This window comes from Schistocerca serialis, chromosome 1 (genome assembly GCF_023864345.2).
Source record: "Schistocerca serialis cubense isolate TAMUIC-IGC-003099 chromosome 1, iqSchSeri2.2, whole genome shotgun sequence".
In the NCBI taxonomy this organism is placed as follows: domain Eukaryota; kingdom Metazoa; phylum Arthropoda; class Insecta; order Orthoptera; family Acrididae; genus Schistocerca; species Schistocerca serialis.
The window spans coordinates 198,520,964-198,593,052 of record NC_064638.1 but is presented as its reverse complement, the minus strand read 5'-3'; the positions used below and the strand labels follow the sequence as shown (position 1 = coordinate 198,593,052).

Below are 72,089 nucleotides of genomic sequence, written 5' to 3'. Positions count from 1 at the left end.
CGTCGAGCAAGATACCTTCGGTTCAGAATTCGACATGGACGTGAGGCATTATGTGTTGCACATCCATAATGTTGGTAACGGTAAGCAGTTCGGTTCTCAGCGGCGCTTCACCCAGAAGATGAGGAAGAATTCTTGTGAGAAAGTTCACACGTGCCCTGCCATATAGGTTACCACTGATGAAACAAGGGCCATGTTTAAGCACCTAGCATTCCACGCAAGACGTACTAACTCTCCACTGACGCTCATGTTCCACTTGTCTACCCAATCGTGGAATTACGATTTTTTGTATTTACCTGCCCTTTGTTTGAAATGGAACATTCATTAGTAAAAGAACATTGGAGACATTTTTCTGGTTGTAGGAAACCTGCTTCATTTAGCACTGACACATCCCTACACGATTCTAGAAATCATTTCTATACAATTATTAGTCTAAGTGCACATGATAAGTCTGGAACTGATGACGTGTCAGAATACTACGTACACTAGTTTTGGGAATGTCAATCTCCCGTTCAAACTGTCGTCTGTTCGCATGTGAATTAATTGCATCAAAAGCGAGAACAGTAATTTCGACGGCTTCTTCTGTGCGAATTCTACGAGTACTGCGTTGCCTTGGATTGTAGCTTACCGTTTCCTGAAACGTCACCACAAGACAAGAAAAAATTTGTTGCGAAGACAAGGACTTACAAAGATACCGCTCTCTGTAGAGTTCCTCTGCGGGCTTAGCATTTCGCTTACATTCAACCATAATAAAAGATAAGTAGTGATGGTGGAGTTTTTAATCTAGAACTGTTTTTACTGTACGTAAATTGGAGTTTAAAAGCATTACAAATGTGTACTACATGTACCTATAAGGTAATTAAGAAGATGATATTGCAATTACTGTTCTCATTACGAAGGTACCCCATAGATGAGTGAAATTTCTACCTTCTCTTCATTGGTGTGCATTGTACTCACACCATCCTTCATGGAGACGGTTCATTGAATTGGCATCATACATTTTTCTTGTGCTTCCATTTGTTTACTGCCAGCTCCAGCAAGTGAACACTGGATACCTGCACCCTATGTTAGGACAGGGCAGTCTAAGTCAGTTTATTATTAAATTTCTAAAAAACGTCATATTCACGTGAATGCTATTGTGATACGATGTTGATCAGGTGTTGAGCATAGAAAGAGAATTACGAAGTAAATTATATAGGACGCTATTTTAAAAAGTCGCACTGATATTCGTATATTCGTAACGAAGGAAGTTATATCAATGGCGGCAATCTTTTTAGTTAATGTCCCCTTCTAGCTAAGCATTTGCTTGATATATTATTGCCTTTCCTTCGTCCGCACCTCGTGGTCGTGCGGTAGCGTTCTCGCTTCCCACGCTCGGGTTCCCGGGTTCGATTCCCGGCGGGGTCAGGGATTTTCTCTGCCTCGTGATGACTGGGTGTTGTGTGATGTCCTTAGGTTAGTTAGGTTTAAGTAGTTCTAAGTTCTAGGGGACCGATGACCATAGATGTTAAGTCCCATAGTCCTCAGAGCCATTTGGACCTTTCCTTCAGGGCAAAAAGTTATTTGGTGTGATGATGGTACATCGTATACTCTGTATATTTCGCATATATCTCAGTTTTTATTGCTTGGTAGTCATATGCCTTGCACGACCAAGTCCGGAAAGAGCCGATAAACTAATCTGTTAATATCACTCACTGGCACTGCGTTCTTATATTTGTAGCCGAAGCTGATATTAGAAACGAAAGGGAATGTCGCATTTCAAATACTGTGAGTATGATACTAGTGTCAGTACTATTCGATTACTTTTACGTGTCATCCGCTTCCTCCCCCGTCCACAAGCCCACGTTTGAATTTTCATCGTGGCTTGAGAAGAGAGGAGGGACGTATTACATTAGGAAAGAGAAATGGGAGAACGTAGAGAGAGAGAGAGAGAGAGAGAGAGAGAGAGAGAGAGAGCTTTTTTTAATTTGCCGCTCACCCCATCTAAGTTTTTTTTAAATCTCCTTCCAATTTTTCAAGTTTCATGGCTTGTGACGTCTTTAAGTGGTATAAAGACTTGTTACCAGAATGTGACGAGCATAACATTGAGGACAAGGGTTCCGCCACACTTCCTGCATTCCGACTGAAAATGTGTGTTGACGGATATAATCCTGTGGCTAAAGAGTAAAATGTGAGGTTGTTGGAATAATGGTGACGTGATTGTCAGTTGCGAGGATTCCCAGATGACAGCAGTGAGCGGAATAGACCTTGATGTTAAAAAATGAAAGGAAAGCAATGTGTTTTTGTAGTTCCGTGCGTAGCCTTTACAGGATCACTTTGTTGTCTGTCTGTCCGTCTGTAAAGACCCCTTTTTCACAGGAATGGGTTCAGGTATCAAGTTGAAATTCATGTGAAATACTAAGATCTACGGTCCTTTAACGGTGGAAAATATTGGAGCTTTTATGTCAATGCAATCAAAGCATACGGTTATTTATATCCCATATTGTCACATTCGCAAACTCACTTATTAAAATTTATGCAGTACTGTCCGTTAACCCAGAATCACGAAATTTGGCAGGAGGCAAAGTTTCACAGTACAAGTAACGGAAAAAATTCGGAAAGTTGCTGATATGTAATTATATCGCACAAGCATATCTTTTTGCCATTCTTGCCCATCTGTCTTTCTGTTCGTCCGAAGACCCCTTTCCTCAGAAAATGACACAGATATCAAATTGAAATTTATGTCAAATACTAAGGTCTACACTTCATCGTTAATACTCACTAACTAATTTATGTCAAATACTAAGGTCTACACTTCATCGTTAATACTCGCTAACTCACACATGGAAACTTGTAGATGACCTGTCTATACCCATAACTAATTTTGTAGAAAATCCTGAAAGGGCTAGTTCTACTCGAACTTATTTATTTATTTATTTATTTATTTGGTATGTTAAAATTTATATCTTGATGGAAATGAGCAAAATGAATTTTGTTTTTAACAAAGATTTGGGTACCCTAATGAAACGCATATTTTATAGAAAGTGATGTATAATTGTGTACAAAAAATGCAATAGGATGTGAGTGCCACAAATAAAAATTTTCAATACTCAAATAAATGTGTATTATATATTGGATGATTATATTAATTTTCTCAAAAAAATGTGTATATCAAAATACCTCTTCAAAACATAAAAACAGTTTTTTTTATGAATAAATATAAAGGGAACAAAACTATATGGAAAAAGGGGTAAATGCCAACCTTTCATTTCCTGGAAAAAGCTGTAAGTGCCTTACTAAGTTTATGAAAATGATGTAAGTCAAGGGTTTATGTCAAAAAAGATGGTAAGTCCATTGTTTTGGGAACGTTTAATAACTTTACATATAATTTTACTCTTTCAATGCTAGGCTAATATGAAAAAGGTATAAAATAATATTTTGGATGGTTTTTTGAAGCGAAGTTTTTTGTCTTCAGTTTATTCCGCTTCTTCTTTCATCAATAAGTATAAGCCACCTGAAAACCAAAAACTGAATCAGATGTCTAAATTTATTTTGGATGCCTCAGCTATATACATAATATTTTGACTTTTTACTCCCTTTCGAAATTCTTTCTGATACAGTTGATCGTTTTTGACTAAATCAATTTTATTTTAAAAACATAGATACATACGAGAAATCAAAACGAAAAGTTATCTACATTTAGTAATCGAAATAAACTTACAGTACTGTACTTCTTGCCTCCAAGCAGTCCTATTCCTCATCTTCTTCCTACACCTCCATGTTGCAGGCCTCTTCATCTTTGTTCTCCAACAGGGCTCTGTAGCAGTCCTTGTCTTCCTCTTTCTTTATATAATCAATCGTTGCCAAAAGATCATTCTTCTTTTCTTGTGAGATTTTGGATTTCAACAGTATTTTTGGCAAGTAATGCATATCCAGTAGATTGCCGAGATTAGCATCTTACTTTAAGACATCAACTTTTTTCCAAGTTACCATAACATCACCTTCAAGACCCAAAACTGATGCCACTTTCACTGTGGTAGGATTCTTGTGGAAAATGCACAAGTGGGAAATTTTACTTATAGCCAGGTCTTTTGTATTTAGGTAGTCTTTAGCATGGCCTTTAACATCTATCAAGTCATCAGTATTAATAGATACTACAGTAAAATGTGTTGTCAATTTTGCACTTGAAATTAACGTTTCAAGATCTTTAGGTGTTACTGCATTCGCAGATTTGCATTTTTTCTCAATCACCCTAAAATCACGGTCACAGCTCATGTAGCTGTGTCCACTTACAAGATATTTCACATCAATTAAACGGTAAATTCCTTTGTTGACTAAATAAATAATACACATTAACTTCATCTGGTTTTAGTTTTGTGCTCCGCAATTATCGCACCATAATATGAGCCTTTTATGAGGAAAATGGCCTCCAGTAGAAGCAACTTTGGACAAACAAGAAGCTATTTCGTTAGCACCACGGCCTCCAGTCCCTTCATGCCACATACACATAAAAGCAGAGCCACTGTCACCAACATGTATTCCTAGATTGTAGCAAGATAGCTGTCTTCAATAAAACGTAGGTCTATGTGTAAGCATTGGAACAAACATAACTTGTTGTACGTCCATGCATGAGATTGTGTAAGTAGCCACCGGAAACTGTGAAGATGAGGAAGTACAAGTCCGCCTACTCTCTGTTGCACTTTCGGACGTCCCATGACGTCTGGGACCAATAGGTAACATTTGAATATGATTCAACAAATATGTTTCTTGGCTTTCTTCATCAACTTTATAAACCTACAAAAACAATAGCTGTCCTTGTTCACTGCTTAGGTTTTTACACATGTACATACAGGAAGAGCACGCCTGTTCTGATGGCGGTTGTTTTGCGGGTATCTCTTTCCCACGTCTGTTAATGTACGGCTGGACATTCTCTCTTGCTTCACGTCTCTTGCGAACAATCACCTTCTTCCTAATAGGCTTTTCCATTTTCTGGTTGGTACGTTAAACACACAACCGAAGAACACTCTAAAGCACACACGTGAAACGACCGAAATCACTGCCATGCAAATGTACTGTCACCAATCAAAGCAACTGTGTAGCTGAGGCACATACAACATGGTGGTGGCACTTACATCCCTTCCCATCTCAGCCCCACTGGTGCATGCACAGTGCTGTTATCTTCGAAATGCTCTTGAAGCTAGTAGGAATTTTATTCGCACTTGCGACCTTTCTCGTTTCATTACGCTTGGCTTATACAGTCCTTTTTACTATAAAAGTATTTTTTTTAATTTTTGGCACTTACATCCTATTCTATTTTTTCTACTCAGTTTAAAGAAAATGTGACAAGGTTGTCACCACATATCCTTACTCAGCTACTTTTAATTTAAATTCATTTCATTGATTTTTTTATAGTTACTATTATGCAGTTCCTTAAAACATTAGCACCAATCAAAAGTAAAATACGAAAATAAAACGCTGAAATATGCTTGCCTATCTTTTTTCAGGCAATAATGAAAAAGATTGGTAGATGCAAACAGGTAAGCATGTATGAGTAAATTGCACTAATCAAGTTTCATCATATAATTGTAAATAAAAATGTAAACAATTTTTATTACAAATACTATGGCTAGGGACTTACGTTTGTCATGACTTTAAGTTTCAGTGATTGAACATGAGAGTGTGGCATGATGGAGAAACACAGAAGGTACAAACCTATATGATAGCAAAAGAACTGAAATGAATACTGCATATGAGACAGTCGCCAAGTAAATGACAATGCACATGTTCATTGTTTCAGGTAATAATGAAAGATAAATCTGCTGTACCACAAAGAATCTGTTCTGGAGTAAACAATGTTAACAGTAGCAGATATAATTCAAAAAAATTAGATGATAATAATACTAATAATAATTGTATAAATAGTAGTGGTGTTTAAAAGGTCAAAAAATTGCAACCTAACAAAAAAGAAACTGATTTGGAGCAACAACAACAACAACAACAGTAACAATAATATGTTTAAATTCTTGCATTTGAATTCTACTGCCAGTGTTTTGTATTTTGGAGCATACAGTAATGTCAGCTATATAAATATACAATATTTTGATGATATAACAAGTAACATTCACTTATCTCTCCAATTTTACATATTCTGTTAATGAAATACAGTTCATAAATAAATCAACAGTCTTCAGAAGAAGGGTTCTATCTGAAATCTTAATTATTGTTATAGGAAGCAATGAGTCACAAGGCCTCCTCTGTGTGGGGTATCACCGGCCGGAGTGGCCGTGCGGTTCTACATGCTACGGTCTGGAGCCGAGCGACCGCTACGGTCGCAGTTTCGAATCCTGCCTCGGGCATGGATGTGTGTGAGTTCTTAGGTTAGTTAGGTTTAATTAGTTCTAAGTTCTAGGCGATTCATGACCTCAGAAGTTAAGTCGCATAGTGCTCAGAGCCATTTGAATCATTTCATGTGTGGGGTATCAATTTATCCTTTCAATATTGTTATTCCATCCTGGAATTTCTATTATCTGAAAAAATAAATCAACACTTTAAAAACTGATTTATAACTTCATTGTTATAGCAGCAATTTAGTTTACTGTAAAATTTAAAATATAGTGAGTTCAAATGCTAATGTTTATTCAAAATGTGATCCATCAGAAGCTAAAATACTGAAAACAAATTCTAAGTGACAGCGTTATCATCCCTGTTTGTAACCTATAAAATTTCATTAACCTGCATAGTTGTCCAATAACCAAGGACCGTCACTGGTTTTAAATAACCATTCATGTGGCATTATCAATATTCTAGCAACAGGGTTACATGAAGCTTCCTGGCAACAGGGTTACATGAAGCTTCCTGGCAGATTAAAACTGTGTGCCAGACCGAGACTCGAACTCGGGACCTTTGCCTTTCGCGGGCAAGTGCTCTACCAACTGAGCTACCCAAGCACGACTCACGCCCCGTCCTCACAGCTTTACTTCCGCCAGTACCCCGCCTCCTACCTTCCAAACTTTACAGAAGCTGTCCTGCGAACCTCGAGTCTCGGTCCGGCACACAGTTTTAATCTGCCAGGAAGTTTCGTATCAGCGCACACTCCGCTACAGAGTGAAAATGTCATTCTGGAAACACTCCCCAGGCTGTGGCTAAGCCATGTCTCCGCAATATCCTTTCTTTCAGGATTGCTAGTTCTGCAAGGTTCACAGGAGAGCTTCTGTAAAGTTTGGAAGGTAGGAGGCGAGGTACTGGCGGAAGTAAAGCTGTGAGGACGGGGCGTGAGTCGTGCTTGGGTAGCTCAGTTGGTAGAGCACTTGCCCGTGAAAGGCAAAGTTCCCGAGTTCGAGTCTCGGTCCGGCACACAGTTTTAATCTGCCAGGAAGTTTGGTATCAGCGCACACTCCGCTGCAGAGTGAAAAATGTCATTCTGGAAACAGGGTTAGATAACAATGATTTGTAGCATTAAGGCATATGGAATTTACATATACTGTGTTATACCGATGTCCAATATAGTGGATCATATTGCAATTGAGGCTTTTTACTTTTTCTTAAATTACTCATTGTATTTCTGGGCGGAATAGTTCATTTGGAATCTCATGCCATTAACACTTGTGCCCTTTTCTGTACTATACATAGAACATTAAATTCTTGAACCACTTTAATTTTGTCATCGATGAAAACATTAGCATCATCTGTTAACGATGCGAAAGTTATATCGTAAATTTGGTTTTTTGATAAAATTTGGAAAGGTCTGACCTTTTCCTTGTTGTCGAAAGTAGTAGTGCAATCGCAGCCTATAAATGTGTGAAATGCTGCTAGACTTAGACATAATGAGGATCTCAACTTTTCTGCAATTCATGTAGAGGTCATTAACTTTTTTTCTTAGTTGCTGAACATGCCAACCAAATTTCAGAATCAGATCTTTATGCACATTCACCAACAAAATGAGAACAACAGTAGTGGAAGATTTTACTAAAATCCTTTAAGTTGGTATGTCTTTGCGAACATGAAATATTATTCACATATCTGTTTCTGGATGTTAACATTCAAAATCAATTTCTTCACCTTTTACTACTTGATTTTTCTATAAAATTTGTTTACTATTTCAATGACGATTTGTGTCAGCTGAAAGATGTGGACTTGAGATTTCGATGTCTTGTTTATGTTGCTTTGTCTGCTATAAATATTTCATCAGTGCATGATAAAAGAGGAGACTGTATTCATGCTAGTGGAAACGTCAGACAGTGTTCTGCATCTATTTCTTTTTCATGGCTAGTAGCAAGTAGCCAACCAAAGATACTCCCTTCTTACCGTCATTTACCCGAAATTTTGAAGTAAACTGTAATGAGAAATTAAGAATTATTTTGTTTTGTGTTATCGGTTTTCAGATCTTCTGGTAACAGAATAGCATTCACAAATAAGTTAACTTTTGTTGATTTTCCATTGACTTCATAGTAAGCAAGAAATAAGTAACATATGAATATGCTGTTACAGCAGCAGGTATGTTGAGTAAAACATTTTTATCGATACTATCATCAAATGGTTTGACAGTATATTTGTTCATTTTGATAAAATTTTAAAAGACTTGCTTAACCTTTCTTTATTCTGCTTTTTGGCAAAGAATGTATGTATCAATTGTTGTGATCATATAAGAAACAGCATCTTTTTGGTTGGTTTGCGGGATTGAATGGAACAGACTGCTAGGGCCATTGGTCCCTCAACATCTTTTTATTAGAAGCCTTCAACAAAGTACACGAGTGATGGTTGAAACCTGCATGGTGTGTTTTTGAACAATGAATACCTCATTGGTGTCAGATGCAACACTGAAGCTTTATTCGTCCTGCACTTGTGAGGTAGCTCCAGCTTGGGAACTAGACTGCCGTCATAGCTGCTGTAGAAACGAAATAGTAAAAATCCTAAGATTAGCCTACTTTTGCTGTATCTGCCCTATACCATTGTGTTTGCAATAAAATCTATATTTTTATGTCTGTTTATATGGGGAAACTTGACTCAGTCGTACATGCTTACCTGTTTACATTTGGCCACCTTTCATTATTCCTTGAGACATGTAGGCAGTTTTATTTACATCTTTACTCATGATTGGTGTTGAATTCCTTAAGAAACTATATAACAGTAGCAATCAAATAAATTAATTTTTATAGTTTTTAATTAGAAATAGCTGTTGAGGGATACTGGGCAGCGACCCTAGCATATTTTGTTGATTATATATTATAGTGAATAAAATGTGCATTTTTATTAAGAAACTCATTGAGGGAAAGCCGATTTGATTCTGGATTTTAGACAATATTGCTCTTGTAAGTCATTCACCACCGACCACCATTCTCTATCAACCAATCTAATGATCATTGACTACCACCATAATATTGACTACTGCTCATTATTGACCGATCATGAGTATCACTGACAACTGATAATCATCATTAACCATTCATCAACGCTGACTGCTGACCATCATTGGCCATTGACCAACATTGACCACCAATCATCATCAGGAACCACTAACCCATGTTGCAGCAATGAAGCAACAACTCTAACAATTAATCCTCATTTTTGAGATCTAGTAGCTGATACCCCATTAGCTAATATCTCTCCCAGTACCTGAAACACTCAGTAGCTGTTACCTCCCCAGTAGGTGACACCCCAGTAAATGACACCCAGTAACTGACATCCACTGCAGGACACGCTGCTTTCAATAAATTGTGCAGTATTTCCTCTCTCTTTAATGCTTCCTTAAATGCGCCACCAGCATTATGACACATATTACAAATGAAATACAGTTTTCCAATGTGTAACAGCAGAAGGTAACAATATTTTGTGAGCCTCGTCAGGTTAGTTTTACCACATAGTTGTCTTAGACCTAACTTCTAATGTCAGCTGTTAATTTACGATATTATCTGTAACTATTTAAGCACGAGAATAGCAATGGAGTACTTAATTTGGAGTTGACAGTCACGTTCTAGGAACTAATCTGACGAATATATGCGTATGTGGAAAATAAGAGTCGATATTTAATGTAAACATTGCACTATTTTGCAGTGCAGACGTAGATTTCAATACATTTTAGAATTGGAAAAAACATTGGAACACTTGAAAAGCATAAAGGATGAGAGAAACAATTTGTGCCTTAAATCAAGCTTTGTACTTAGATCGAACTGAATGTTTCACCAGTGCGGCCTTTTGTTGACAAAGATAAGCAACAGGAGCTTAACTACAGTTAGTGTTATTTTAGATTTTTGAAGTTTTGCAAAATAGTGTTTAAAGTAGAACTCACATTTGGCTACTTCATATTACTAATCCGCTAACTGCACTGCATAAGCAAACATCGCATTTTAAATATTTATAGAGACCATGATCTTTAGCTCGTTCCAATATCCCATAGCGGATGGTACGCAGCTTTCAGTGAAATTTAGTGATGTGACTGGTGCGCCAGTCCATGAAAGATTTTCTGTAATTGATGGTTTTACGCAATTGAGGTATGTCTTAAGTGTGTGATATATATTTTGCTAAATATTTCAGTTTGTTTGGATACTTTTTAGCACATCCCAGATGGGGCTAAAGCGTAATTGGCTCTTTCATTTTAATGATGGCTGAAATCCTAGTCTCTGATTGGAGATGATGAGTTGGTGTATTATGCATTGTGTGTGTGTGTGTGTGTGTGTGTGTGTGTGTGTGTGTGTGTGTGTGTGTGTGTGTGTGTGAATTTACCAGCCACTGCCATCTTTCATTATTTTTTTATAATTTCCTGCCAACTTCCCACAATAGTCTCTTGATAACCTCATCAAAAAAGGGTGCCTTTTGTGACCTCTTAATTACAATTACAGCATCGAAAAGGGAGCATGGGTTAATGATGCCACTGAGAAGTGAATGGCCTAGGTCAAGGTCAGTTAGCTTATTCAAGGTCAATGACGTAGGTCATATGACGACACAAATGTTAACCAAGTTAGTTGTAATCGTCATAGCCATACTACTGTCATCAATGAAACAACACTTCGTGTCATTTTGATAAAATTACAATTTTGTACTGAAGGACTACTTTTATTCCATATTTTTCTCGAGATTAGCATCCACCATTCTAAAAGGAGCCACGATGTGAGCTACCTGCAACGAGACAGCCGCAGTGGCGTGAGATATTCTCCTTTCCAACTTGAATCGTTGTACGCTTTCGTTTGCCTTGACCTTTAAAAGAAGCAATCTGAAGTCAAAGTTGTACAAACAACAACTATCCGCTGCGCAGCTGCTTCCTGACAACCACTGGCCTTTCAGAGCGTGGCCTCTTTTGGAGCTCCAACAGCCGCGGTATCCGGGGTGCCGGCGCTTGCAGAGCAGAGGTTCTGTGCCGGCCATTCACGGGGCCGGACAACTCGCTACCTTCAGATCCCCGCTTTCATGCCGCGGATGAAGTGCACGGCTCCTGAATAGCCGCGGTGCGCGGCTTTCCGAGGGCAGCCGGCGATTCACCTCGTCTGCAAAAGAGCACCGCCGTACACAGCAGGTGAAGGCCACGGAGCTGATCAACAGCTGCCTGCAGCGACGAGGCGCAGCAGCAAGCGGCTCTCTGATCGTGCATAAAGGTGTGACAAATGAACAGCCGCTGCAACTGCAGTCGACAACATAAACACTGGTGACATGGTCTAAAAAGCTCGTGTACTTTCAGTGTTGTACACTGGTGGTGTTAAATGCAGCGCGTACTGTTAACGGCGGCAGCACCACGTGTAACACAAGTTTCGCAGTATATTTGTACTCTTCTTACTGCAACAGTCTTGCTTGTAGACCTTTACCATCCTCAGTGGTTGCCTATAATTATCACACATTGTTTTATAGATGCAATGTACACTTACACTTGTGTGTGTCTGTGAAACGCCAATACGAGGTCATAACAACAAAAATCCGGAGCATTCGTAAATTCGCGCCAGTAGTGTGGTGGAGTGAAATGCGGTTGGCATCGTCTACTTTTAATGTGTAAGTACTTGAGGTATCACTGTTCTATGTCCGTTAGTTACTGTTCAGTGATGCGTTGCGTAGAACGTTGTGTCACACATGTTGCGAATTTCGAGATGGAGTTAGAGGAGCAATGCGACAGCATTAAATTTTGCGGGAAACTTGGACACGAAATGATGCAGGAAGCCTACGGTGATGAGTGCTTACGCCTTAATAAGTGTTACGAATGGTTCACATGGTTTAAAAATGGCCTGACGGAAGTTAAAGCTGACACTCGTTCAGGGCTCCCTTCGCGTCTACCGACGGCGCTCATGTCAGGAACTTCAACGAAACTGTGCGTACCAATATAAGACAGACGACAGGAGGGATTTCATAATATAACATTTCAGGTGGACCATGTCAAGAAATCGTAACACAGCACCTTGGAATGCATCGTATTGCCACCAAGTTAGTCCCAGGCTCATGAGTCACGAGCAGAAAGACCTTCGCCTCGAAATCTGTCAGGAGTTTTTGGATCACGCAATGAAAACAAGATGTTCCTTAAGTGAAATATGACTGCAGATGAGACGTGGGTCTACGGTTATTATCTTGAGACTAAGGTTCAGTCTTCACAAGGGATCAGCAAAAAGCATGTCAGGTCAAATTTCGAAGCCATGGTGTTAGTTTTCTTTCACTTTGAAGGGTAGTTCATCATTAATTCGTGACACAAGCATAAACAGTTAATCGATAGTACTATCTGGACATGTTGCGAAACTTGCAGAAAAATGTGAGGAGGATTCGTTTTCGGCCCTGCCTAAAGGATGATGCGTTCTCCGAATGCTATACAGAGGTTCAAGCAAAATAACATTACTAGTTTCTATTACAAATAAGAAAATTGACAATACTTACCTTGTATTTACAACATGTTGTCGCAAGCGATGGAAGACATGCAATATAAATTACAGTATTTTTTGTTTTTAAAATTCAGTCTTAATCGCACCACGTATGTTACAAGAACATAGGTGACCGGTTTCGGTTATATCACATGACCATCATCAGACCCATGGCATCCTTTGAAGATGGAGCTGACATCACAGCAGCTGAGAAGAGAGCTCCACCTACCATCTTCGAAGGGTGCCATGGATCTGATGATGGTCATGTGATATAACCGAAACCGGTCACCTATGTTCTTGTAACATATGAGGTGTGATTAAGACTGAATTTTAAAAACAAACAAATTTTAAAAGTTTTAATCACTGTTCCAAAAATGTTTATTAAAATTGTAGAAATTTGAGTCCTTTGCTATATGCAATGTTGATGCAAGTTTCTGGATCACTAATAACTGCTATCGTTGCGTTCTCTGCAGCGCCACACCTAGTCCTGTGCGAATGAAACTTCCCATTTGAAAATTAAGAGTGACAGTGCTGGAAAAACTCTTACGTTATTTGGTACAGAAACAGCTGAGTAAAACTCAACGCACTCAGACAGTTTTCTCTTTACTTATTCTGATCATCACTTAACTTGAAAGGTCTCTGTTGGATTCCTTTCATGTTAATTTCTTAAAACTGTTGTCATTTACGGCATACATTCCACTTCTAAATTTACTGTGGTGTTTCTGACTATCTAGGAGGAGACTAAGCAGTGGAACGTGTTAATTTTACACATAAACAAGAACTATCTGTCGCACTACTACACTTTAAAACACAGTATAATTTATGTCACACAGTCTCATACAGAAACAACATCCGCTTTCTTTTATATACCGTATATTATAAGATACTGTCATGCCCCTTCCCTTCTGTGTGAAAGGATGAATGAACAAATGTGTTTCTAGTTGCATGCTCGGTGGTAGCATACAAGCATGTCTGCTAGAGAACAGTAGGACCAACGTCGCAACAGGTAGCTACGCTTTCTAAAAGCAAAGAGGTTTCTATTCTTGGTATGGTCCTGTCCGTCCCTTGTCATGTTGGTATAGGAAGCTGCCTCTCTGATCACTTCCGTTTGCAGCTGTGAAGCACCCTCGGTAGGGGCCCAGGCCAGTCTGTCCTCGGCGAGCATCTGAAGTGGTAAGATCTCCGGCTAAGTGCGTCCCTGCTAAGTCTGTAAGACAATTGATTTCTTAAGTTCAGCCTATCTGAAAATTTAATCACCTTTATTTCAGGTTTAGATCTAAAATATCTAATGTTATCTTAAATTGTAACGCAGTGTAATTCGAGTGTGAAGTTCAGAATATCTTCCAGTAGTGGCTTTGTCACTACTTTGTGAGTAAAGTGGAACCACGTGTAGTGAGCTGTAACTCTAACTAAGATTATCAATCTGAAATGCGAATGTGCGTGAGATTATAACGTCTCGTCTTGATAATATTTTTCAATATAGCAACTTTTCTTTATACAATTGTTTGACCCATCAGGTTAATAGTAAGACGATAGTAACCAATTTGAGGTTTTTCTTTTGTAAATTGCGTTTCGATATAATTTATTTTAATTATCAGAATATTTGCGTAAACCAAACTGACCACATGAAGGATGTGGTGTAATCATCAAAGTAGCCCTCAGCTATTCTTTTCGGGAAGATTTCACAGAGAGTTAGTATGAATTTAGTATACCAGTGTGTGGTAATTTCATGACGGACAGGATTGCGCTACGAACGTAACTTCTTTGGGTGAAAATTGAATCTGTTGGTTGTGGTTAATTTCCTCTTGCATATGTTTCAACGTTCTTCTTGTGTTATTTTATGGATGCAGTGTTGTATGCAGTCTCCCAATCTTGGTTCCATATTTGATGTGTTCCGTAAGATTACAAACTCATATTTTCACAATCCTGTATAAGGCACCAGTTTAGTTATGAATCAAGTTTAATATGCTGAAATTTTAACGGAACAATGATCAATGTTAAAATAAATGTCCAAATATAAACTGATTTATTTGTTCTTATTTAAATTCTCTCTCTCTCTCTCACACACACACATACCCATATATATATATATATATATATATATATATATATATATATATATATATATATATATATCACCGGTTGTCGTAAGATGACTATTAAAAGATTATAATTAATGTTAGTCTCGTCAGTAATGCAAGGTTAACTTCCCCAGATAGCTCACAGCTTTTAACCCACTTTTATTGTCATGAATATCAGCATCACTTTCAGAACAAATTAATGCATCAACATTACAAACTGACACACAATATTTTAGGGCAATGCCATCTGACTTCCAATAATCCCTACAAAAGATTGGCCCTGACTAACAAAAACCTACACATTGCATAAATCACTTACCTCACAAAAATATTCGTTACTCGAACTATTACAGTACACCGAGCGTCAATACTGCCAGCTAAATAAAAAATTCTAACTGCTGAAGGCACTAACTACTGATAGGCATAGCAAATTAAAGATTTTGATAGAGAACAAACAATGTATTTACCTTAACAGTGTTCAAAAGTCATAAGATATATCAGTTCTTGACATTCAGTCTTACAAATTTCCTTTTTCTGACGAACAGACGTCCAGATTGTCCGCTCTCAAAACTCTGGCATCTCTCTCCCCACATCCACCACCGCTGACGGCCCATCTCCAACTGCCCAACACTACACTAGCGAATATTCCAACAAGAGTCCAACCAGCCACAGACTGCACACAGCGCAGTCAGCGATTTTCATACACAGAACTATGTGGCATTACCAATATACAAAACTAAACAGTCTACTTACACGAATACTCTCCGAATACTGAGAGGCCGAAGCTGGCAGGAGCGGCGCTCATACACACGTCAAACAAAGCTTTGCATCACCCCGGTTCCAGGAGCTCCAGAAGATAGACGTTGAATGTGGATATTGTATCACAGACACAGTCCCTTTGACTGTTCAGAAATGTCACTAAACCCGCCGAGAGATGTACCCAACCATGCAAGAGCAGCGCCTATTAGACGGAGGGGGTCCTACAGTCAATGAGCTCCAGTCATTCCATCAGGAAGGACGTACACGGCTCGTGTTGTCTGTAGTTGAACCATGCGTAGACGCTCAATACCGCATTGTGACTTGGTGCCAGGAAGGGCTCTCAACGACGAAAGCGTTCAGGCGTCTCTGAGTGAACCAAAGCGATACTGTTCGGACATGGAGGAGATACAGAGAGACAGGAACTGTCGATGACATAACTCACTCAGGCCGCACAAGGGCTACTACCGCCAGTGGATGACCGCTACCTACGGATTATAGCACGAAGGAACCCTGACAATAACACCACCTTGTTGAATAATGCTTTTAGAGCAGCCACAGGACGTCGTGTTACGACTCAAACTGTGCGCAATAGGATGCATGATGCGCAACTTCACTCCCGACGTCCATGGCGAGGTCCATCTTTGCAACCACGATACCATGCAGCGCGGTGCAGATGGGCCCAACAACATGCCAAATGGACCGCTCAGGATTGGCATCACGTCCTCTTCACCGACGAGTGTCGCATATGCCTTCAACCAATCGTTGGAGACGTCTTTGGAGGCAACCCGGTCAGGCTGAACGCCTTAGACACACTGTCCAGCGAGCGCAGCAAGGAGTAGGTTCCTGCTGTTTTGGGGTGGCATTATGTGACGCCGACGTACGCCGGTAGTGGTAACGGCTGTACGATACATAAATTCCATCCTCGGACCGACAGGGCATCCATATCGGCAGCATATTGGCGAGGCATTCGTCTTCATGGACGACAATCGCTCCCCCATCGTGCACATCTTGTGAATGACTTCCTTCACGATAACGACATCGCTCCACTAGAGTGGACAGCATGTTCTCCAGTCATGAACCCTGCCGAGCATGCCTGGGATAGATTGAAAATGTCTGTTTATGGACGACGTGACCCACCAACAACTCTGAGGGATCTACGCCGAATCGCCGTTGAGGAGTGGGACAAATGGGACCAACAGTGCCTTGATGAACTTCTGGATAGTATACCAAGACGAATACAAGCATGCATCAATCCAAGTGGACGTTCTACTGCGTATCAGAGGTACCGATGTGTACAGCAGTCTGGACCACCACCTATGAAGGTCTCGCTGTATGGTGGTTCAACATGAATTGAGTGGTTCTCATGAGCAATAAAGAGGGTGGAAATGATGTTTATGTTGATCTCTATTCCAATTTTATGTGGAAGTTCTGGAACCTTCAGAACCGAGGTGATGCAGAACTTCTTTTGAATTGTGAGTTTTCCTTATGCAGAGGCCGCTCTTGTCGTGGTGCGGTCCTAAGCAGCGCTCCATTGCCCGACGTCGTTTCACCGCCTTCTGTTCTCTTCTCTTGCATTCTTCATCTTCGTTCCGGCGCTTGTTGTTAAGCCAGAACGAAAGAGCCTGAACCGTGCTCTTGCATCACGATAACGCACCCGCAAGTTCATCCCTGCACAAAAAAAGAAATCACTGCACTGACTCATCCTCCGCACTCTCCAGACCTTTTTTATTTTCATTGGTGAAATCGCCATTAAAATAATGAAGATTTGCGACGGTAGGCAACATAAATGAAAATTCGCTGACGGCATTTCATGCGATCCAGCAAAAGCCATACCAAGACTGCTTCCGGAAGTGGAAACGGCGTTGAGCGCGGTGTATCAAATGTGGAGGAGAGTATTTCAAAGGAGAACATGCATAACAAGTGAAAAGGTAACTGTAGAAAAATTTTGTGGACGAAGTTCCGGAATTTTTTGAACGGACCTCGTATTCTTCTCCCTCGAACACACAAATGAGAATCTATAGAATTGCTTTGCAGCTGCGAGGTAGCATTTGAGGCTCTACATTTCCAATTACGTATTTACAATTTGCACCACTATGAGACCATATTTAGGGTTCTGTATCTCAATCTGTACAAATGGAACTCTTATTGGAACTCTCTCGTGTCCGTCTGTCGTCTGTCCCACTATTTAAGAACTCTTTTTCTCAGGAACCTGTGGTGTCACCGCCAGACACCACACTTGCTAGGTCGTAGCCTTTAAATTGGCCGCGGTCCGTTAGTATACGTCAGACCCGCGTGTCGCCACTATCAGTGATTGCAGCCGAGCGCCGCCACACAGCAGGTCTAGTCTAGAGAGACTCCCTAGTACTCGACCCAGTTGTGCAGCCGACTTTGGTAGCGATGGTTCACTGTCTACATACACTCTCATTTGCAGAGATGACAGTTTAGCATAGCCTTCAGCTACGTCATTTGCTACAACCTAGTAAGGCGCCATATTCAATCACTATATTCAAGAATGTATTCTGAACAGATAATATTGTGACTAATGTACCGTCAAGAGCGACGTTCATCATTAATGGATTAAAGTTAAGTATCAAACTAATTACGTCCGCTTTCTGAATTATAATTCCTTGTCGTGTTCCAGACCTCACGTCAGTATAGTTCTTCCCTCCTCACGCCAGCCTGCGTGAGCTAAGACGCGTGCATTTCGGCCTCCTCTAGTAACACGGTGTTGGCTCTTCTGCCAACACAACAATTGGCGACGAGTGTAAAAACGGTCTTCTTATCTATATTGCCCTGATTTACTTGTGTAATGGCTTCGCGACAATCTCCAGATGTACTGTCCGAATTTTATCGCTTACAGAATCAGCAGACACAGGCCTTACTGGATGCCCTTGGACATCTCGTCCAGGGTCAATGTGCAGTGCAAAACGATGTGGCAGCCGCCGCTCCACCGCTAACGCAGCTGCAACACGCAGTTGCACCGACCTTCAGACCTTTTGATGCTGCACTGGAAAGCTGGACGGAGTGGTCACGCCAATTTGAATTCCATCTCGCCGCCTACAGAATTCAAGGTAACGAGCAGCAGCCTTTTCTTTTGTCGTCCGTCGGTGTGCAAACTTACCATGTGATAGTCAAATTATTTCCCAGCGCGACGTAGCAACTCTGCTCTACGAAGAAATTTTGTCTGCATTAGATGCATATTTCAAAGAATCAGTCAATGTAGTTGCGAAACGGTATACCTTCTTTCGTACAAAACGTATGGCAGGTCAGACTAATTGGGAGTGGGTTGCAACCTTGCAAGGCCTTACTAGGGATTGTGCTTTTGAGTGTCAATATGGTCTCCCGTATTCAGATATTATGGTATGTGATGCAACTGCAGAGAACGTTTTTGATGTTCGTATAAGGGAACAGATCTGGAAACTAGTCAATCCCTCCCTTCAACAAGTGATGGACATACTGGAACGGCAGGACACACTTGACTTTGCTCAGGAATCATTTGAAACTTCGCCACCCATGTGACAGGTTAACTGGTCCGCCGGGCGAGCTGCACGGAGTAGTAAACAGCCCTCGCACGTGGCCGCGCCACTGCCGCCAGGCTCGCAGCCACGTGTGCCGCGTCGGCAAGCAAATGCAGTGCTCAAATCCTACCCCCGGTGCACTATTAAACATTCGCGTGAGAATTGCCTGTCACGCCAAGCTATTTTTTTTACTGTAATAAAAAAGGACATGATCAGAGTGTTTGCCAGAAAAAGTTCAGATCAGAAACTGCAAACAATTCCAGGCCCTTTGCTTCGCGCCGGAATCAGCATCGAACCAAGGATATTCAGGCTCGCAAAACTTCGCCTATGGAAATTCATGTCGTTCATTCTACTCTGCCCAGTGCCACTCTCACTAACAGTGACTGTGTTTGTCCCACACATAGTGTGCGGCGACATCGACGGAACTCCTGTCAAGTCGCAGGTGATTTTGTACCAGTGTCAGTTCACATTTCACGAGACAGTCGCTCTTGTCGTCAGCAGGACAGTAAGCTTTTTGTAGACTTGGACATTAACGGCAAAGTGATACCATTCCAGCTCAATACCAGAGCTGCAGTTTCACTGATCAATCAAGACACTTACAAACTACTGGGCACACCTCCGTTGTCTGCCGCAAATGTTAAGTTAACTAGCAATTCAGATCAAGATGTTTCAAATGGCTCTGAGCACTATGGGACTTAACTACTGAGGTCATCAGTCCACTAGAACTTAGAACTACTTCAACCCAACTAACTTACGGACATCACACACATCCATGCCCGAGGCAGGATTCGAACCTGCGACCGTAGCGGTCACGCGGTTCCAAACTGACGCGCTTAGAACCGCACAGCCACACCGGCCGGCTATTCAGATCATGAGATCCCTGTGTTAGGACAGTGCAGCCTTTTTGAAACATACAAAGGACAAACAAAACTTGTGTCATTTTACATCCTTCGTTCTTCTTCTGCAGTGGACTTGACCGCTACAGTCGCAGGTTCGAATCCTGCCTTGGGCATGGATGTGTGTGATGTCCTTAGGTTAGTTAGGTTTAAGTAGTTCTAAGTTCCAGGGGACTGATGACCTGTTAAGTTAGGTCCCATAGTGCTCAGAGCCATTTGAACCATTTTGCAGTGAACTTGTTTGGTTTCGATTTATTTCAGTTGTTTAACTTGTCTATAGTAAATCAGGTCCTATCAGTGAACCAGACTGTGCCTTCAGACAGTGTTTCTCGTTTATGTGAAGAATTTGCAGACATTTTTGCACTGGGCCTTGGTTTCGCTAAGAACTATAAAGCACATTCGGAACTGAAAGTAAACGCGCAACCGAAATTTTTCAGAGCGCGCAATGTTCCCCACACATTGGGTGATGAGGTCGCAAAAACATTACACGATTTGGAATCACAAGGTGTAATTGAACGTGTGCAGGCTTCTCTCTGGGCATCACTTTTAGTAATTTTGCCAAAACCTTCGGGAAAATTGAGACTTTGTGTGGACTTCAAGGCAACAGTGAATCCACAACTAGTGACTGCTGCTTTTCCTTTACCCCGCCTGGAAGATCTTTTTGACAAACTGTGCCTGGGCAATTAATTTTCGACGTTGGACCTAGCAGATGCGTACTTGCAAATACCGGTGGGTGAAGAATCCCAGCTCGTTTTGGTGGTTAACACGCATCATGGTTTGTATCAATTCAAACGACTGCCATTCGGGTGTGCATCCGCCCCTGCATTGTTTCAGCAATATCTACAAATTAGATATCCATCCCTACTGCAGCAAACTATCTGGACGATATTGTGATCACCGGAAAGACGGAAGAAGAACATTTAGCCAATCTCAGAACATTATTTCAGGTCTTGCGACAAAATGGTCTTCGCTTGCAGGAGGACAAGTGTGTGTTTTTTGCTCGGGACTTGCCCTACCTGGGCCATGTACTCAATGCCCAAGGCATACATCCCAGTCTCACGCACCTCCGTGCCATACAAGACTTGCCTTAGCCGCCGAATTTGAAGCAGCTACAGAGTGTGCTGGGAAAAATTAATTATTATCATCGCTATGTTCCCCATGCCTCTTAATTTCAGCTCCGCTTCATCGCTTACGCCGTAATGGTGTTCCGTTCGTCTGGACGACGGAATGCGAACGCGCCTTTCGCCGGTTGAAATCGGCGCTGCTTTCCAATACTTGCCTTACGCCATTCGATCCCCAGAAGCCCCTTTTGTTGATGTTGGGTGCATCGGATTTCGGGATCGGTGCTGTGCTTGCGCGCAAAGATGGCTCGCACGATCGCCCTACTGCCTTTACGTCGAAATTGCTCTCGACTGCGCAAGGAAATTATTCACTGATCGAGAAAGAAGCATTGGCTCTCGTATTTGGTGTTACAAACTTTCATGACTTCTTGTATGGTCGTCACTTTACCATAATCACAGACCATAAACCTTTGACATCGCTTTTTCATCCGAACATGCCTTTACCTCCACGTACAGCGCAGAAATTCATTCGCTGGTCTATTTTCCTCTCGCAGTACCACTACGATATCTTGTATCGGTCCACTGCTAAGCACAGAAACGCCGATGCGTTGTCCCGTTTGCCTGTAGCTGAGGATGGGGCATTCGATTCCTCCGAACTTCCTTGTATGTTGATTGATTCGGAAACCGATGACGTGGTCGAATCGTTTCCGATTGATTTTCGTCGTGTAGCTACAGCCACAACTGCCGACCCTGCCCTTGCTACCGTTCTGCGTTTTGTTGCTACGCAATGGCCCTTGTCAAAGTCGCGTATCAGGGACCCGCTGGTTCGCCGATTTTTTGCTCACAAGGAGCGACATTTTGTTCGACGTGATGTTTTGCTTTGGCTTCTAATAATGATCAGTCCAGGGTCGTGGTCCCACGTTCGTTACAGTCCATAAAGCTTCTCCACCAAGGACATTGGGGTATAGTGCGAACGAAACAACTCGCTCGTCAGCACTGTACTTGGTTCGGAATCGATGCCTCGATTACGAATATGTGCTCTTCTTGCACGGTGTGTGCAGAACAACAATCAGCACCACTGCGGAAATTCTTTGCATGACCTATAACCACTTTCCCTTGGCAACACTTACACATCGATTTTGCTGGTCCATTCTGGAATGCTCGATGGTTGGTTGTGATAGATTCATTCAGTAGTTATCTTCTGTTGTCCGGATGTCTTCCATGACATCATCTGCCACCATCCAAGCGTTATCTGCTATCGTTTGCATTGAAGGTCTTCCACAGACAATTGTTTCCGACAATGGCCCACAATTCATGTCCGCAGAATTTCAGTCATTCTGCAAGGCCAATGGTATTCAACATCTGACGTCCGCGCCGTTTTCGCCACAGTCAAACGGTGCCGCTGAACGATTGGTCAGGACTTTCAAGTCACAGATGTTGAAGTTGAGAATCGCATTCACGGGAGGATGCGTTATTGCTCTTTTTGTCCTCGTATCGCTCTCAACCCCGAGATGGACGGTCGCTGGCTGAGATGTTCCACGGGCGCCATCATGTAACCTTGATGTCTTTGCTACATCCGCCGCATCAGGTTCCTGTGCAGCGGCAGACACCTGCTTTTGCCCCAGGCGACGTTGTCTACTACCGCCACTATCGAGGTTCACGGCGTTGGCTCGCAGGGCGCATTCTTCGCTGCCTCGGCCGCGCTATGTGTCTGGTTTTGGGGGCCTCTGGTGAGATGCGTCGGCATCTCAATCAGCTGCGCCTCTGTCGTCGCACGGGATCTGCCGCTCCCCGTCTGCTTTCAGCGACGGTGCCGTCCGGTGCTGACCCATCTACTGGCTCGCCTCAGCCCCAGGTGTTACCGACGCTGCTTTCCATTTTGCCCCATGGCGACGCGCCGCCGCCGCCGCCGCCGCCGCCGCCGCCGCCGCCTGTTCTCCCGCCGGCGACGCCCGCAGTGGACCTGTCGCTGCAGCCGCCGGGCGCCTCCCTGGGTCACGCGCCGCCGATCGCTTCCCGTGACCAGTTGTCCTCCGACATGGAACTCTTGCCCGCTCCGGACCATGTGTCATCTTCGCCCGTCGGGTGCCCCGGCCCGAAGGAGGTCGACCCTTAGGCCCCTCCTCTCTACCGGCGCATACACCGCATATTGGCGTGCTCCCTGGAGCAGGTTTTCAGGCGTTCCCTAGCTCCCCGCGGCCCGAGTGGCAGGGTGCGGGTGGCACAGCCTCGCCTGTTGTTAGGCTCCCCACCTCGTCGCATACGTCAACATGGGGTCCTCCCCACGCCGGGCGGAAGCCTTATACCACAACCGTCCGCCGATTTGCAGAGATGTGGTGTCACCGCCAGACACCACACTTGCTAGGTGGTAGCCTTTAAATCGGCCGCGGTCCGTTAGTATACGTCAGACCCGCGTGTCGCCACTATCAGTGATTGCAGACCGAGCGCCGCCATACGGCAGGTCTAGTCTAGAGAGACTCCATAGCAGTCGCCCCAGTTGTGCAGCCGACTTTGCTAGCGATGGTTCACTGTCTACATACGCTCTCATTTGCAGAGACGACAGTTTACCATAGCCTTCAGCTACGACCTAGCAAGGTGCCATATTTAATTACTACGAATGTATTCTGAACAGATAATATTGTGAATCATGTACCGTCAAGAGCGGCGTTCATCATTAACGGATTAAAGTTAAGTATCAAACTAATTACGTCCGCTTTCTGAATTCTAATTCCTTGTCATTCTCCAGACCTCACGTCAGTATAGTTCTTCCCTCCTCACGCCAGCCTGCGTGAGCTAAGACGCGTGCATTTCGGCCTCCTCTAGTAACACGGTGTTGGCTCTTCTGCCAACACAACAGAACGAGTGCACGTATCAAGTTCAAATTTACGTCACGCCTGAAAATCCATGCTACATTTGAACGGTTCTCTGAAGAATACCTTGAGCAACTAAGTCGGCAGCCCACACCCAATGGAAATATCTTTGACCTTGTAATTACAAATAAGCCGGACCTTATCAACAACGTCAATATAGAAACGAGGATTAGCTATCATTATGTCATTACAGCAACTATAGTTACGTAAGTCAGAAAGGCTGGGAGAGTTTTTCTGCTGGAAAGAGCAGATAACCAGATGTTAGCATCTCACTTCGACAGTGCACTGACATCACTTAGTGCCAATAAGATGGCCGTAAAGGGAAAATTGGCAAAATTGAAGCAGACTTAATAGCGATATGAACCTAGCAAGTGAATTAAGGGCGGAGAAGACCCATGAAGGTTTAATAACGAGATTCGGAAACTGCTGAGGAAGCAGAGGCTGTTGCACTCTCGGTTCAAAAGAGAACGCACAAATGACGACAAGCAAAGACTAGGAGAGATTCGTGCGTCTGGGAAAAGATCTATGCGCGAAGCATACAAGTGCTCCCACAATCATACATTAGCGGAAGATCTGTCAGTCACAATTTTATTAAAATTTCATGCAGGAACTGGCGGCTAAATAATGTTCAGTTTTGAGAGGCTGAATTTATTCCAGAAAGAATATCTTTTCACACTATTCACCACAGTTCCACTGTTTATTATTAAAACACTTTTTGTCATTGTGGGAACTAAGCAAGTCGACCAGCACTATGTGTTTGCTTAAGCTCTCGCAAAGCCACGAAAATTATTCAAAGTGCTTCAGCACACTTCTAACCTGACGTTCTGTAATCGCGAAGGCCGGCCGGTGTGGCCGTGCGGTTAAAGGCGCTTCAGTCTGGAACCGCGTGACCGCTACGGTCGCAGGTTCGAATCCTGCCTCGGGCATGGATGTGTGTGATGTCCTTAGGTTAGTTAGGTTTAATTAGTTCTAAGTTCTAGGCGACTGATGACCTCAGAAGTTAAGTCGCATAGTGCTCAGAGCCATTTGAACCATTTGTAATCGCGAACTAACGGTACTTCTGACTGGGGATATCCAGCAAAGTTAGCAGCACAAAAGTTCACAGATGTTTATCTAAAGTGGTCTAATCCAGTATTATTCAGAGTCCAAACGCTGAATAACGTCTACAAACTCTTTTCGATCGAGACTCGCTAAATAATTGGAAATTGCAACCAACCGTTCACGCAAGTGAATTTCTTGTAAGTGCGAGCGAACTCAAATTATTTCGGAGTTCCTCGCGATCGTCACAGGCAAAAATTTTACAAGTCGCGACGGAACACTTGTAAAATATTTCAGTTACACACACGAGATGAGTTGCGGCCGCTCATGCGGTCTGTCTCTATGAGAGCTCTGTTCCAACTGCCCGCCGAGATCTGACTGTGTCGCCTGAAAAATGACCGCCCCGAAAGTGAGTCAACTCAAATATGTCCAACTTTCGAAAACAGATATAAACATATGTTAATAAAAGAAAACTCTTTGTACTCTAAGAGAAAACTTATTATTGAAAGACAGTAGGGCAGTAAAATCAATTATTCCCACATTCTTTTAATATCAAGTTCATCCTTAGAGTGCAAACATTTTTCTGTTACTAATATGTTACATATTAGACAGCCCACACATCATCTGTGCTCTGTTTATGTCCTTGGTCAATATTTAATTAATGAAATCTCAGTGTTTTTGCTTAATGACAATCTTTACATTGTAAACAAAAAGATCAAGAATATACGAGGGTTGGAACTTAAATAGTGGCAACTATTTATTCACAACCGATACAAAGAGTTACATGTTTGCACCTGTTACTGTCCATCGAAGTAGTCACCAGCGTTGTGTAGAACCCATTGCGATGTGGAAGGCGTAGTATACCATTAGCAGAGCCTGGGTTGTTGATGGTGCGAATGGAGAGGTCTACTGGCTGTCCAATCTCTGATTTGATTCCGAAGATGAAGAAACCACTTCGTGGCATTTGCTTCAGAACTGTTCCAAAGTCACGATGACTTACGTCCGGGGAGTATGGTGGATGGTACAGTACTTCCCATTTCCATCGACCGAACAGAGCAGCCACAGCTTGCGCTGTATGCACCCGCGCATTGTCGTGCAAAATGATGGGTGGGTTGTGCAGAAAGTGTCTAAGCTTCTTTCGCAAAGCTGGTCGCCGGTGATACTCCAAAAATGAACAGTAATACTGTGCATTGATGATCTGCCGTGGAGGAACGTAATGCATGAGGATGACACCATCACAGTCGTACACGAGAATCACCATAACTTTCACCATACTGGGGCTCTGCCGCACTTTCGACTTTCGCGGCGATCCATAATAAGGCCATTCTTTGGATTGGCATTTCAGTTTTGGTTCGTACGATGTGGCCCTGGCTGAGACAAGTGTTACGATACGGCGTAAGAAAGCCTCTCCTTTGCGCTCATAGCACTCCAAGTGCGTCTGAGCAGCGTCGTAACGCATCCATCTCTGCATTTCCGTCAAGTCATGCGCAACCTATCGTGATCCAATTTTTCGCATGCCTAGGCGTTCCTTCGGGATGCGAAGTACAGTCGTTTGCTCTAATCCGGTTTCGTGGGCGAGCTCACGAATCGTATGGCGTCTATCACTGTCCACTAACGCGGCAACAGCGTGTACTACTTCTTCAGAGACGCTAGGACGACCTGCCCGATGCATGTCTGCGACAGTTTGTCGACCTTCATTGAAGGCTTCTACCCAACGTGCCACTGTTCTGTACGGCAATACCAATTTCCCGCACGTCTCTTGAAGAACTAGATGACACTGTCGTGCTGTATGACCTCTGGCACATTCAGTCTTGATCCAGCTCCGTTGTTCCTGTTTCGAAAACATAGTGACACCGTCACGTTTGACCGCTCGACCCGCTAGACCCACGATTGTGCCCACACCGGTGACGTGGAACGGGCGAGTCCATTTGCTCGGAGGTAAGGTAGGTATGTCAACAACCTGTGCTGTCAGCGACAATAGTAGATTCCATTGCATAGTGTCTCCACAGCAGTGTCGCCACTATTTAAGTTCCAACCTACGTAGCACATGTGTGACGCACAACACTGAGATTCAAGAATAATTTGAAGTGCACCACAGCCAGTTATTTGCAATACGTGTGCTCCGTGCAACATATACATCGACCTGTATAAGCACATGGACAACAACAAAACAAATCGGTATCTCTTACGTATGTGGACTCATATATAAAGGCAAATATAAATAAACGAACGAGCTTTAGCGTATTTTTATTAATGAAATAATTTGTACAGTGGCACTAAATACTCAGATATCATTGTGCAGTGTGGTCTGCGTAACGAGAAATATTAGCAATCTGAAGATGGATATGGTAGCCCAAAACCGGTTTTGGCACTAAAATAAAACATTTAAAATCTATCTGAGTCTGGTTGCGTGATTATCCAGCAATAAATTTAATGTTATGTAGACATAATACACATGAATTTAGACACAAATTTCATCAGCTTGTCGGTGTTGCTCTTAGTTTTTGTATCGCTGGAATGGGTTTCGCGAAAGTAGTGTTTTTGCTTCTATGGGTGCGATCTTGCTACAAATGCTGCAAAATGCTGCAAATGTTGCAAAATGGTTCTAATCTTATATCTCTGTCACGAAACAAAGGGGGTTATTAGGAGAGAGACGTGTATCGAGCTATCAGGCATAATCGAACTGGGAACTAATTACATGTGGGGTCCCACAAGGTTCCATTTTGTGGCCCTTATTTTTTCTTGTGTATATCAATGACCTTTCATCAGTAACATTACCAGACGCCAAGTTCATTTTGATTGTCAATGATACAAACATTGCAATAAATAGCAAATCAAGCGTAGTCTTAGAAATATCACCTAATGAAATGTTTGTGGACATTAATCACTGGTTCCTAGCCAATTCTTTGTCACTCAACTTTGAAAAAACACACTACATGCAGTTCAGAACTCGTAAGGGGTGTCCCACGAGTATATGTCTAACATACAATGACAAGAAGATAGAAGAAGTGGACAGTGTTAAACTCTTGGATTGCGGCTTGATAATAAATTCAACTAGGAGGAGCACACCACAGAACTGCTGAAGTGTCTTAGCAAATCTCTATTTGCAATGCGAATTGTGTCAGACATTGGGCATATAAAAATGAAAAAGCTGGCATACTATGCTTACTTTCATTCCATAATGTCATATGGGATTATGTTTTGGGGTAATTCATCAAGCCAAGCTAAAGTTTTCAGGGCACAAAAACGTGCAGTAAGAGTTATATGTGGTGTGAACTCAAGAACATCCTGCAGAAGCCTGTTTGGGGAACTACAGATACTAACTACTCCTTCCCAATATATTTATTCCTTAATGAAATATGTCATTAAAAATATATCATTTTTTCAAACCAACAGCTCAGTTCATGGAATTAATACTAGAAATAAGAATAATCTTCACAAGGATTTAAAGTCACTTAGTCTTATACAGAAAGGTGTGCATTATTCAGCAATACACATTTTCAATAACTTGCCAGTAGCCTTAAAAAGCTTACAACCAATGAAATTCAGTTTAAGAGAAGCCTAAAGGATTTACTGGTGGCCAACTCCTCCTACTCCATTGATGAATTTCTCAATAAAACCAACTGATTTGTGTATAAATAAGTACAATATAACTTCTGCACAATTTCAGTGCAGTAATGTGTTCATTGTAAATAAGTGTTATAGTAGTTGTATTACATGTTTATTAACTTATAAATATATAAATAAATATTTTTGTTTTAAATTCAGTGCATTAGTATTTGTAAAACGACTTTCATATAGTGTTCATTAAAAAATGACGATCATTCCACTTAGGACCTATGGAATGGTACATTAGCTATTTGTTTTTGTTGTATATATTTGTCATGTATTGTTGTTTTTATGACATGTTCTACATCCTGGAGGACCTCCTCACTACGGATCAATTGGAATGAAAGTAAATCTAATCTCATCTATCACTAATAGCTAATAAACAAGTAAATTAATTGTAGTCATACATCCGCAATTACCTCTATTTAGCCGGCTGGAGTGGCCGAGCGGTTCTAGGCGCTTCAGTCTGGAACCGCGCGACCGTCAAGATCGCAGGTTCGAATCCTGCCTCGGACATGGATGTGTGTGATGTTCTTAGGTTAGTTAGGTTTAAGTAGTTCTAAGTTCTAGGGGACTGATGAGCTCAGAAGTTAAGTCTCATAGTGCTGAGAGCCATTTGAACCATTTACCTCTATTTACTAATGCTGCCGCTATTTTAATGTTAAATGTATTAATTAGCAGAAATTCATTTTTTTGTTCGCGTAGTATACCTTCTGGCCTGCAGTTTCAAATATGAAATATTAAAAAAAACTATACATGTATAGTGGTCACTCAGCTCTATCCGTTGACACAATATTTCTCTGAATCGCTTAAGGTGTGAGTTAATTTTTGAAGATCATTTTATATCCCAAATTTTTAACATTTAATAAATTTTCAACTAAACCGCGTAACGCGTGAACGTCTTCACTCACACACTGGCATGATTTTTGTCTGTCGCTGATATGGTTAATTTTTTATTTAGATTTTCCCCTATTTCATATTTTCTTCATTCCATTAGTTCGGCCATGGCGGCTACCTTCGCTGGACGACTCAAACTGTCATGTCTTCCCCACCGCGTGTTCTGAGCGCCAGTGTAGCTGACACGCAATCAGGAATTCTCAGGCTTTGAGCTCCGCCAATTATCGCGCGTAAAAGGTGCCGCCACTTACTGACCACGCTGCAAAGCCCGTCCGACCTAAAATGGCCCACAACCGTCAGATTTGACTCTCCCGGCCGCCTACAACACCTGTCGACAAGGCTGTCAGTTTTATGACAGGACGCGAGCGCACGGCCGCGTCTGTTTTTAAGGTTTCTCGCAGGCGTTTTCTGGGCGTACCGTCTGAAGCAGTAGTTCTATCATTAGGATCTAAGTGATTGATTTGACATGTTTCTCAACACTTGGCGAAGTTGCACATGAACGATTTCATAATATTACGCAAAGGGAACAGCATAAGCGGGCTATTAAGAAGGGAACTAAAACTCTATAAATCACCGGAATAATGGAAAAATCTTCAACGTTTTTTTTTTGAGTTTCACGGAAGATACATGGTAACAATTATTGAACTATACAGGTTTTTCCATTGATAGTGACCGGGCTAAATATCTCACGAAATAAGCATCAATCAAAGAAACTAGAAAGAATGAAACTCGTCTAGCTTGAAGGGGGAATGGTTGGCCCGCTACATGGCGCTACCATAGGTCAAACGGATATCAACCGCGTTTTTTAAAATTGGAACCCCCATTTTTATTACATATTCGTGTAGTACGTAAAAAATATGAATGTTTTAGTTGGGCCACTTTTTTCGCTTTGTGATAAATGCCGCTGTAATAGTTACAAACGTATAAGTACGTGGTATCACGTACCATTCCGCCAGTGCGGATGGTATTTAATTCGTGATACATTACCTGTGTTAAAATGGACCGTTTACCAATTGCGGAAAAGGTCGATATCGTGTTGATGTATGGCTATTGTGATCAAAATGCTCAAAGAGCTTGTGCTATTTTTGCTGATCGGTATCCTGGACGACGACATCCAAGTGTCCGGACCGTTCGCCGGATGGCTACGTTATTTAAGGAAACAGGAAGTGTTCAGCCACATGTGAAACGTCAACCACGACCTGCAACAAATGATGGTGCAGAAGTAGGTGTTTTAGCTGCTGTCGCGGCTAATCTGCACATCAGTAGCAGACAAACTACGCGAGAATCGGGAATCTCAGAAACGTCGGTGTTGAGAATGCTACATCAACATCGATTGCACCCGTACCATATTTCTATGCTCCAGGAATTGCATGGCGACGTCTTTGAACGTCGTGTACAGTTCTGGCACTGGACACAAGAGAAATTACGGGACGATGACAGATTTTTTGCACGTGTTCTATTTAGCGACGAAGCGTCATTCATCAACAGCGGTAACGTAAACCGGCATAATATGCGCTATTGGGCAACGAAAAATCCACGATGGCTGCGACAAGTAGAACATCAGCGACCTTTGCGGGTTAATGTATGATGCGGCATTATGGCAATCTAAATGGTGCAATGTATGCTGATTTCCTACGTAATGTTCTACCGATGTTACTACAAGATGTTTCACTGCATGACAGAATGGCGATGTACTTCCATCATGATGGATGTCCGGCACATAGCTCGCGTGCGGTTGAAGCGGTATTGAATAGCATATTTCATGACAGGTGGATTGGTCGTCGAAGCATCATACAATGGCCCGCACGTTCACCGGATCTGACGTCCCCGGATTTCTTTCAGTGGGGAAAGCTGAAGGATATTTGCTATCGTGATTCACCGACAACGCCTGACAACATGCGTCAGCGCATTGTCAATGCTTGCACGAACATTACGGATGGCGAACTACTCGCTGTTGAGAGGAATGTCGTTACACGTATTGCCAAATGCATTGAGGTTGACGGACATCATTTTGAGCATTTATTGCATTAATGTGGTATTCACAGGTAATCACGCTGTAACAGCATGCGTTCTCAGAAATGGTAAGTTCACAAACGTACATACATCACATTGGAACAACCGGAATAAAATGTTCAAACGTACCTACGTTCTGTATTTTAATTTAAAAAACCTACCTGTTACCAACTGTTCGTCTAAAATTGTGAGCCATATGTTTCTGACTATTACACTGCCATCTATCACAAAGCGAAAAAAGTGGTCCAAGTGAAACATTCAAATTCGTTTATTTAAAAAAATGCAGTTGATATCCATTTAATCTGTGGCAGCACCATCTAGCGGGCCAACGATAGCGCCATATGGTTTCCCCTTCAAGCTAGACAAGTTTCGTTCTTGGTAGTTTTTTCGTTTGACGCTTATTTCGTGGGATATTTGGCCTGGTCACGATCAGTGGACCACCCTGTATAGAGGAACGCTAATTAGTCACAAATTATAGCGTAGAAACACTTTAATCAACATGTAAACGTTACTACAGTTATTCGGATTTAGGTTATGATATGGTCGAGATGCCTTCCATTATTGGCGATGATGTAGTGCAGACCATTAGCGAAATTCTGCGTAATCCGCTGAAGTTCCGACACATCGATGCTGTCGATGACCTCCTCAGTGGATATTTTCAGCTCAGCAATGATTTTGGGATTATTTCTGTGCACCTGTCTTCAGTATAGCCCCACAAAAATGAGTAGCATGTCTTCTTGTCCGGAGAACATGGCGGTCAATCGAGGCCCGTGCCAGTGGCGTCTGGGTACCCTAGAGCCAGAATGCGGTCCCCAAAGTGCTCCTATCAAACATCTCCTACTTCGATGGGGTCGAGTCCGTCTTGCATGATCCACATCTTGTCGAAATCATGGTCACTTTGAATAATGGGGATGAAATCAACTTCCAAAACCTTCACGTGCCGTTCGATACTCACAGTGAAATCAACGAATATCGCATCAATTATTCCGTGACTGGACATTTCACACCACACATTCACCTGCTGAGGGTGAAGAGACCTCTCGACAGCGAAATGCAGGTTCTCAGTCCCCCAAATGCACCAGTTTTGCTTACTGACGAACCTATCCAAATGAAAATGGGCTTCGTGACTAAACCAGAGCATACATGCGCATACTAATTCCCTTCATGCCACGCGGCCAGCAGCATAGTTTGAACGTCCTAACGCAAACTGTTCAGAAGTTATGAGGATTTTTTTCCACGTAGTTTAATAGTTGTCACCCTGTATATCGTCAACATATTAAAACACCAAAACATTTAAAATATACACTATCTCATGGAAATGTCCGGACACCTACTAGGTGACATTAATATGGGATTTGTCTGGCCTTCGCTCTACTGGAGACACGTTGAGTGAGTTGTATGAGCGTCTGCGGAGGAATGGCAGCCCATTCTTTCTCAAGAACCGAGAACAGGGGAGGTTGAGGTGCTGCACACTGGGATCTGGAGTGAAGTCGACGTTCTTACTCATCCCAAAGCTGTTCCATTGGGTTCAGGTCGGGCTTCTGGACAGACCAGTCCATTTCAAGAATGTTATCGTCTAAGAATCATTGCCCCACAGATATTTCTTTATAATCGGATGCATTGTCATGCTGATACGGTCATCACGTCTAAACTATTCCTCTACTGCACGAAGTACACATTGCCGCAAAGTGTTTTTTTCGCGTCAGTCTCATTACTTTATTGTCGCACCTCTTATGTTGTTCCTAAATAAACCAGCAAGAATTTGTTATAGGAAAAGTTTGTTTTAACCATTTAGTAGACCATATATGAGCGGTTAAATATTAATTGCGTACTCTTTCCAGACTTTCCCCTGTAGTTCAATGCAGCCACGCTTATTACCACACGTAAAATGCACAAGTAAAATGCACGCCACCGACCGCGGTAACAGAATCCAACAGAATAGTGACGGAGAAGATTTGTCCCTTTGAACATGCAAGCCATGTGGACAGTAATAGCACTTTCACTTCTCATCGGTCGAGCCCTCAGTCGTCTTAAAGATATTAGGAAAGAGCGACCATCGCAGCAGAAGCGAGTGGGCGCGGATCACTGACATACATTACTAGACTGCCAAGGGCGCATCTTTTATTGATGCCTGACATTTGATGAACTAAGAAGATGGAGTCAGAAAATTTGTATATGGTAGTACTAGGATTTTCTGGAACGAAATTACGTTTTAAGCCTTACCAGGTGATCTAAACAAGTTCTGCAGTTGAGCAAATATATGTGAACTAGTTCAGTTTGGTACCTATATTGTAGCATCGGTTTACGAGGAAAACATCAAGCTGCATATTCACACATTTAAAGCATGGAGACTTGATCCTTTCCTTTTATCTTGCGTCTGCTGTACGAAAAGTTACAGAGAAAGAGGACACATGTATTGATTATTAGGACAAAACTGTAAACGTGAAGTAGTTATAGTAATTCCTACCCCTTTCTTAGGACCGTTTTATTAGTAAATAAACAGTAGTTTACACGTCCATTGCGCTCGTCGCACTGTTACGACAGGCTTGGTAACATTTTCCAGCGATACTGGTATGTCTTTAAATCTCGTGCAGATATTTTCATTTATTTAACTTAGAAGTTCCTGACACTTTGATTTATTTATGATCCATGTCGAACAATCTGGAAGTCAATGACTTCGGTGTTCCCGTTACTTCGGCTCATCATGACTGGAAAGCGCACTTTTTTTTACGAAGAAGCCACTTCAGTTTTTGTCAGTATCTCTAAATTACTCATCCTATATAAACGTGACGGAAAAATAACTAGAAAACAAAGCAAAACTCGGCTTTTTAAGTTTCCTGTGACAATATAAATGTGTGTGGTGTGCCTTAAGCGACTATGTAACTGAAAAAGGGACTTCATTTTGCCTGCATAATCTCTTTTCGGCGTTCCCCAGCCTCATTCGGTAATATATTTTTTTCCATGTCGACCTGGGTAGATTGCTAGAGAAGTAATTGTTAGATGTGGTACCAACAGCGGTCTGAACGGCAAAGACAGTCGTCGACGTGACTACGAGTCTACATGGGATTTTCAAATGTTCTCTGCACGATAGAGAGCTCTCGAGTACTCCCTTTGTGGGCACCTTTGTAGAGGTACATAGATTTTTTCGAAATCCGAGATCAGTATGGCACTTGGGAATTCGTGCATTATACAGCCGGTTTCCCATGACGTCACAGAAACATTTCTGATCTTCAATGTGTATAAATTTGATTACGAACGTAGTGTTGTTATTAGTAAGTGCAAGGGGTGACTAGCTTTACTAGAAGGTAATGTCCGAGGGTGATTTACAAGCGGATTACTCCCCGCCATAGCGCTGACTCATCAAAGAAATAAAAAAGTTTGGCAGATATCAGAAGTTGTTTTCAACTCGCGAAATAGGGGCGTCTGCAGCGTACCATCCTGGATAGAAGGTCGAACGAGACCCAGTCCGATTTCACTAGGAGTACTCCACGGCACTGGCGCCTTACCCAGGTTGCATTTATCCTGAATCTCTGGCCGGCCGCGGTGGTCTCGCGGTTCTAGACGCGCAGTCCGGAACCGTGCGACTGCTACGGTCGCAGATTCGAATCCTGCCTCGGGCAGGCTTAGGTTGGTTAGGTTTAATTAGTTCTAAGTTCTAGGGGACTGATGACCACAGCTGTTAAGTCCCATAGTGCTCAGAGCCATTTGAACCATTTGAACCTGAATCTCTCGCCCAACGCGAAGTCCAAAGCGACTGGAAAAAGAGAGGATGACTCCAGTGTATAAGAAAGGTAAAAGAACGGACCCACAAAATTACAGAATTTTATCTCTGTTTGCTGCAGATTCCTTGAACATAGTCTCAGTTCTACGAGGTGTATTCAAGTTCTAAGGCCTCCGATTTTTTTTTCTCCGGACTGGAAAGAGATAGAAACATGGCCATTGTTTTAAAATGAGGCCGCATTCACTGTCAATATGTCCCAGAGATGGCAGCACCGTACGGCAGATGGAATTTTAGTGCCAGCGGCGAGAATGAGAACTGTTTTAAATACTTAAAATGGCGACGTTTTCCTTACTTTAACAGCGTGCAATCATTCGTTTTCTGAATTTGCGTGGTGTGAAACCAATTGAAATCCATCGACAGTTGAAGGAGACATGTGGTGATGGAGTTATGGATGTGTCGAAAGTGCGTTCGTCGGTGCGACAGTTTAATGAAGGCAGAACATCGTGTGACAACAAACCGGAACAACCTCCGGCTCGCACAAGCCGGTCTGACGACATGATCGAGAAAGTGGAGAGAATTGTTTTGGGGGATCGCCGAATGACTGTTGAACAGATCGCCTCCAGAGTAGGCATTTCTGTGGGTTCTGTGCACACAATCCTGCATGACGACCTGAAAATGCGAAAAGTGTCATCCAGCAGGGTGCCACGAATGCTGACGGACGACCACATGGCTGCCCGTGTGGCATGTAGCCAAGCAATGTTGACGCGCAACGACATCATGAATGGGACTTTGTTTTCGTCGGTCGTGACAATGGATGAGACGTGGACGCCATTTTTCAATCCAGAAACAAAGCGCCAGTCAGCTCAATGGAAGCACACAGATTCACCGCCACCAAAGAAATTTCGGGTAACCGCCAGTGCTGAAAAATGATGGTGTCCATGTTCTGGGACAGCGAGGGCGTAATCCTTACCCATTGCGTTCCAAAGGGCACTACGGTAACAGGTGCATCCTACAAAAATGTTTTGAAGAACAAATTCCTTCCTGCACTGCAACAAAAACGTCCGGGAAGGGCTGCGCGTGTGCTGTTTCACCAAGCCAACGCACCCGCACATCGAGCTAACGTTACGCAACAGTTTCTTCGTGATAACAACTTTGAAGTGATTCCTCATGCTCCCTACTCACCTGACCTGGCTCCTAGTGACTTTTGGCTTTTTCCAACAATGAAAGACACTCTCTGTGGCCGCACATTCACCAGCCGTGCTGCTATTGCCTCAGCGATTTTCCAGTGGTCAAAACAGACTCCTAAAGAAGCCTTCGCCGCTGCCATGGAATCATGGCGTCAGCGTTGTGAAAAATGTGTACGTCTGCAAGGCGATTACGTCGAGAAGTAACTCCAGTTTCATCGATTTCGGGTGAGTGGTTAATTAGAAAAAAAATCGGAGGCTTTAGAGCTTGAATGCACCTTGTAATACGCTTGAAACTGATAAGCTTATGATGCACAAATCGTCATGGTTTTAGAAAGCATCGCTCGTGCGAAAATCAGTTTGCCCTCTTCTCACATGATATACTGCGCACAATGAATAAAGGGCAGCCGGCCGAAGTGGCCGAGCGGTTATAGGCCCTACAGTCTGGAACCGCGCGGCCGCTACGGTCGCAGGTTCGAATCCTGGATGTGTGTGATGTCCTTAGGTTAGTTAGGTTTAAGTAGCTCTAAGTTCTAGGTGACTTATGACCTCAGCAGTTGAGTCCCATAGTGCTCAGAGCCAATAAAGGGCAACAGGCAGATTCCATTTTTCTGCCGGCCGAAGTGGCCGTGCGGTTAAAGGCGCTGCAGTTTGAAACTGCAAGACCGCTACGGTCGCAGGTTCGAATCCTGCCTCGGGCATGGATGTTTGTGATGTCCTTAGGTTAGTTAGGTTTAACTAGTTCTAAGTTCTAGGGGACTAATGACCTCAGCAGTTGAGTCCCATAGTGCTCAGAGCCATTTGAACCATTTTGAACCATCCATTTTTCTAGATTTCAGAAAAGCATTTGAACCGGTGCCCCATTGTAGGCTTTTAACGAAGGTACGAGGATATGGAATATGTTCACAGATGTGTGAGTGATTCGAACACTTCTTAAGTAATGGAAGCCAGTATGTCGTCCTCGACGGCGAGGGTACATCAGGAAAAAGTGTAGCGTCAAGAGTATCCCAGGGAAGTGGGGAAGGACCACTGTAGTTCTCTACATACATAAATGATTTGGCGTACAAGGTGGCCAGCAATCTGCGGTTGTTTGCTGATGATGCCGTGGTTTGCGGTAAGGTGTCGAAGTTGAGTGACTGTAGGAAGATACAAAACGACTTAGACAATATTTCCAGTTGGTGTGATGAATGGCAGCGAGCCCTAAATGTGGAAAAATGTAAGTTAATCCGGATGAGTAGGAAGACCAAATCTGCAATGTTCAGATACATTATTACTAGTACCACGCTTGACACAGCCAAGTCGTTTGAATATCTGGGTTTAACGTTGCAAAGAGATATACGACTGAAAGAGCATGTGAGAACTGTCGTAGGAAAGGTGAATGGGTGACTTCGGTTTATTTGGAGAATTTTAGGAGGAGGAGATTAATGTCCCGTCGAAAACGAGGTCATTAGAGGCGGAGCGCAAGCTCGGGTGAGGAAAGGATGGGGAAGGAAATCGGCCGTGCCCTTTCACAGGAACCATCCCGGCATTTGCCTGAAGCGATTTAGGGAAATCACGGAAAACCTAAATCAGGATGACCGGAGACGGGATTGAACCGTCGTCCTCCCGAATGCGAGTCCAGTGCGCTAACCACTGCGCCACCTCGCTCGGTAGAATTTTAGGAAAGAGTGGTTCAGCTGCAAAGGAGACCGCATATACGATGCTGGAGCTACCTATTCTTGAGTACTGCTCGAGTGTTTGGGATCCGTGCCGGGTCGGATTGGATTGGATGAAGACATCGAAGCGATTCAGAGGCGGTCTGCAACATTTATTACCGGTAGGTTCGAAAAACACGTAAGAGTTACGGAGAAGCTACGGGACCTCAAATGGGAGATCCATGGAGGGAAGGCGACGGTCTTTTCGAGAAACACTGTTGAGAAAATTTAGAGAACCGGCATTTGAAACTGACTGCAGAACGATTCTACTGCTACCAACATACAAAGCGCGGAAGGACCTTGAAGATAAGATACGAGAAATTAGTGTTCATACGGAGGCATACAAACAGATACTCGCTCTATCTGCGAGTGGAACAGGAAAGGAAATGATAAGTAGTGTTAAAGGGTACCTTCCGCCACGCACCGTACGGTGGCTTGCGGAGTATCGATGTAGATGCAGATGTAGATACAGATGTAGACCAGGACGCGGAGCATGAGTGGTATTTCCGAGCTGCTTCGTTACAGCACAAGCACGCTTGATTTCATGGCAGCAGCTTCACTGTAATGATAGCTGATCGACCGTTTAGTAACCGCCTGTGATTATCGTCCACAAAGACCAACGTAGTTATATTTCCTTGATATTGTGCAACGTAGCTAGTTTGCACAAAGATGGACGTTATAGTATGGGAATCTACGTCCGCCTATTATGCAAACAAGTTTATAAATGCCCAAACATTACAGTCAACATAGTCTACCTAGAGCAAAAACAGCGCTACTGTAAGGAAGGAATAGTGACGCTAATCATCAATAAAAAGGAAAGTTCTGAATGGAAACGCGATAACCGCTGCATTTCTATAGCGGCAGTAAGCACACTGAGTGATAAATATTTAATCCGCCATTCTCGGTCACGTGAAATGCAGAATTCACAACGGTGGCGCGCGTGGCCGCAAAGGGGTGTACCATCCCAGTGGGCAGGGATTCGCAGAGGGCACGTCTACAACTGGCTTCATATTGGCAGCTTACCTCCCCACGAGTGACAACGTTTTCTACTGCAATTAAAACAGTGCTCGTTTTTCTGCACCTCCACTAAAGGTGAATTTTTACAAATCTCTCTTCTTTGACTGTTACAGAAACTACACCCGGCGATTATATGGACAAGGAATTGCACTTAAGCGTCACATTCATGGGCCAGGGAACGGGGAATCAGGTTGAACTGAGCCATTCCCCACGTGTGCAGTGACGTTTCACTATAGAAATTAGAGAATTTACGAGCTCATAGGAAAAATGAAGTCTGGGCAACGACAATTGCCGTTGCAATGAAGCCTCACGATTCACATGAACGACAAATGAGAAAGAGTTTCCCCACAGCTGCTGCAGCATCACGCCAGCGTCCATTCGGTGCTCGTCTCGTCTAACCGCTGTAGTCCAGTAAGCGAAGGATAATTAAGAGGGGGGAGGGGCGGTTGGGAATTCCTGTACAATGACAGGAGAGAATGTCATGAACCCCTTGTAGGGTGTGAGCGAGAGTGTAGGGTGACGTTTAAGGATCACATATTTACGTTTTTCTTGAGCAACTCGAAAAATGTTACATTTCCTACAACTAAGGTCCTATTCATTTCTTTGCTAGGACTAATAGTTTCCGCTTTGCAGGGAATGGAAAAATTGAAATTACTTACACAATATTTTAATTATATAGAACTAGTGATTACTATTAAATTAAGTAGGTTAAGAAGAAGTATACAACGGCTGAATGCAGCAGAGCAGTATTAAGGGGTAAAATGTGTTCTGGGAGGGGGGAGGGGGCGTGTAACAGGTCTGGAGAAGAGAATGTCAAATAAGAAACCTTTAGCTGTCTGATTTTCTAAATTGTTATTTTACTGGGTTGCCAGCTTCTGCGATGTCAATGCTGGCCCCTGTTTTGACTGGAACAAAGATGGAAATCGTCCTACGCGTCGGTCAGGGAATCTGAAGATGGCGTATTATATCGCCGATACTGGTAACCCAATAACATAACAATTTGGAAAATTAGACGCCTGAAAGGTGTTTGATTTAACGTTTTGTGCTGAACAGCCGATGTGACGCAATCATCTGTGAAAAAAATTGACATACAAAGATCAGGAGAAGGGTTTGGGGAGGGGGAGGGGGAGGGGGCAGTGATGCGAGGAAAGAGAGACTGCCTGATTTTGGTCATGAACTTCCGTCCTTCGCAGGTCTGCGAACTGAAGAGCTAGCAGGCGATTGCCTACTCTGTCTACCCCACTGTCTCGCAAGTGGCAACTAAACGGTGTTCCACAAAATATTACCGATCCTCCGCAGTGCACCTTATGACGCAGTGTGCACACATACATAGCGTTGTTTGTCCCACGCAAAGTGCATCAACAGGACGTGTAATAAAGATATCAGTTACTAATAATATGTACGTAATACGTACTAATTCAAGAAAAGCGTATGGGTATAAGTTACATAAATCTCTGCACACTGTTCTATACCACCCGACACTGGCTGTAGTACCTGAAATGGTGCCAAGAGAATAGGGGCTAGTCCGGTGATGAGTGGGGTCTCTTACTCTCCTCTCGGATGACAGTACGTTCACTCTGTCTAGTGATTCTGGACGTACCCTCATACGGCGAGGGGGAGCAGCTCATAATGCACACAGGATCATTGTCGAACAACATCGTTTTGATGGGCTAGGTGTTATGGTGTGGGAAGACACGATGACTTACGTGTGCGTCTTTTATGGAATGAGAACATATTCAGTGATTGGACTGGTCTGCCCATTCCCCCTGCTGAAGTCGTATCGGTCACGTGTAGGATGCGTTCGGGAGACGTCACATGCAGCAAGGAGCATCCACCAGTTGTCGAACGCGCTGGTAGAGCAGTGGTATGCTATACCACAAGGACTCCTTACCAACCTTCTCACAAGCATGGGAACACGTTGCAGACCATATTTCGCTGTCCACGGTGCTCACACACCCGATTAAGGATCATGTCCAGGGGACCATCATAAATCGCGGTATTGTCTCTCAATAAAAGTGTCATTTCTTTTCGTCTCATGATGTATTTCCGTCAGTTACCTTTGTACTGTACTACAGCAGTTCTGTCTACCTACGGTCGAAGTTTCATCGAGCTATGTTACTTGGCAGTGACACATAATGGGAAAGTTACTTTCGTCCTTAAGGTTTGCACATCAGTGTACTACGTTTCTGTCGTGTTCCACATATACGACTATCTCCTGACGAAGGGTACACGTAACGAACAGCGCATCTGGTCTACTCTGATGGAATATTCGTGACCTGCACTATTTTTGGGTCTTGCACTTCTATGTGACGTCTTAGCAACTGAATGCGGATAGCCGGCCGAAGTGTCCGTGCGGCTCTAGGTGCTACAGTCTGGAGCCGACCGACCGACCGCTACGGTCGCAGGTTCGAATCCTGCCTCGCGCATGGATGTGTGTGATGTCCTTAGGTTGGTTAGTTTTAATTAGTTCTAAGTTCTAGGCGACTGATGACCTCAGAAGTTAAGTCGCATAGTGCTCAGAGCCATTTGAACCATTTTTTCAATGCGGATATGACTGGTCGGGAATTACTTCTCCACAGCTTAATCGGGACCAAATTTACAGCTGTTTGGAGGCTAATACAAGAACAGAGGACGAATTTTTTTCCAAACATACAAATCCATGCCTTTTTTTACACCATGACATGAAATTACAGGCTGTATATGTATATTTCACACCGTACTGAATTCTCATTTTCCAGAGTTTGTATGTACTACTTCGGTACCAGTCATTCGTGTTTATCGATGTACGTAACCTGAGATGCGAAATGCTATTAACCACACATATTCTCGCAGACGTTAAACGCGTTTCTGTGGGAATTGTCTTCATCTATTTCAACTGATAACGGTCTGTTTATTCAAGGTTTCAATAGGGAATGACTAGCTATTGCAGTATTACATCGAGAAGTTTTTATATTCGTTCGTAAAAACATGAGTTTTGAAGTATCCGGTGCAAATGTTTTAGAGCATTTTTATTCAGTTTTAGCTTAGAGAATTTCTAATTTTATTCGTTAGTTAGAAAGATCACAAGCAGGCAGTCAACTTCTATCGACCACTATATAGTATTTGATATTAAATGCAATTAAGACAATACAGAATGAAGGAGAACAATATTTCTGTTATTGTATGCTACTGTTCTTTCCACACAGCCTAGTCAATTTTAGGTACGTCACCCGTCAGTTTCGCCAGATTAAATATTAAATGACTACTGCCGATATGTGACGAACTAACCTCATGACGAAAGCCACATTAATAGACACAGACAACGATATCAAATATAGAGAGAAAAACGGAAAAAAGATGTTTTTCTTATATCAGTGAAATTATATTGACAGTCTGCAGTCGCGTTAGCTGACTTCAGTAAAGTAACAAGAGAAATAAGGCAGATAGATCTGCTAGAACCGATTAAAAACGAGTTTAAAGTATGGAGGCGCATTTGATTTGCCAGCCATCGACGTCAGACATTTAAAAAACTCTCCATTTTTGATCGATGTTCGATGGCTAACGGATTTAAAGACCAGAGAAGCTCACGTCACTGAACAAACAACCAACGCCTTGGAACAGAATATTAAGGCTAGAATATTCACAAGAGTCATAAATGTATTGTCTGCCAAAAGAAAAAATATTTGCATGAGACAATCTTAAATTATGCAGTACTTACAAAGGCATGTTTCCCGATTTCGAAGTTTCTATATATTATCCACCATCGAATTGGAACTAACAAGTTTACAGAATGATTATAGCACACCTAAATCTAACAGTTCACGGCAAAGATCTGAACAATGTGATGATCATGATTTTAGCTACAGACAACTGAAGCCCAGAGAAGCCGAAAATAAAGCAGCACGCTAACACGTTGCTCTTGCTCAGTCTGTATGCTGTCCCATTTGACGGTGCTTCAGTCACTTCATCGCAACTGCGCCTTTGCACTTCGAAGATGGGCAATGGAAGTACGTACGCCACACAGTAACTTCTATTTTGGGAAGTGTGACTGTAAGTACTGCATATATTACATTTTCGTGATCATGACACAAATCTCAAGAGGTGACGGTATGTGTGTACGTATTTGTCGATTAATACGTTCAAGAGCGAAGATATTAACACTTTTGCTTAAACAGTCCGAGATGAGGGATGGTAACCCGAAAATGCACAAAATACGAACTCGCCTTCCTCAACATTAAATTATTCCCTTTCTCTACTGCTTGTTCAGTGTGAAGATTGAATAACGTCGGGTATGATTACAACCCTGTCTCACGTCTCACCCTCTTCTCAGTAACTGTTATCCCTTCATGGCTTTTGACTTTTGTAACTGCAGTCTTTAGTTTTTCTTTTCTCTTTTTTATGTTGTCGATAACCTTGCGCTCCGTGTATTTTGCCGCTGCTCCTTTTAGGAGTTCAAGGAATGTGCTCCAGCCAACATTGTCAAAAGCTATCTCTGCATTTGCAAATGCTATAAAAGTATTTTTGCCTGTCTTGAACCTGTCTTCTAAGGCAAGTCATAGCGTCAGTACCGCCTCGTGTGTTTATGTGTTTCTCCGGGATCTAGACAGAGCTTCCCCAAAATAGCCCTTTTCAGTTTTTTCTTCTCTGAGTAATTCGTGTCAGTATTTTGTAACAATGATTCATTAAACAGACAGTTAGGTAATAATCACATAATAATCACACCTCTCAGCATCTGTACCTTTTACAATCGGAAGTACAACATTCTTCTTGATTTCTGAAGGTATTTCCCTACTGTCTAATCCACGTAACAGGCAGAGTTCTTTATTTTCGACAGGTTCCGCTCTCCTGAACAGATCTGTTGTGCTCAAGAGATTTCACATGACTCAAAAAGAGAGATCTTGTGCACTCACGTCAGGTTGATGTGCTGAACGTAACATGGCCACCTCTTGATGCTCACCGCTCAGGGAACGTTTCAGGCAGTTGTTCACGAACCGAATCTCCAAAGTAAGCTTGAGCTCTACCATGTTAGAGCCACACACCGTGTGTCAAACCATCGCCAGTGTATCAACCCTCCTCGTTGTTCGGGTTTCCCAAACGTGTAATGTTAGGAATTACGCACATAATAAGTGATTGTTACATCATAAAAACAACGATCGCAGATTCTCGTACTTAGTGTTGCCCTAGATACCGTGTAGAAACTGAATCAATAGAGCAGGTGTTCACATTCGCGAACCAGTCAAGACAGAAGGCAATGAAAAGAGAAATGACTATTTTTTCTATATGGATCCACATGACTACAGAGTTGGTACATAAGACAAAAAATGATAATATTTCGTCCAACTGCTAGACGCTACATTACGTGTCAGGGAAGCTTTCCTAGCAGGCGAGACCTTACAGCTTTCTCTCTGTTTCCAAAAGGTTTATATCTGGCTGACACTTTAGCAGATGCGCTGCAGAAAGAGAGCGCGGTGACAGCATTCCCTCCCGTTGTAGCTCCAACTGCAAGAGGGGGCAGAGCTCAACGCTCCACTTCGAGACGCGTCGTGACGGGCTTTACTTGGAGCACAGGTACATTAATTAGACGCCTCTGTTGTCCCGTCACAGTAAGGCGCGCCGATCTGTCTGCGTCTTGCAGCAGAACACACACACACTGAGACCGCGCGACGCATCGGCGGATAACACGGACTGCCTCATTTCAACTGTTTCTCTGGCTGTGCCAACAACGCGACACGCGAAGTATTTGCGTGAACGCTACCATTATTTTTAAGGACTGATACACCTGTCTACCTGTCTACCCGCACGGTAGCGGTGAAGTTAGCTACGCAGGAACTTACGACAGAAGGGGTCTCCAGTTCGTGCACCTCTCTAATTAACATCGTTATTTTCAGTGTAGAAAATTGCAAAACTCTGCGTGTTTGTAAGTAAATTGAACTGACTCAGAATTAATCGTGACAAAGGTACACCCTTGAGTGCCAATAGTCGAATCAATGTGCCCAACGGATTGACTGACTCTACGAAATATTGGGGTCTTAGCAGTGAATCTTCAGGTGAAGAATTGGCATTTTATCATTGGAAAACATTAAATGTGATAATAAAACACAAGGTTTAAATGAACTCTGTAGTTTATTACAAAAAGCGCTAGACTCGTAAAGCATACAAAACAATCACGAAATTACTAAAGCAACAATCACGGAAAATACCATTACAATTACAAAACTGGAACAATTGGTTGGCAAAGTTACTCAGAGGGATGAGAACTTTGTCGAATTGCTGACCCTTTCTGCACGACACCTATCTTCTGTCCGTACCAGTCGTCACTTCTAAAGCTCATCCAGAAAAGCAACTGATGTAGTCAGCACCATGTTGGATTAAAGAATAAAGAAGAAATGAAATCAGCACATACAATCACTAATTTCGTTCCTGCATCTAAACAGACTCAACTCCCCTCCAGCTGCATAAATGATAATAAATAAATGAAAGGAGACTAGCCGACCGACCGCCTTGCCACTTTCCAAAATCACGAAAATAACAACAGTTTTACGCTGAACTTCGTATATTATAGAACAGTCTGGCAATATGGTTGGTTGGTTGATTTGGGGGGGGGGGGGGGGGAGGAGACCAAACAGCGAGATTATCGGTCCCATCGAATTTAGGAGAGGATAGAGAAGGAGGTCGGTCATGCCCTTTCAAAGAAGCCATCACGGAATTACGGAATTTGCCTGAAGCGATTTAGGGAAATCACGGGAAACCTAAATCTGGATGGGCGAACGCGGCCTTGGACCGTCGTCCTCCCAAATGCGAGTCCAGTGCCCTACTTTGTTCGGTAGGCAATATGGAAGAGCGTGATTTCTCAGGCGTCTAGTGGTGTTCCCAAGCAGGAGACGCATGATCTACTTCAAAATATTCCCATGATCCTCTGCAGCTCGTCCAGTCCGTCTCCAGACATTGTGAAACTTCGTTTTTTTTTATATTTTGACAAAATTTTATGAGGTAAGTTTTCAAAAAATATACTACAATCGAAAATGTACTTTAAGTATTAAAGCTATGCAATTTATTAAGTAAAAGAGCAGTAGATCGTTATGTACTACTTTATTTTTGGCTGTGGATACGGCTTCTTCCGTTGTTATTGTGCGAAGTCCAATATGGGATGCCGCTCAACAGAGAATACTTGGTATTCTGTAATACCTACCTTGACTGCGCATGTGGGAGAACGAAGATTATATTTGTGGGCTATTAAGAGTTTCTTTTAACATCTGTTCCAAATTTGTGTTAGTGTATACCTATTTCTTTCCAAATTTACATGATTACCTGCATTTTTACAACCTTCCACCATCTTTCCCAGCTATTCCATATTAGCCACCAAGAGACACTTTTTTAAAGCCTATTTTTCGGTAGTTTTTTTAATTTCATTGAGGAGAAATACAGATACTTATTATAAACGACTTTAATTCTATCATCAGCTGTGTTTGAAACCGAAGAGTGTATTCAATTTGGAGATACAACTACATAAGTAATTGTTTTTTCATAACACCCGAACTTGATCGAGTTGATGGTAACATGCGGTGAAAATCAGCAGGAGTACGTCACATATACCACGGCATAAATGAAACATGAAAACACAGTTCTTGGTATACAGGCTTTTAGCTATTGTAGGGGTAAGTGGAGGACATGAAACAAAGAAATAATCTTACTGAACACAGGTTTGGAAACCAGTGGTTTACACGATACGATGTGTTACCCCTGAGTACATGAACACCTTGCTACAGACTGTCCGAGGATTCAATCTGCAGATATGCTCCTGAGAACAAACACACTTCAATTGATCCACACATTCACCTTTCACGTGATGGCAGGCTTCATCACGACTACTCATCGATACCTGTACACATACAAAAATCTCATTTGGGTTCCGAATGCACTGACAACCGTCAAAAATGCGTTCATGGGGTTCATCGTCACTACGAACAGTGATGGAATACACCAGAGATTTTAAATATTCTCACACAAAAAAATTATCCGAAGGGTTCCTGTCAGGAGACCTGGGAGGTCAGTTTATTTGCTAGCCATGGCTTGTTGTCGAAACGTCATTAATCGTACTTACTTACCCAGAATGTTGTTAAAATCGCACGAGGGCAGTTTACCCCTACGTAGATTATGCCTCAGTTGCGATTTTTAAAAGGAAGAAAAAAAAAGAAAAGAATACACATAGTATCAGACATCAACAATGTTGTAACATTGGCATGACTGCACTTGTGCATACATCGAGTTGGAGAAACCGTCGGTTTCCTAACTTTCATTTAATTGGATTATTTGCTTGTTTCATTGTCCTCTAAACACTCGTTTTGTCTGCACCTATAATCGACAAACATCCTGTGAAAACGATTCATCTATTAGTGACAAGCTCGCGATACATTCTATGCAACTCTTAAACAAGTAATAGAAGTTCAAGTACAAGCTCTTAGAACACGTCTGTCGCTCCGAGAAAAGAAAATGTTATACGAACATAGATCCGAGAATGCATGTTGGAATTGATTATATAAAATTCTTCATATTACACTAATTATTGGAAGCACACATAAACAGGACATATCACTATACCATGTGATTAGAAACATGGCTTAGAGGAAATGAAGCCTGCTGATTCGAAAGTTGGAACCGCCTTTCTGGAGAGATGAAGGACAGTTTTGAACGGCCACTTGGCTCGCAGTTCTGAAAAGAGAAGGACGTGTTTCAGACTACACAAAATTAGAACAGCTTTTCCTTGTTTACAGCGATGACAATTTTGTAACATATACGTTTACAGCTGATCACATTTACAAAAAAAAAAAAAGTGTTCGAAAACAGTAGCCTAGCTGGGCGAGGGTAGGATCGACAAACCCAATAGCTGCGCGTGCGGCAAGGTACTTCATATGCCGACGTCACATATTCAACATTTGTCGTCTACGTTTTGGTTATTTCCCGACATTTTCGGCTCCACGTGTCTTAAATTAAATTACTCGTCTCAGCGTCATCTACAGAGGCTTTTAAACGTTAGCAAGAATCACAGTGGGCATTGGTTTACTGATTCTCAATAAAGACGTCATGGTTGTCAACTGAAGAGGTAGTCCCGCGCTGAAACGTACTGCACTGGCCGAGCACCAGACCGAATCTAATGTCAACACATGGTGAGGGCAGAAAATAACTGCTTCATCAACAAGATGATGCATTTAATGAATGATTAAATTTCTCAGCCCACGTCTGTTTTGCGATGACGTTTAATAAACCGCAGGATCCAACGCAGCAAGTTGTTTAAAGAGAAGTTGTTCAACAGATTACATTGTCCGTGATTCAGTTCCAATCTGTAATTCATTTTACGGAAATGCATACTTGTTTAACTAACAGAGTTGCAAGTGCTAAACGTAACTTTATTGCAGTTGCGAGCAGGACTAGAAACAATCAAACAGTAGAACACGATTTGTATTTAACGTCCTGGATCTTTTTGACACTTCGAATTAAAAGTAAGCACTTGAGCTTTCGACCACTGCCTGCATCGTCTTCGCCATAGGCAACTGCCTGTTGTTGTTGCTGCTGTGGTTGAATCTGATGAATATGATTTACCAAACCATCGAAAGACCGAGTTTTTACTCTAATCTGACAAAACAAGAAGAACAGGGTGATTTCACACACGTATGTCTTCGCAAGTGTGTTCCCTTCCATGAAGCATTTTTTTAGTAAGCTGTGATATCACTTGTAACAATATACAAAATAGAGGCATGTTACAGAAATGTGAACGAATACTGTTAGCGCAAATTAAATAGATTAGTGAGGAAGCTTAAAATGTTGAGATATTAATTTAAAATGATGTATATTCGTTTAGAAACTGTTGATAATCGTATAAACTGCAGGTAGTGAGAAAGAAAGAAAGAAAGAAAGAGAGAGAGAGAGAGAGAGAGAGAGAGAGAGATGAGGGGGGGGGGGGGAGGGGGGAAGTGATAGTGGTACCAAAAGTATCCCCCGCCACACACCGTAAGGTAGTTTGTGGAGTAGATGTACATGTGGACTCACTCAAATTCATGTGCAAGATATAGTTCCGTTAAATTGGACGAATCTTTTTGAAACAGCCTGTAGAATGCTGCATGTAGCGTTGTTTCAGCCTTGCTGGACTCGCCAGGAGGGCGCAAATAGTCGATGGTAGCGGCAGAAAGGTCGACCGCGTGGTACAACACAGTGAGGGGAAACTTACCTTGCCTCTGTGACCGAAGATTTTGGACCGGTACAGATGTAGGTAGAGGGCCGCGTGGAGCGGCTGCGATGTTTGAGGCGTCATGTCACGGACTGCGCGGCCCCTCCCGCCGGAAGTTCGAGTCCTCCCTCGGGCATGAGTGTGTGTGTGTGTTGTTCTTAGCGTAAGTTAAAGTAGTGTGTAAGTCTAGGGATTGATGACCTAAACAGTTTGGTCCCTTAGGAATTCACACACATTTGAACATTTATACAGAGAGCTACCACAATGTGTTGCCGCCAACACTGTGAATCGGCAGCATGGAATGGTTTCTCTGCTTGGACTGGCAACGGGCCAACTGCGTTCCAGTCGCACAAAGGCAGAGCGTGGCTGCGTGAGCGAGTGATTTCTTATCCTTCCAGAGTAAACGGTTGATGAGTTGGGTTCTGTCCTGTTCACGGAGGAATGTCGTGTCTCCTGGAGAATGCGAGGTTCGTTCTTTAAATTTTTATACACTGCCAGTAGATGGCGCTATTGAGACTTCACATATCTGTCGTTTTAAACTTTATCATTTCTCATAGTTTTAATAATCACAGCCAAGATACTCGCCTATTAGTTTGTTTACAGTGAGCATTTAAAGAAACTGCTATAAAAAATTGGAAATTTTACATAAGAGTTGGGACGATTTTTAGAATTTCTGTAAAGGCCTAACTCAACACCAGTGCTTCTACAACTACGTGATTACCCTGCTATTCACAATGAAGTGCCTCGCAGAGGGTTCAATGAACCACCTTCAAACTGTCTCTCTACCGTTCCACTCTCTAACGGCACGCGGGAAAAACGAGCATCTAAATATTTCTGTGCGAGCCCCGATTTCTCTTATTTTATTGTGATGATCATTTCTCCCTATGTAGGTGGGCAGCAACAGAATGTTTTCGCAATCGGAGGAGAAAACTGGTGATTGGAATTTCATGAGAAGATCCCGTCGCAACGAAAAACGCATTTGTTTTAATGAGTGCCACTCCAATTCACGTATCATGTCTGTGACATTATCTCCCCTATTTCGCGATCATACGGAACGAGCTGCCCTTCATTGTACTTCTTCTATGTCAACCATCAGTCCCAACTGATGCGGATGCCACACCGCACAGCAATACTCCAGAATATGGCGGACAAGCGTGGTGCAAGCAGTCTCTTTAGTAGACCTGCAGCACCTAAGTGTTCTGCCAACGAATCGCAGTCTTTGGTTTGCTGTATCCACAATGTTATGGATGTAATCGTTCCAATTTAGGTTACTTGTAATTGTAATACCTAAGTATTTGCTTGAATTTACAGCCTTCAGATTTGTGTGACTTATCGCGTAATCGAAATTTAGCTGATTTCTTTTAGTACTAATGTGAATAGCTTCACACTTTTCTTCATTCAGGGTCAATTGCCACTTTTCGCACAATACAGGTATCTTATCTAAATCATTTAGAAATAGTTTTGATCATCTGATGACTTTACAAGACGGTAAGTGACAGCATCATCTGCAAACAATCTAAGGACGGCTTCGAAATCCTTCATGAAACTTTTGGTAACCAATCACGTTCAGAGAATACCGTTAACAATTTTTACAATCTGTTGGTAGATTACATCTCGGTCGTAGGGTAGACTCTCATATGTTGTACAACCCTTTGAATGGTATCACCAGCATATCTAGAAAACACACTGCATCCTGATGACACATGTTGGAAATAGTGCGCATTAGCTTCTTTCTAACCGTTGAATGTGGCCATTTCGACAGACCGTTGAGAAATCTGGCATGGAGTGGTTCAATTTGTGATCTACGGAAGTCAAAATTTTTTGATCAAATTAAGTATCTGTACTTTTAGAGGTTTGTCTAGTCTGTTTATAAATATTACAGCTCATAATTTATTCAATGTCAACATAGAGTAGAAACCTTTAAAATCACTCTAGCCTCTTTGCAGTAAAAAAGTAAGTTTGAAAAGTATGACGGTGGCTTATAAATTTTATCACCACTTTCATTATATATTATACCACATATTCTAAGATTCTGTTCCCTATACATGTTTTAACAATTGATGTAATAACTGTACTGCTGTATCTGTCGCCTGCTACACCTTTAGCTACAGGTAACGGTGCAGTCATGCTTTGAATGTCACCATATACCACACATAGGCAACAGTCACCAGGCGTTGCATTTTTAAAGCCACTTTCTACTTATTGTAAACAATCAGCTGAAAGGTGACTTCTCTCAAATCCTGGTAGCAATACTACTCAGACAAAGGTTGCTCACCTGTTAGGATACTCATATGGCAGGGCTGCGACCATACAAAGCACTAACAGCGGCTTCTCCGGAACTGGAATCTGGCCATTGGATTCATACGTGTTTCAGATTTCTGACTCAGTGGCGAGCAAGTCCAATTTAGAATCAAAAGCTAGTAAGGAGAAAGAAATGATTGGAGAAAATGTCTAGACAAACTAATGGAAAATAAGCACAAACTAATAGAAATTATGCACTCCTGAACCTTCAACTCCCACAAAACAAGCTATCATAGGAAAGTACCATCATCTGCTATCAGTTCCCAAGTATTCAGTTTAGACATTAAAGTAGTAACATGTTTTAGATAAAGGATATGTATTATGGGCTCACATTTCTTTGCTAATATTTTAAAAATTAAAATAGTATTGGTCATACCACATTTGTGTACTTCTTGTTATACCTGAGAAAATTCTTAGTCGTACAATTTATAAATCAGTAACACAATTTAGGAGACCTGCTTTAAATTTTAACACTTCTCACCTCTCTACCAACTTTGCCATATCTTGAAAACTGTAGAAAATTTATTTCCGAAACTTTCATCTTATGGGCTGCACAACGTTAATATTACATTTAGGTAATGTGTATTACATATCATAAAAATCAGAAAAATTCTGGAAGTGGTGCAATTTATGTGACCTTACCCTACTTCCGGCGGTGATGCATTTCGTTAAAGTCGAACAAAATCGGTTGTTGTTCGAAAAAGCGTCGATTCTGTGAACAACACGATTGACGAGGATCGGCAGATAATTTACTGGTAGGCAAAGACATTTTTACGCACGTCGGAGACTGTTGTACATTTGATTTTCCATGAACATTTAGAAGATTTATTTGCAGTGGATTCCATTCAGTTTTATCGAAGCTGCAAAACAAGTTCGTGTCAGTTCTTTTAATGAAATACTCAATAAATTCGGCCAAGGAAGGGCTAAATCCGTATACATTATCGTAATAGGGGCCTAAACTTGCATAAATTTGGAATCTAATTAGCTATCAACGGTTGGGTGTTGTATTATTAACCGAAACCGACAAAACCGCTTTGTTCGCGAAGCACTTACAATTAAAGGCTCGTTTCTTTGATTACTGTCAAAAATTTACGACTATCGCTTTAGACGATCGGATAAAAGTTAATACTGAATGCCATAAAACAATGTTTGCCGTAAGTCACCGATTACACCAGGAAAAACAATCGAAAACGTCGCATCAGCTGTCACCACAGCACATCATAGATCACAACCCTCGATTTAATGAGTCATTAACTAATTCACCTGGTCTGTCGCCCAGCGACTTCCTTTAGTTTCCTCATTCTGTTTTTGATTTGTTGTAGACTTCAGTCCTAAGACTGGTTTGATAGAGCCCCCATGCTAATCTACCCTATCCTCTTCGTACTGCAACCTACATATACTTTGTAACACCCCACCCGTCACTTATCTGGTTTTGGTGTGTGTTCGCCCCAGGTAATTGACTAACAGATCAACAGAGTGTGCAAAACTGCCACAATATCGGATAACGCAAAGAAAGTAATAAGGCCCTGTAACTCCTGATTGAACTGCAGTGGCAGTGGCAGTGTTGACATTAATTGATTCAGAATTGATCCCTTTTAATTAAAACAGGGTGCACATTGATGTTATATTCAGCTATTAAACACCAGATGCAAATGTTGAACATAAAATTAATTAAGAAAGTGACTTGGGATTTCAACTGCTTGATTGAAAACAGATGCAGTCGATTAGCAAAGATTTATTTTAACTCACGACCTTCAATCATCACATTACATGACTCTCTTAACAGGCAGTGGTAATAAATTGCGTTTGCGTGGAGTAAAGCGCGATAAATCAAAAGTAATTCCTATCGACTGACCCAGGCGTAATGCGAAGTATAAGAAGAATTCTACAATACACAGCCCATGAAACCCTCGTGGAAACTTTGCTGACGTGATACAACAAATTAATCAGTGGCCAGAGCAGGCGCAATACCACTGAATTCAGCGTGGCAGGGCGTCGTGGTTGTGTGGACGTCGGCCGACCTCGTGGTGCTCCAAGGCTGCACTCGTCTATTCACTCCTAGCTATCTTGCTCAGTACATAGCTGAACCAAAACTTCCTATCTCCAAGCTCAATCATTCCCTTTGCTAAGTCCTAAACTGCAGCGATGCTCACTTTCTCAGGCAAGCTGAGTCAAGAACACCACGTCTGCACTCTAGGCAAGCTGGGAACGGAAGACCTCTACGGAGACTTCTCACAGTCTGCTCTTCGCCTCGGTTTCCCCTCCAGCAAAATCACTTACGCCAATTGCAGCGCAAGGTGCTTTAATTATGCGTCGCTTCCCAATGCCGACCAATGCCTGCTCTGGGAAGTGAACAAATTTCCACAAAATTTCCCTTCCTCTCAACTTCTATTTTGCTCCTCCCAGGCAAGGTGCGTTAATTATGCGTCGCTTCCCAATGCCGACCAATGCCTGCTCTGGGAAGTGAACAAATTTCCACAAAATTTCCCTTCCTCTCAACTTCTATTTTGCTCCTCCCAGGCCACCCATCAAGGTTAGCATCTGCACAAACACCCAGTTTTCCGGAATTCTGATTCCCAGGAGAGTTCTTCAAATTCCTTGGTCCTACATTCCCATCGGAGGCCGGCGTATTTCATTCTGTCGCTCTTTGCCTGATTTGCTTCAGACTCTGCGGACTGTGAATTCAACGTGAAGTTGCTATAGTCACGAACACGCATATTTTGACCTCTGTTGACTGCTCCACTGTAGCTTTGTGCGGCTTTCTCGCATGTTTCACAGAAAACGGGACGATGGACATTTATCAACAGGCGTACAAGTTCTCTGTCTGTTTCCTGGTACACCAGCATGGAATTGGGGTCAACCACCCACTCACTGTCACTCATCTTAAGGCGGTTGGAGGCCGTGCACAGTTACCGCTTTCTCAGAGCTTGAGCCGCCCTAAGCTGCCTATTGTCGCTTCCATTAGCCGCTCCCCTGGCGGCCATGGTCAATTCTGAGTACTTCCCTAGGGTAAACTGTTGTTGTTGTGGTCTTCAGTCCTGAGACTGGTTTGATGCAGCTCTCCATGCTACTCTATCCTGTGCAAGCTTCTTCATCTCCCAGTACCTACTGCAACCTACATACTTCTGAATCTGCTTAGTGTATTGATCTCTTGGTCTCCCTCTACGATTTTTACCCTCCACGCTGCCCTCCAATGCTAAATTTGTGATCCCTTGATGCCTCAAAACATGTCCTACCAACCGATCCCTTCTTCTAGTCAAGTTGTGCCACAAACTTCTCTTCTCCCCAATCCTATTCAATACCTCCTCATTAGTTACGTGATCTACCCACCTTATCTTCAGCATTCTTCTGTAGCACCACATTTCGAAAGCTTCTATTCTCTTCTTGTCTAAACTGGTTATCGTCCATGTTTCACTTCCATACATGGCTACACTCCATACAAATACTTTCAGAAACGACTTCCTGACACTTAAATCTATACTCGATGTTAACAAATTTCTCTTCTTCAGAAACGATTTCCGTGCCATTGCCAGTCTACATTTTATATCCTCTCTACTTCGACCATCATCAGTTATTTTACTCCCTAAATAGCAAAACTCCTTTACTACTTTAAGTGTCTCATTTCCTAATCTAATCCCCTCAGCATCACCCGATTTAATTTGACTACATTCCATTATCCTCGTTTTGCTTTTGTTGATGTTCATCTTATATCCTCCTTTCAAGACACTGTCCATTCCGTTCAACTCCTCTTACAAGTCCTTTGCTGTCTCTGACAGAATTACAATGTCATCGGCGAACCTCAAAGTTTTTACTTCTTCTCCATGAATTTTAATACCTACTCCGAATTTTTCTTTTGTTTCCTTTACTGCTTGCTCAATATACAGATTGAATAACATCGGGGAGAAGCTACAACCCTGTCTCACTCCCTTCCCAACCACTGCTTCCCTTTCATGCCCCTCGACTCTTATAACTGCCATCTGGTTTCTGTACAAATTGTAAATAGCTTTTCGCTCCCCGTATTTTACCCCTGCCACCTTCAGAATTTGAAAGAGAGTATTCCAGTTAACGTTGTCAAAAGCTTTCTCTAAGTCTACAAATGCTAGAAACGTAGGTTTGCCTTTCCTTAATCTTTCTTCTAAGATAAGTCGTAAGGTTAGTATTGCCTCACGTGTTCCAACATTTCTACGGAATCCAAACTGATCTTCCCCGAGGTCTGCTTCTACCAGTTTTTCCATTCGTCTATAAAGAATTCGCGTTAGTATTTTGCAGCTGTGACTTATTAAACTGATAGTTCGGTAATTTTCACATCTGTCAACACCTGCTTTCTTTGGTATTGGAATTATTATATTCTTCTTGAAGTCTGTGGGTATTTCGCCTGTCTCATACATCTTGCTCACCAGATGGTAGAGTTTTGTCATGACTGGCTCTCCCAAGGCCATCAGTAGTTCTAATGGAATGTTGTCTACTCCCGGGGCCTTGTTTCGACTCAGGTCTTTCAGTGCTCTGTCAAACTCTTCACGCAGTATCTTATCTCCCATTTCATCTAGGGTAAACTAGCCTCCAGTAAATCAAAGCATTTCCACAGAGTATTCATATCGTGTGAATTACTTTAAAACCATCACTCGACATTAATTATTCCAATACGTCCATACTATACCCTCTACAAAATGCATTGTGCCTTGTCAGTCATTTTTGTTCAGCCCTACTGTTCGCTCAATGTGAGTTAGGTGATCTTTAATGGCTTCATGTAAGGGACATAGTTATTGCCATTTTACAACTTGAAGCTGCTAACTGTTAGTCAAGCCTTAGTCTCCCTCTACTATCTTCCCCCCCACCCTTCCCCTGCCTATTCACTCATCCCCAACGATGTGTCCTAAAAAGCTGTCACTCCTTTAGATAAGGTTTACCATAACGCCGCTTTCTCTTCGATTCAACCACACTTTGTTAGTCATTCTATTTTCCCATCTAATTCTCGGCATTCTTTTGTAGTACCATGTTTCAAAAGTTTCTTTTCTCATCTGTATTGCTTATCACACACGTCTAATTCAGTATAAGGCAAGAAACCAGATACTACTTGTAGAAAAGTCTTTGTAACACTTAAATTTACGCTCCATGTTAAAATATTAGTCTCTGCAAAGAAGTTTCTCAAGCTGACGGGAAGGTATATTTTGTATCCTCTCCTATTCAGCCATTGTAAGTTGCCTTGTTCCCTAAAGAGCAAAATTATTCTACAAATTTTACTTCCATATTCTAATCAAAGTCCCGCAGAATGATCTGACTTAATCTGAGGACACACCAGTACCCTTGTCTTACTTTTGTTGAAGTTTATTTTGTGACCTCTTCTCGTACAATACTGATTACGTTAAACTCTTTATTCCAAGCCACTTGCCGTCTCTGACAAAATTACAATAGCATCGGCAAACCTCAGTTCCTATTATGAAACGTCCCCTTAGAAAAATTATACATGACTGTGCTTAAACTGACACACAATATTTTTAGCGCAACGCCATCTGACTTTCAATAATCCCTACAATAGAATGGCGCTGACTAACATTATCCTATACCTTTCACAAACCACTTACCTCACCAAAAATCTTCGTTACTCGCACTACTGCAATACAGGGAGCGCCACTACTGCCAGCTAAATAAAAGATTCAAAACTACTGAAGGCATTAACTACTGATAGGCATAGATAGCAAATGAAAGATTTTAACAGAGAACAAACAATGTATTTACCTTAATAGTCATAATATATATAGCAGTTCATGACATCCAGTCTTACAAATTTCAAAACTCCGCCATCTCTCTCCCCACATCCACCACTGCTGGTGGCTCACCTCCAACTGCGCAACGCCATGCGCTGTTAACATCCAGCTGCCCAACACTACAATGGCAGACAACAATGCAAACTAGCCACAGACTGCACACAGCACAGCCAGTGATTTTCATACAGAGTGCTGCGTGGCGTTACCAATATAAAACATAAACAGCCTACTTACATAGCCCCCATACTCCCCACAAAAAATTTTACAAATTGTTTTGGGCAGTGTCCAATAATGATTTGATAAAATTTGTCATAATTAAAATAACAAAGATATCAAATGCACACACTTATTGATACAATGTTGGTCAAAAACTAAAATTTTCTCACAGACCATAAAGACAGTCCTGATCATTCATTACAGTGAAATTGCAGTGTTTTTCTCAAAGTCTGAGCAGTTTAAGAAAATGCACACGAAAGTAGTGGATTTCCCTGCATTCTTGAAGAAGTAGTGTTGTCCTTCCAACGGAAAGACAGTGCTGACTCTTGACATGCAGGCATGTAATGGGCCACAACAGAGCAAACCCACAGCAGAGTCAGTCGAAGTTTTGAAGAATATTGGTAGGTAGGTCATCACAGAGTAGACCCACTGTAGTCCTGGTAGAGATTACGGTATTGGTGGGACACCAGAGGTGCAGACCCACTGCAGTCGTCGTAGAAATAATGGTATTGGTGAGTCACCAAAGGTGTAGACCCACTGTAGTCCGTGTAGAAAAAATGGTATTGGTGGGTCATCAAAGATGCAGACCCACTGTAGTCCTTGTAGAGATGGCCAGCAGCCATCTGTTGTGACTGTGCAGGTGCACAATCACCATTGAAGAGTCTTGCGGATAATATAGCAAGTCCATAACCACCACTTGTGCACTCACAAAGTTTTTGGAATTGTCCTTAGAACCAGCAATGCTGTTATCCAGTCCCTTGCTGAATTATTAACACACGTGCAAACACTAACAGTCCCTACTTCTGACATATTGTCCATATACTATGACCAACAGAAACTTGTGCAGTGAAATGTAACTTACAAGTTAATAATACGATGAACTGGTGACAATTACAATTTTATAACATGAGAATACAATTACAAAGATACAGAAAACATCATTAAAAACATAATAATGCAGATAACATTTGTAGTAATACAGGCTTTACAAAAGAATCGAAATAACATATACATCAGTGTTACAGGAATTATAAGTACCTACATAAAAGATCAGAATAACTTTTGAAACATCAACTTCACACATGAGCAACAAAACAGAACGGATAAATAATGTCTAAACGTCTTTACAAAGTAAATAACATATTATTAATGCAAATTATATTTGAGGATAACAGTATTCCTCATCATAGTGAATGTAGCTGAGTATTAGAAAAATTCTACAACATAAATCGTATCAGATAAACACACAAAGACAGGATGAACACAAATACACAAGGGTACACAAACATATAGCGGAATAATAAAAAAGGAAAGGACAGGGTTTGTTTTACTGCAGTATTTTGCAAACAAAACTTTCTTTATTTCTTGGAGATCTCCCTTCATTCATCATTATTCCCAAAAAATCCTATCTATACCTGCTTTCTGTATTCTATTCATATTTCTTTCAAAATAATTATTTCTTAGTGTACAATACTCATTTTGGCCCAAATATTTATCGTATGACTTCTCAATGCATTTTTTCCCTATTGTCCATAGTCAGTTTCATATATAGTTTACCCCCTCTTAAGCTAACTTAAATCTACTGAGCTCTGATGCATAAACTAAGGGACGAGGCAATGCAGCAGCACAAAACAATTAATACAAACAGCAATGACAAAAAAAATGGAAAATAGCGAAGCAAGCAGCATTATAGAAATTAGCAAAGCAATTGCAATATTACAACTAATATAAGGCAATGTGCAGCAAACAATAAAAATAAATCAGTAGTAAAACTGCCTTAACAGAGTAATACAAAGTCAAATCAGTAACATTATGCCTGGCAAAGAGCAGCAGCAAATGCAATAACTTATATCTAAACATAACAAAGCTCAAGCAGAAAAAAATATTACACTAAAGACAACAATGCAGACAAGGGAAATGTATATTCACATCTTAATGTCTATGTAATTAAAGTGGTGCACCACTAGAAGTTATTCTACCAAACAAATTACCAAGTAGTTGAAAAGAAAATTCCGTATGCAATTCCTGTGAAGGGAAATGTCTTTTTGTGCTCCTTCGGTTTTTTTTAAGTACATCAAAATTATTATTTACTGGATCTGTAGGCATAAAATATTTATATTAGTACATCTATAAAATTTTATTTTAACCAATGCTTCAGTGCAGCTAGAAACTAGATATTAAACAAAATGAGAAATCTCTCAACTAGAAAGACAATAGATGTAAAATGTCTCTCATCATTTCATTAGGCATTTCAGTAAATATCATAAATTAAGAGCTCCACAATGTAATCATATATTTTCAAGTTCGGGCGTGTCGTATTTGTGATGCTTCCTACAAAGAAATGTCAATAGCGAGGATAATGCCCTCCTTTTTTCTCCACCTGTGCCTCTGAAAGGCACACACCGATGGCTTTTTTCCAGGCGACTGTCGCACAGCTCCCCACGTAATGCCATATGAAACGTCCCCTTAGAAAAATTATACATGACTGTGCTTAAACTGACACACAATATTTTTAGCGCAACGCAATGTGACTTTCAATAATCCCTACAAAAGAATGGCCCTGACTAACATTAACCTATACCTTTCACAAACCACTTACCTCACCAAAAATCCTCGTTACTCGCACTACTGCAATACAGCGAGCGCCACTACTGCCAGCTAAATAAAAGATTCAAACTACTGAAGGCACTAACTACTGATAGGCATAGATAGCAAATGAAAGATTTTAATAGAGAACAAACAATGTATTTACCTTAATAGTCATAATATATATAGCAGTTCATGACATCCAGTCCTACAAATTTCAAAACTCCACCATCTCTCTCCCCACATCCACCACTGCTGGCAGCTCACCTCCAACTGCGCAACGCTACGCACTGTTAACATCCAGCTGCCCAATACTACAATGGCAGACAACAATGCAAATTAGCCACAGACTGCACACAGCACAGCCAGTGATTTTCATACAGAGCGCTATGTGACGTTACCAATATAAAACATAAACAGCCTACTTATACTAATTCTTCGCCATGAGCATTGAGTCCCTTTCCCAATTTCTGTTACCAAGCGAGGTGGCACAGTGGTAGCACACTGGACTCGCATTTGGGAGGACGACGGTTCAATCCCGCGTCCGGCCATCCTGATTTAGGTTTTCCGTGATTTCCCTAAATCGCTCCAGGCAAATGCTGGGATGGTTCCTTTGACAGGGCACGGCCGACTTCCTTCCCCATCCTTTCCTAATCCGATGAGACTGATGACCTCGCTGTTTGGTCTCTTCCCTCAAACAACCAACCAATTTATGTTATGCTTACCACAAAGGCGTCTCATTCCCTTGCCAATTACTGCCTGTGTTTCACGTCTGTGGGTTTTGTAACTGCAGTGTGCTTCCTGCAGAAGTAGTACACAACCTTTCACTCCCAGTATTTCTTGCCCGATACCTTTGGAATTTCAATGACTACACGAAAATACATAGAAGTGTGAGATGGAACATATCAAACCGTAAACTCTGTATATACATAACGATATGCTCAGAAAATGGAGACCAGAGATAGGTTTCTGAGTAGAACAAATCCTTTGGAAACCATATACAGAGCATCGAAACTCCCTCTATGGCAAGCTAGACTCAACAATCTACGTGGTATGTTCTAAAGAAGCTCCACCATCTGGCAGAAATGTATATTGTAAATCTGGGAAATCCGTTAGAGGAAGAAGTGCGATAACAAGAACAAAGGTAAACACAGCATATTGTAGCCTCCTTGGGGACCAAACCGATTTGTGATTCTGCAGAAAGCCATAAACTATCCAGAACATTTTGTTCTGCTTGTTTGTATCTGACAACATGTTCGCTGGAAGACTTCATTTCACCAAAGACAACGCTGCCGACCTTCAACATTTATAGACTGATTAAGTTTAATACCTGGTCACATATTAATATGTGCCTCAGATATGGAAAAAAGGAATAGCAGATTTCGAGATCTCATTTCCATAATTTCACTGTGAGAATACGAGCCGATGCTGGAGGCAAGAATTCTAATAAATAGTCACAAGTCTAACTACATGCTGGTTTCCGTCACATGGACGCCATTGTGATGTTAGGGTACAAGAACTGATTTGATCAGTATGATTATACTTGCAATTTGAAGGGTAGATTGTTCTTAAGCAAAACGTGGTGGCTTTTGGTATGAAGGATCGCTTGAAGCATGTCATGAAAATTAACTGAAAAACTCAGCGAACTGAAACAAAGAGCACTTCGGAACATTTCGTGAAATAAATGAGTTGAATATTAATTTCATACCACTAACCGGACCAAAAACTTTACCAAGAAGTCTTCCAAGGAACTTCAAATCTTCCTATGGTGGCAGCACCCTATGGTGCGTGACGGAGGGTACCCTGTACCACTGCGAGCCATTTCCTTTCCTATTCAAATCGCAAGTAGAGCGAGGAAAAAACTACTGTCTATGCGCCTCCGTACGACTCCTAATTTCTCTTGTCTTCTATTCGTGGTCCTTACGCGAAATGTATGTTGGCGGGCGCCGTAGAATCGTTTGGTAGTCAGCTTCTCTAGTTTTTTTTTTTTTTTTCAAACTGTTCCTCCGTAACTCTTGCATGTTGTTCGAACCCACCACCGGTAACAAATCCTAGCAGCCCGCCTGTGAATTGTTTCAATGTCTCCCTTTAATCCGACCTGGTACGGATCCCAAACACTCGAGCAGTACTCAAGAATTGTTCGCACCAGCGTCCCATATGCGGTCTCCTTCGCATATGAATCACACTTCCTAAATTTCCGCCATTAAACAGAAGTCACCCGTTCGCCTTGCCTACCACATTCCTCACACGCTCGCTCCTTTCCATACTGGTCTGCAACGTTATGCCCGGATATTTAAACGATGTGATTGTGTCAAGCAGGTCAATACTAACACCGTATCCGAACATTAGTGTTTTTCCTGATCACCCTCATTCACTTACATTTTTCTACGTTTAGAGCTAGCTGCCATACATTACTGCAACTAGAAATTCCATCTAAGCCGTCTTGTATCGTCCTACAATCACTCAACTTCGACACGTTCCCGTAGACCACAGCATCATCAGGAAACAACCGCAGGTTGCAGCTCACTCACCGCAAAGAAGCAGCTTTGTTAGGTACCTCTGGGGAAAGGTGTCGATACTGGTACTGCACACTGCACAGCCAAGAGCACGTGGCGCAGTCTCAGCTTCCTTCATCAACACATTTAAACACATAATCCCAGAGACTTATATTCTGGGGAGATTATGTAGTCATACACAATATATATATAGTCGCAATCTGGTTAATCTGTAGCCAAGGGAGTACAACACACACAAAAACCGTCTTTTCAACCTATAGCGGATAAGTGAGCAGTGTCAAACAGCAGAAATGAAAGTTGGCTTATACAGCCACCTTTCAATACGCTTCCCAGTTTACCATCTAACAGTAAGAAGTAGTTGCCACAAGACAATGAATCCGTAGCCCATAGCTGCGCCAGCCAGTCTCTGGCAGCATAGCCCGAACTGGTCTCTTTACACTTTCTGCGAGCAAAGTTTGTTGTCTCTGTTCAGTACCCACAGCATCGACTCCCGGAGTCGGTCGGCAAGTTCCCGCTGTGTTGGGCACGCGATCGCCGGGAAGAGACAGGCGCAGTAAAAATATCACCGCCGGCGGTTTACTGCTCGGCGGAGAGATTTACAGCGGTCTGTGTAGCCTCGGCAATTACAGAGTTCTTGTAGAGTGTTTTACGGCGAGGCGGTCCTTAAACAAATGGCGGAGCCCGCGGTCTGTTGCTTACACCCGACCGGCGCCGGCCGGCGTTTGTTTGCAGAGGCCAAACGCGGCGGCCGCCGCTACCTGCCATCTAAACACGCCGCCCCGGCAAGTATCTGAGACGACGGCCGTCCCTCACTGTCTCCCGTCGTTAGTTCTGCGCTGGCCTGGCTACTGTACCTCTTAACGACCGTCCCAACAGGCCTCGAAAGTGCCAGCGGCACCGACCGACCGCCGTGTCATCCTCATACGGTAGGCGTCACTGGATGCGGACATGGAGGGTCGTTGTTCAGCACACCGCTCTCCCGGCCGTTGTCAGTTTTCGTGACCCGAGCCGCTACTTCCGAATAAAGGAGCTCATCAATCGGGTTCCCGAGGTCTGAGTGCACCCCACTCGCCGACAGCGCTCGGCAAGCGGAATGGTCACCCATCCAAGTACAAGCCAATCCCGACACCGGCTAAAACCGGTGGTCTGAAGGGAAGCGATGTTATACTGTGGCTGTATAGTGCCCCCCCCCCCCCCCTTCGTCCGCGATTCGGAACAGATTAGCCGACCGAGCGATGTGGCGCAGTGGTTAGCACACGCCGGCACGGTAGCTCAGCGTGTTCGGTCAGAGGGTTTAGCGACCCTCTGTAATGGAAAAGCTGAGTGAACGGATCAACGAACAACCTGAACTGGTGTCATCGGACGTCCGCCACAAACAAATTCAACCAACAATGTAGAACAAAATGAAATCATTAAAGAAAGCACATTCCGGAGGCCGACGGTTCAATCCCGCGTCCGGCCATCTTCAATTAGGTTTTCCGTGATTTCCCTAAATCGCTTCAGGTAAATGCCTGGATGGATCCTTTGACAGGGCACAGCCGACTTCCTTCGCCACCCTTCCCTAATCCGAAGAGACCGATGACCTTGCTGTTTGATCTCTTCCCCCAAATCAATGCCGCCCCCCTCCCCCAACGGCAGATTCGCCCATTTTTTAAAACTCCTGGCAAATTTGTGAGCCAGGCCACGACTCCAACTGGAGACCTTTGCCTTTCATGGGAAAGAGAAGAGGAAATGACTCAGGTTGGAGTCGCGGTTCCAGTCTGCCAGGAAGTTCAGGTATCCATGTAGTTAACTACATTTCAGAAAATTGAGATGTAACGTGCATTGCTGCAATTACTAACATTTAAACTTTCAGTGGTTGTTCAGGTCTGCATTCTGACAAGGGAAACTACCCAACGCACCCCTCTCAGATTTATATATATGGATACGGTATCTGTTCCTTCGGACATGTCCCAAAGAACAGACACCATACTCATATAAGTAAATAGTTCTGGCAACACCGGCCATGACCTCCTCCTTCTGTGCGGATGCACACATATTCCGCGAACTCTTACGAAACTTGGTAGGAATGTCTTCCACGACTAATGAGTGTGTTGAGGTGGGACTCTACGAATGTAGTGTGTGGACATACAAGGTGAGAATGTGGGTCTCGCGGGAGGCGAGCGCGAGATGGTACCTGCTATGCTCCGTGCCCTCGGTGGCTCAGATGGATAGAGCGTCTGCCATGTAAGCAGGAGATCTCGGGTTAGAGTCCCGGTTGGGGCACACATTTTCACCTGTCCCCAATGAACGGTCCAGGCACAAGGGTTTTAACATTGAGCAGTGTGCATCAGTAACAGCGTCGTGGTTAGCCATCACGATAGCATACCGTGTTCGGTCAGAGGGTTAACAAACCGAATAAATTGTCATTACGTTATTACGAAACTCCCCTGTTTTCGTTTTCTGTTTAGTCTATTCTTCACTCCAGCCCCAGAGGCATACTTGCCGCCCGATTTCCTAATGGAGACCAACATTACTCAAGACCTTGAACATTTTCTCAGCATACAATGGCCGCAGTACGCTCACATCTACACGGCCGGTTTTAATTCTGAGGCGGGTGTGGGACATGCCTTCTTTTGCCGTTCTATTGGCGCCTCCCAAATGTTTGCTCTTCCACCTGAAACTTCCGTCTACACGGCGGAGCTACTGGCCATCAAGGAAGCTATTCATTATGGTACCCGGACGTTCAAGTTCGCTCTTATACCTACGGACTCTCAAAGTGTGCTGCAGAAATCGCAACATTCCGCGTTTGATAAACAGACCAACAGGTATGTTCTGGACGTCTTGGTGGCCATAAGAGACACTCAGACCTTGGGCATTTCCGTCCAATTACTCTGGATTAAAGGAAACCGTGCCATTCTTCATAATGGAACCGTTGACCGCCTTGCCAAGGGGAGTATTAAAGAAGGCCAGTTACCCCCAACGCCGATCCCGTATAAGGATCTCACATCGATGATGTGGAAGGCTGCTGCTTATCACGCCCGGGACTGTCCGTGGCATATCTCTCAGCGCTCAAAGGGTGGCCACTTCTCGAAAATGGTTCGCCCCAGTGCAAATTGGTAGACGTAATGTGACTTCTGACGCTAAGACGCGGGCGTACATTGGTTGAAGGTTATCACGTCTGGACACTGCGATAAGGACACAACGGCAGTCGCTTATCTTAACGATATTATATTGACATGTTTCAAGTACAAGACCGCACAATCAGACTTGTACAGTGTCTTCGTCGGTTGTAGAGCACAAACTCCGTTGCTTGCAACCATACTGTGGTCGGCACCATACATGCCTCCCTACTGACTGCTTTCACCAAAAAAATATCTTAACAGGCACTTAGGTATGAACAGCTAGGAAACACTGATATTTTTTTTAAGACGTGACTTATGCAAACTGCGTGCCTCATTCCACGCTGCACTTCAGTTGAAACGTTAACTAAATCATCCTTTACTCGAATCCCAGTTGCTTGTTTTATCACACTACCCCACGAATTCACCGGCTGCGCCATGATGCTGGTATCCTCATGTTTCATTTCCTGCTCAAAGGTGAGCTGTTACATGGAGACATGATTTAATTGGCTGGTCGTGTTGAGTGCAATGCTTCTGTTCCTTTCGTCTCTTTCCAACAACTCTTACTGTTAATAAACTTAAACATGGTCCGTAGTGGGCTGTAATGAGATGTTTATTTAATCTTGGGATTAGCTAATTTCGACTAAGCGTCATTGTCAAACACATTTGTAACATCTTCATTTCAGGTCATTTTCAAATCACACTTAATTGCGAGTATAAAGTAGCCATATTCCGTCATTTTGGCTACATTTTACTTGTAATTAAGAGCGATTTGAAAATGACATGAAATACAGATGTTACAAATGTGCTTGACATTGACGCTTAGTCGAAATTAGCTAATCGCACCATTAAATAAACATCGAGTTACATCATACCGCGGACCATGTTTAGGTTTATTAAGCATCTGGAGGCTGTGAATCCGCACAAATACAAAATTTTAACACTTACTGTCTTTTCAACATATGACGTGCAACATTCGCACCGTTTCAGAACCCCAGATTATCTTCTATAGAAAATAGGATATCTTAAGTTGTTTGGAGCGATCTATATATTACGGGGAAAGGTATTTTCGTACATCGCTTACTCCTACATACATCTCGTGAAAAGAACATGAAGGTGAAATCAGAGCCCACACGCAAGCTTACCAACAATCGCTACTGCAGCGAACGATTCGCTATAGCAATAGGAAACGGAAAAGGGTTATTGGCACACGTAGTACCCTCCGCCACACATCATAGATTACCTTGCGGAGTACATATACAGTTAAATCGTATGTAAGCATGGCCTCACCTGTTCCTAGATTTTTCTGGACGCAAAAAGAATCTTCCGTGAGATTGTCTTCTATCACCTTCTCCATTCTTTTGTAAATAATGTGTGCCAGTATTATGACTTGCTAAACTTATGCTTTGGTAATGTTCACAACTGTCAGCACCTGCCGTATTTCAAATTGGAATTAGTATATTCTTCTCGGTGAGTGGTGTATTTAACCTATCACGTATCTTGCATAACAGATGCATTTGTTTTGTCAAGGCAGTCTCTCACAAGGGTCTGAGTAATTGAGAGAGAATGCCGCCGAGCCCAGATTCCTTGTTTCGACTTTGGTCTTTCAATGCTCTACAAAATTCTTTTCTTAATGTCGTTATCTCCTATCTCATTTTCACCTATTCCCTCTTCCGTTTCAATAATGTTTTCTTCAAGTTCAAAATGGCTCTGAGCACTATGGGACTTACCTTCTAAGGTCATCAGTCCCCTAGAACTTAGAACTACTTAAACCTAACTAACCTATGGACATCACACACATCCATGCCCGAGGCAGGATTCGAACCTGCGACCGTAGCGGTCGCGCGGTTCCAGACTGTAGCGCCTAGAACCGCTCGGCCACCCCGACCGGCTATCTTCATTTCCTTTTCAGAGCCTCTACCATTTTTCAGCTTGCCTTGCTTGTTTAATACTGACGTGACATTAGAATTCTTGATATTCGCAGACCTGCTCCCCTTTTATACAAAGCTCTGTAATTTTCTTGTAGACGTACCTGTATTTCCCCTTCTCATGCATACTTATACAGCTTTGAGTTCCTCCTCTATCCAATCGTGCTGTGTCATTTGGCACTTCCTGACAATGCAGTTTTCAGTAAGCCTGTATTCCCTTTTGCTTGATTCATTTACTGCATTTTTTTTTATTTTCTCGTTTGGTGAGTTAAACTGAACTTGTAGTGTGCTATCGAATGACTTCTACTGCGTCTTTTCTTTTTCCCTATTCAATTCTCTGATGCCTTCTGTTGTCTTCTGTCCCCTTGTTCTGCTCAGTCGTTTCCTAACGCACCCTTGAAACTCTCAGTTCTAGTTCTGTTAGCTTACTCGCATCTCATATCCTCAATTTCCTACCTTCCTCCATTTTCTTCAGTTCCTATTTACAGTTCGTAAACGATAAATTAATGTCAGAGCCCACATTCCTCATGGAAAACACAAATCAATTGAGAGACACCCACATGCCTTGCTCATACCGTGGCATTAAGCAGTCAGGCCTGCAAGATGAGTGGTTGCCAAGCGAGTGGATTTATTCTTATTACTCACGAAACATCAATGACTGATTATGAGCTCTAGTACCCACAATTAAGCTACAAATGACCCTCCTGTTTGAATATTACGCAACGGAAACGGATAACGCACATCTGACTATTAGGAATTTACACAACTCTGATTGCTCACTACTCTCTGGCAACACCACATTTTCTTTCTTACCCAACGGCTTTGTTCAACACGTAGCCATCGCACTGAATATGAATGGCGCACACATTATAAATTCTGGATATCATTACTACACACTATTCGAAGAACTAGGCCACCAAGCTTTTTCTTTTCACCATCTTTTTTAATCCGATAAATTCTATTATGATTCAAAGATAACCTAAACACACCATTACATTTTATACAACAATTACACATGAGAAACTCAGCCCAGTGGGCATGGCTTTACATTGGTGATTCTCTATCTTATGGTCTCGTAATTATCTAACGCTACAGTGCACTTTCTCGATAGGATGGTGAATCTTTTGTTATATTTCACACTTCGACTCTCACACCCATCAACACGAAAATTTCCTCCAGACCGAGCGGTGCAAGAAGGAATATGTATAACCCACTGCCTCTGAACCTATCTTGCTACTCTCCCATGCAAAGCACACATAATTAAATCCCGTGAAATACATCACACTGGCAACATAGAATACAATCACAAAGAATAGTCATAATGTTAGACTCACTTCACTTTCAGCTTCCCCACTTCAATTAGTATTTATCCCAGTTTCACACGACACTGCCCCACTTCGTAACTTTTCTTTCCAACTACGAACTCTGGAGGATATATGCACGTCTTCCTGTGCAATGCAAGCCAAGTGGCGTTGCTGGATAGACGGCTGACTCACACACGTGAGTCCTCAACTGATACCTTGGACGAGTACTTCTCTTTATCCTTTGTCTCATACACAGATTGAGACTCACACAGTACTCACCACGTGGAAGTACTCGCCTCTAATTTCAAGTCCTGCACACGCCATTTCATAAATATTTCCAACTTATAGTACACACGCCAGTAATTCAGCTTAACTTTAGCACTCACAAGTATTTCAACTTATTGCTACACGTGGTTTCATTGTGACCGTTGGTCACTTCCGAAGATTACTACGATCCCCTTAATATTACCTGCCTGTCATTTAATTCTCCCCCCAAAAGTTCCTGAAATAGAGAAATAATTATTCCAAACTACTCTTAAATATTTTACATGCATAACATACTTTCCACTCATGTCTTTATGGAGCACACCTAAGACAGGTCTTACCAACACAAGATGCAGCGCCAGAGTGCTGAAAACATGGCCGTTCTTCAGGTCATCTCGCACCTCCGCCGAGGTGGGGGAGCACCATGCTACCATATTGGTCAGCCACATTTCAGGCGCTCAAAGCTAAGGTAAATTTCATCTCTTTCGTTCCACCAAAGGTGACCAAACGACTGTCTCAAAGATGATCATATATTGCACATTCACTATCTGCGATTAGCAGACGACCATACATTCATTCATTTCACAGATCTCACCAAATTGGATGTAGGGATTTATTTTGTGGGAGTGCACATGTGATCAATTACATAAATAAATTAGTCATTCTTTCCTACACTGGTATCCGGCTTCGGTGTATTAACGGAAATTTAGTTATTATTAGAAAAAATATGTTGTTCTGACAAGAATAACGAAGAATGTTGTACCTATTTTCAATGTCGGGCGGTACTGTACCCTTTCACAATAACACAATCATTTGTTCAGTGTATGCATTCCATATTCATCGGTTTCCTTGATGTAATCGGTCCCCATTTATGTAAATGTAAATTCACTTTCAGAATAGTGGTACTGTGATATCATCAACAAAACTTCATGACAGAATGCAATGGCACCCACACAATTTGGGACTCTGCGTAAAGCGGCTAAACTAGCCACTACTGTGATCTCTTGCTTTCTATGTTCTGTCTACTGATTTAACTCTCAGACGGAAATCATAAAACAACATCTAAATTAAGAACAAACTGTACTTGAAGACAGTGGAATCTGATTCCGAAGGAGTGTCACTTAAATTGTATTATTAACTATTTACAAGAAAGTTTTCGTTGAGTCGCCTAAATGACTGTGATGGCATATTTCTGCAAATTATTACAGTATGCACTGCGTATAAATATTTCGTAACGTGGTGGAACTGTATTGTCGAGTGGGAGTCTATCACTTTCGGCTGTAGTGATCGAACCAGTTGCCTACCCGAACATGTCTAAAGCTCCGTATCTATGTTTCAATTTCCATCCAGCTCCTTACCTCATAACAGAACTTCAGAACTCTGAATTGATGGGAGTTGCACTTAACCACTCGCTGAGCGTGGAGGTTGGAAATCCCGTACACTGTTCTATCTTGTCGAAAAGTGTATTGCCGAACCCGCTACTAGCAGATGCCCTAACAGTTGATGCAAAGAAACTACTGAATGCTCCTTCCGCCAAATGTGTCACTATTAACCAGTGTCAAGTGTGTAAATGCTATGTTAATAGAATGTCAAATTAGAACTTAACAATTGCAATAATTTCTTTCATCCGTCGACCGTTATTACGAAGAGCCCTGATATGTCGTACTTCAGTTAAAGAACAAGTAACATATTTACTACACAGAGAAGTTCACATGGCCGGCCGGAGTGGCCGAGCGGTTAAAGGCGCTACAGTCTGGAACCGCACGACCGCTACGGTCGCAGGTTCGAATCCTGCCTCGGGCATGGATGTGTGTGATGTCCTTAGGTTAGTTAGGTTTAAGTAGTTCTAAGTTCTAGGGGACTTATGACCACAGCAGTTGAGTCCCATAGTGCTCAGAGCCATTTGAACCATTTTGAACCAGAAGTTCACATACTTCTAGGATATGGGCGGTACAGGTTTTGAACTGTGGCCGCACAGTATGAACATTGCATTTGAGTGAAGTAATTTAGTGGAACCAAGGGAAAACCTAAATCAGGAGGGACAAGTGGAAACTGCAGCCTCTAGCTCCTGAATGGAAGGCGAGTCTGTTTAAAAAGCCCAGCCTTGTTTACTTTATCTGTAGTGTACAAAACTGTTCCGTTTATAATCTCCCACAAACAAGTTATTTCGCAAAGTAAAGGTAGTGCACACTGTTCACGCAATGCTGAATACAAATCACTGCACACGCTATACACACATTATTTGATGACGCAAAATGCTAAAGGCACACCGTTCATTATTTCTCGACTCTATTGCCTACCGTACTTTCCAGACCTCTGTCCTCTGTCCTCTGTCCTCTGTGTCTAAAGCTCCGTATCTATGTTTCAATTTCCATCCAGCTCCTTACCTCATAACAGAACTTCAGAACTCTGAATTGATGGGAGTTGCACTTAACCACTCGCTGAGCGTGGAGGTTGGAAATCCCGTACACTGTTCTATCTTGTCGAAAAGTGTATTGCCGAACCCGCTACTAGCAGATGCCCTAACAGTTGATGCAAAGAAACTACTGAATGCTCCTTCCGCCAAATGTGTCACTATTAACCAGTGTCAAGTGTGTAAATGCTATGTTAATAGAATGTCAAATTAGAACTTGTTTTAATTGTAGTAAGATGACAGGTCTGAAGACGAAGAAGTAGCGAGAGACCCTTCATTTAGTACTTATTTTATTCTCTTTTTAACTTTCCTCATCAAGTGTAAATAAATGAAAGA

At 42.4% G+C, this 72,089-nt stretch overlaps 1 non-coding gene across 1 annotated transcript; it reads right to left on the bottom strand.

Annotated features, from left to right (window-relative positions):
* Window positions 1-38,021: 38,021 nt before the first annotated feature.
* Window positions 38,022-38,095, bottom strand: Trnaa-cgc (transfer RNA alanine (anticodon CGC)). Its single transcript has one exon. It is a non-coding gene; the product is annotated as a tRNA-Ala (tRNA).
* Window positions 38,096-72,089: the final 33,994 nt, after the last annotated feature.